Consider the following 72,089-nt stretch of genomic DNA (forward strand, 5'->3'; position numbering starts at 1 on the left):
AGAGGGGTGACAGCGTCGGCGGGATATTCTTTCTTCCTTTGTGGTTCAGATAAGTAAGCATGCACAACACCCCTGTGATTAAAATCTCCTTCTGATATTTCTATCAAGATTTCTATTAGGAGACAGACAGGAGGGAAAGAGGCTGCCAAAACAGCACGCAGGCGAGACAAGCATATACATCCAGAGAGTGAAATCCCATTCAAGAGAGAGCGGAGGGTATTTAAAATATTTAAGCCAAACTCTTTGGCTTTTTTCAGCTGTTTATTGTTTGTTGATTGCTGGCATCAGAATGCATTTGCTAGCAGGGCTCCCAAACCTGGAGCGGCACATCTCGTGCAAAAGCGCGGACTCGAGGAGAACAGGACAAATTTGACATATGAGGGACGGATCCCTGCCACGCGCTTGCTGACAGTGCTGCATTTCAGCCTGTTTACAGCACTTCACAGGCAGAGAGCAACAGTCACCTGTCAGCTCCTAAAGTATCTGGTAATTGTGTTTCCACCATACAATTATGTACGGTGAGCCCACAAACAGCAGCCAGCTTTAGTTCTGTTTCCTCGTTTCATATTTTCACCCATGTCTGAGACAAAAGAGTCATTTACATTTCCTTGGGCAAGTGCTCTCTATCACCCTCCCCCCCTTTTCTCTCCCATGCTCTCTCTCTCTGTCTCTCACTAACAAAAGCTTATTTAACCCAAGGTTAGATTACAACAGTGAGGTGATTGCCTGGCCCTCTTCCAGCTCCCCATTATCAGAGGGGCCACCACCTAATCTGGAGGAGCAGCTCTTCATTAATGTATTATTAACAAGCCTGTTACAGTGTAATGCAGGAAAAGGCCCTCCACTGGGGATAGTCCTAATGGGGAGGGCAAGAGTGCGACTAGTGAAGCAGATTACAGCGAAAGGCCAATGAATTGGGCTGAGAGGGGACCAATGAGGCCTGCCCCTCATCATCCTCTACAATGGATCACAAGGAGTCATTTTACCAATTAGTCTAATTGCATATTTGGAATGTTAAAGACAACTAGGTTTAATTGAAAGACACTCTTCGACCCCCGCAGCGATGGTGCCGTAAACAATCTCATCCGCACACATGTGGCGATGAGATGACGAGTGTCAAATCACTGAATCATTTAATATCGATGACATTGAAACTAATACGTACGAGAAACTGTTGTGATAGAAGCACACCAGACCCAATATTACACTTACTGCCTTCATAATACGTCATATTTTAAACTCAATTGTGAGCAAGATGTTTGTTTAGTGTATTATTTTAATGTATATATTGATTGAATTTGGAAAAACTGCTTTAGCATCAGTGAACTTCATTGCTCCCCACTTTTCACATTTGACACTACTCTGATTTGTTTAGTCTTCTGTTATTAAAAAAATGACTGCCCTTAAGTTTTTTACTCTCAATGACACATACCGAGGCAATTGCAGATATCACACCGGGCTCTTAATGTTTTAAGATTCTTATGAGCAAATTATCTGTGTTATTGAGAAAATAATCAGCATCTTAATCAGCATTGATTTTAAGGGGTGTTATATATTTTCATTACTACCAAGACGCTTATGTAGTTTATTTTGAATAATTTCCCAGTACAGCAATGTCCTGTCAAAATCTTGTGAGCACAAATGAGTATTAGCGGTCCACTTTAAAGACATCATCATTGGCCTTTGTCTAAGAGGTAAAGACAGCCTAGGCAAGACACAGTAGTGTCTTGTGTTGTCAACAAGATTGTCAGATGTCTTTAGCTGTGTCTGGGTCCAAACTCGGCTGCAGGTCCCAAAGTCAAACGATCACTCCGGCATTATTGAGAGTTGAAAAACTGTCTAAATTCTTTCATCTGTAATAAAATGATCAGCGTTCTGCTCTACCAGGTGTAACAATTAAGTTTAACATCCAGGCATCCATGAAAACAGAATTGATTAAATTTAACGGAGTTAGAAGTTAGCAGGAAGTTAGCTCGCTAGTTTCCATCTAAATATAATATAGCATGTTCTGACTGAGGGATTTATGAAACAAATTAAGACGTACAGCTCTGCTATTATTTCCGACATAAATGAAGACAGGAAAGTAAACAGCAGTGATGTTTTGTAGTGTTACTGAAGTTTGGCTAGCTGGTATTTATTGATGTGCTACGTGATTGCTAGCGACACAGCTATGTTAGCATAATATAAACACAGTGAAGCTGGAGGATGAACGCTAACTTTTTTCCACTCAATAGAAGTTAACGTGAGGGTTCCCGATCGTTAGGGACAAATGCAATAGTGTGGCAGTCATTAGCACAACTGAGATAATCTATCTACAATAAGAGGTTAGTTATTAATATACTGCTGCATTGCCTGAGCTGTAGTTACATCGTAAGGTTTTAAAAACTAAGCTTTATAACGAATAGTGGAAATAAAAACTGAGAGAGGCCGACAGTGATCACTGACTGTTATTAGGCGTTGTTGAGATTAACGAGATACAAAGCATTAAAAGATGTTAAAAACACGACAGCCTTAATAAATGCAGAGTAGTTTGGTCCCAGAAGCAGGATTCATCACGTCATCACATCATCACTTAAAGACTGGATAGCCTAAGCTTTGAAAAGGAGTTTATGGTAATAGTAGCTCATAATAACTTCGATAACACTGGACAGAGCAGAGATTTCTCTATTACCTCCATGCAGGTAATTTTGTCTGGTAATGCAGCATTCTTTATGATTACAGTTGAATATTGTAAATAGTGATGTCTCCAAGAAGAAAAAATATGAACAGGCTTTTATACAATGCTATGATATGATATTTTTAGGTAAGTGAAAGCTCAGTTACACTTTGTTGTTTAAGTTTGCCTATAACTGATAATCTGTGAAAAATTGTACTGTATGAAGACCCATTGCTTTAGTTAGTACTCAGTCAACATAAAGAAATGAATTTATGCACTGCCAAATACCAAGATGTTTAAATTCAAATTCTTAATTTAAAAGTGTTCTGGTGTTTATTTTAATCATATTGCATTTCGATTTTGATAGTTGTGGATGAGTAATGTGTGATTTGTGTTGTGTAATATTTAGCTATAGAATTGGCCATAAAGATTGAAAACTGGTATAAAATTTCAAGGGAGAAAGTTCACATTCGGGACGAGTAATGATGATTCTGCAAAATTAGTTATACAGTTGGAACACTAGAATACTTTTTACAGTAAATGAAATTCTAATTTAATAGTAAAGATTACAGCAAATAATGAGCAACTCATCCTTTTGTTGTTGGAGCAAATAATAGTTAATAGAAAATTAGTCACCCTAATCCTGCCTTAAACTACTTTGTTCATGTCATGTGACTACCAAAAACCTTGCAAACTACATCTCCAGATTCCTCCTGCCTTTAAGCATGTTACTCCCTCCACTCTTCACACTCCCTCTCTCCTGTCTAATTGACTTCATGCCTGTTCATGAATAGGATCCTGGTTTCCACCTGCTCTGCCTCTATTCACAGCGTAACACCAAATTCTCCTGTGCTCTCACTCTATTAACAGGGATCATACCCAAGTTCAGTTCCCCGCTATTATTGCAGGAGATGCTAAAATCTCATTTTCAACTCAATTTAACCTGGTCCAGCTCAGGGGGAATGCAAAAGTTCTCCCTCTGCCTTAATTATGAGCATAGAGCTCAGTGGTTCTCCTTTTGAATATTTTTTGGCAGTCAGAAAACAACAATCATTGTCCTGTTCATACACAGAATATACTGTATGTTTGCTGCCAATTTTACATGAGAAAATTAACCAAAGAAGGCTATATTCTAATATACTTTGTATCCTTATGAGTGTGATAATTGGTGCTAGTGTTATAAATGGTATGCTTTTTTTTTGCGACTTTCCTGGTCTTTTTCAACTAGGTGCCCCAATTAGAGTTAATAATTCAGCGATCTTTATACAGTTAGTTCAAGTGACCTAGATAGCAGATTTTTTTTAATGAAGTAGTCTCTTGTTTCAAATTCCACTTGCTTGCATTGAGATACCTATTACCTGGCTTCACTGTGTCACAGCCAGCTTTCACCCAGACTCCCTGAATTGTAAACTCCCCAATAAATTGACTCTGGAGGTTCGGTGTCTGTGCCTATCAGACAAGATTGTCAGATAATGTCATTCAGTGCTGCTGCTGCTCACTATAGATATATATATATACGTGGGGATGAGTGTTGGCTCTGGCACCTTCACATTCTGTGTTCTCCGAAAGAATTTGGCTGCTCCTTGATTCGATCGCCCATATGGATATTCATGCGCCTTAGCGGGCGACAGGTTTAATTCACATGCAGCATCGTGAGATAGAGGGTTCCCTCTAACAAGAGTAAGAGGTGACGTTTATGTGGCATCCTTGAGGAGGTTGTCTGTAGCTGTTGCTTTGAGCTCCCCTCAAGCAGATACACAGATCCTTAGCAGAAACAGTCTGGCTCAGTGTCTAATGGTACACCAATACCAGGTTCAGCGCGATACCAAGGCTCCTGTCTGCGCTACTTCCTCCCAGCTATTGAGCACTGTTACCGGGCCATCTGTGACTAAGTGCTGTGCAGTTACCCCAGTTTTTGAGCGTTACCCCCAGCACATCTATGATCTTAATGAACCCACAAGCTTTTTACTGTCAATCAATAATTGAACAGCCACTGAAGGAGCTTTTTCCACAGCTATTTGAAGGGGCACAAGGGTGGCTGACTTTACCCAGCAATTTAAAATGCGCGTTGCAAAGCTTTGGCAGACTGAATACATCTGCTGCTTCCTCTGAGGAGGATGCAAGAGCAAATGTTCCTGTTTTATTCTACAGGGTAGTATTTTTTGCTTTTGGAGGGGGGAACATATATTATATTGAGTGTAATGAAAAAAATCTTTTTTTAGCAACACATACACAAACACAAGGCGAATTCATGGTCTCAGCCGTTTTTGTCCAATCTTCATTTTCACCTAATTCGCACCTATAGGGATGCATCTGACTACTATTAACAACAGGTCATAGGCCAGCCCTGCACTCCACAAGAGGTAACACCTTCAAGCATCTGTCAAGTCAGGCATGATGTCTATTAACATCTCACTGTGATTGAAGCTAACGCTTAACTCAGTTCATTCAGTGGCATTACAGGCACACTATGCAGTGCATTTTACACAGTAATTAAACAAATACAAATATTCAAACATTAATTACCCCATTGTCAAGTCTGAACACTGAGGTTGTGGTTATGTTGAGGTCAAAGTGAGGAATACAGGGTGTGCACCCTAAAACGCATTCACAAAATACAGCAACATGTGGAAACACTTTGCAAATAAAGATACAGAACAACAACAAAGAAGGAAAAAATCAAGAAACATGCTGCAAATGTTAAAACACGGATCCAGATCTAACTAAATACTGACAACATGGGCTAATTCAGAGCTATGCTGTGCAGCAAATACAGAAAGCACAACCAAGAAGGTGCAACCAGCCAAGTACAACAGAGGCAGAGTGTGACATTTGCAAGTATAAGAATTTTTATAAATTGCTACTAGAGGGAAAAATAGTTTATTCCATAAAGTGAAACTAAAATCTCCATTCATTTATTTATGATTATTTTAGCTAAAGCATATGTAATAAAAGCTTTCTGAATTATCTGCATCCCACTATAATAAAGACTGTGTAATGCAGGCTGGCGTAACACTAACATAGACATACAGGGACTCAGTTTTCCCAGTTTTCTCTCTCCCGATTCTTCATTTCTTATTACTGGTCTCTTAATTCTTTGATTTGGAAGCTGAAAGACTTAGTTACAGTTTGTTTACCCTGTAAGGCTACCACACTGCAGCTTTTAGACATTTTTCACTTTTCTTAGTAGCAGACTGAATTCACAAGGAGGCACCTTCACCCAAATCAAAGACAATTTAGAGCCATGGATTGTTCTCCCTTCCAGCGTGGGTGGATCTTAGAGCTGCTCTGTCTCTATACAAGAAACACAAGAAATATAGCAACAGAGCAACATGCACAAAAAAAACAGCGCTAAATACACTTGGGAGTTGTTGCTAAGTTCATGAAGGTTGTGCTTGCATCATGATGTAACACATGTTAGCTGCTACTAGGCTGTATACACTTGCCGTGCACCCGGTGTGAAACGAACATCACGAACAATATATAAATTATACAATCGAGATGTTAATAATGAAAATCCCAAATGTGAACTTGCTCGCTTACAACCGCTGACCGGTGACTAGCAGACAACTGCACCACAAGCGCTTGTGTTTTCTGTATTGATTCATTTTGTACTTACTGTCTTTGCAGCACTTGCTTTTCTTCTAAATCCAATTCGTTGTGGAATTACTGAAAATGCTACGAGGTCTTTTCGGCCATCGTACACACAAGATACCCAGGCTCCTGTTTGTGCTGTCTTGCAGCATCACACTGAAATGATCTGCTTTTAAATACTTTAGGGAGATAACATGACTTCCAGCCACCTATTTATTCATATTTATTTGACTGAAATGAGGCATGAATCCAACAGCACCAGTGAGTGCTTGTGAAACTCTTACTATCAGCTGGCAGTTTTCTTGGGTTGCTTTTAGTTGGAAGGTTAAGCAGCTGAGCGCAGAGTTTTTCTTCCTGTAGTGTTCCCCACATGGGCGGCAGGGGAATACCAGAGGAAGTATGTCCCTTGGTTCTCTTAGCCCTCTTTATCCTGAGACTTCCACAAAATAGACCTTAAACCACTTTAGCTCTGCTTTATGGTATCATCATTGAGTCACTTGTGACATGTAGATGCACAGGGTGCTGGAGATCTACAGATTCATCCATTATTTATGAATTGTGTCGCAAGGATATAAATGCTGCTATCTCATTGTGGGGTACTTGGCCTTTCGAACCCTCGCTTGCAGACTGCGTCATCTATTCACAGACAGTGATGCTGAGCTTTTCATTCTACTAGTGCTCATGTGGAGAGTATTGCATCTGGCAGGGGAGCTGGTCCAGACTGGACCTGAGTTGTTTGTTATGTGAATTTCCATTTTTGCATTATTTTATGAAGACTTGAAGAGTGCAAGCAAACAACTTTCAGATCCGCCTGAGGCCAGCCCTAAGAAGTGAAAAAAGCCATGTCCTGCATTCCTCTGGGAACCACAAATCCTTCTCCACACAAACTTCCCCTTAATTAGTTGGACTGTGCGTAATGGGAAAACATTAGTATTATTATGAGGGGAAAGGGAGTTTGAGTGACAAGGTCCTGCTCTTGACTTTTGTTGAATTAAAAGAGGATGGCTATCGGAGGTTTGGTATATTAAAACGTCCATTTGCATATTTGCAGCTATATTAAAAGGGATTAGCTGCAGCCAGTGAAGCACAACAAACAGAGGGAAGAGGACGGCATGGTTTAATATCACAAATGACACCCAGGGAGTTACCCCCTAGCTCCAAGCCTGATTACAGCTTCTTAATTAGGACAGCTTCTCAACTCTCACACATTTTCTTCCCCTGCTCCACCATGTACAGCACGAGTTTAGTCCCAGATTCAATATTTACCCTGCACTCCTCTACTTGTACCAGGAGTTTTTACCAGGGATAGAGGGGTGAGTTGGGGGTAATATTAATCATGAAATCTGCTTCTCGTATGCAGGTGCAAACCAATTAGCAGGCTGGCATTTAAAGGACTTTGACTGATATTTCGTCACAGATGAAATCAGTCATGTCTAAATGCCTCTCGCGCAAGTTTTCATATACTCATCTCAAGTGTTGCGTTATCGGCAGCTGCGTGTCAGCAGGTTCGGTTGCTGGCTTCCTCTGACACCATACACTTGCACACGTGTGCTGTACACATTCTGTGGCACAGTAACAAATTCATTAATGTTTCCTGGCTGGATCGACTGTAAATCACTCTGCAGATAGGCTCGGCTAATACATGTGACTATGAATACGTACCACATGTGTTTTTATGTTACTGTATTTTTTACTAGTTAAGTAGAGACACTGATAGAATATAATCAGCAGATTCAGTTATGGATTGTTTGGATTATTTTTATATTTAAGCAAATATAGTTATTTTGCTACACTGGGGTTTTTTCAGTTTAAGATTTACATGCAAAATCTAAAAGATCAATAAAACTAGTAAAAGTTATATTATAAAATTAGTCGTTTAATACAAAATGCAAAGAAAACATAGGGTGTCTGTTCATCAGTTGGATCAGTTCTTCTAGGTGTTCAACAACATCAGCATCCAGTTATTCATGAAAAAAAGACTTACAAAGTTAAGCAGAGTTAGCAATAAGCTAGCTAGCTAGCTAGCTGACATCAAAAGATCACATTTATCTGCAGGTTGTGGTATTTCTGTTTAAAAAAATTAGAGCATGGCTAAAACCAAATACCAGTCAGATATTCAGAAACTGGGGGTTTAGCTGAATTGAGAAGTTATTTTGAATATAATAAAGAGCCACGTCAAGGCTAGCTAGGTTTGGTTAAGCTAATTTAAATGGTTAAGCTAATTTTAAAAACAGAAACAACAATGGCTGTTGTATTTGAAAAGATTATGGTGAGGTTTAAATTGATTTCAATAAAAGTACACATCGAAGATTAATAAGTAAAATACAGGCCTAGAGGATGTGTGAGTGCCTGATTGAGAAAAGTGCCATTTCAAGAAAATGGACAAATCTGCCATCTTTACTGCATTTGAGATGACGTCAAAGATGGCATCCAAAACTGGAGGTTAGTGATTAATATATTTCTGAGTGTTTTGAATTATTTGCTACCAAAAGTTATTTTCTTAAGCTTAAAGTGATTCATGTTAGCTGTCCTAGCTGTGATTAATTTCTGAAGCATTAAACTGCTGGTGTCAGGGCACCACAAGCCAGAGTGTGGAAGATTCCTAAAACAAAGAGTGCCAGAAAAATTAATAGATAATATAAGATGTATATTATATAATAAAAGACAGACAGGGCAACAGTCTCAAGTAGCTACAAGGTTGGACCAAGAAAACAGCCATCATTTAACATTAACATGGATCAGCAATAACAGTAATACCATATCTCTGTGAAAGTGCCTGTTCATAGTGAGTATTTTCACCTCTGTTTCATTTAAGTGCATTACAAATTTGCATTTAGATAAATAAAGTTAAACTTTTTCCACTTGTGGTTGCAAATTATGGTTACAAGACAACAAAAACCTGATACTGAGATGAAATTTAACCTCAGTAGTAAGAATAGAACCTCTTTAGAATTACCTGGGTAATGTTCATATAGAAATGTTGTCCTTAGGTTCTTCAATGTCACCTGAGATACATGTAATGCTTTTTGTTTTCAGGAAGTTATTAAACTTGGCTGTGTATTTAACTGTAGCTAATGCCCCACATAGATCTATAACATCACACTTACACTTCAACCTGTTTTGTGAAGCCTTTTAATGCATTCCTAATTTTCCTGTATCTCAGTGTAGAAACACTCAAAACTAACACTTGCAGACAGCATTATATATCTCAGACTTCAATGTTAAACATGTTGTTATCCTCACTTTCTGTTGAGCCATTGGAATCACAGAGGGGCCGCTGACCTGCAAAGAATCAACTTGAACCACTTTTTTTTTTTTCTTCAGTCACCATGGAGGCCTAGGGGGGGTTAAAGGTCAACTGTCACAGAAGCCACAGAGGATCCTCTTGGGTGAAGATCCTTGAGACTTTTCCCTTAAACCAGGACACCATGGCCAGGTTTCACAGGTCTGCCCTGCAGCTGCCCCGGGGCTTGAATACATCTGTGTGTTTATAGGATGGTGCTGTACCACTAGCCACAACCCCCCTGCACCCCCGGACCATTTCCCAAGTCAATGTTACCCTTGATGTTAATGTTTAAGTGGGCTTACTACTTTTCAACCACTACATATGGTGAGTTGAAACTCATACTACAGGCAGTGTGTCTGCTCGCAAGTTTTGTTGACACTAACTTTACTGAAGAAAGTCATAAAAAATACTTTTTGTCAGGATCTGATGCACTTCATAATGCAAGGCAACAGACTAACTGTTTGACTTGATACAGTAATAGTAGGCCACACATCAAGAGATAAATGAGATTTTGCTCATTTGCATGTCATTCAGTGTCGGTAAAGCGTATAGTAAGCACTGATTGGGAATCCACTCAGCCAGAACTAAACTGTGTTTGCTCTATCCACAGTGGAAGGGAAAAAAATCATATTAGCAAAAATAAATGTTGGTGGGTTGTTAGAGAGTCTGATTATGTGTGTCTCAGGCAAATTGGCGGTAATGAGTCAAGAGACTGCACTCGTTCACATACATTAAAACAGCGATCATTAGGAAATTAGGGCCTAGATTAATCCTGTTAATGACACACTGGTGCTCATGGGAAAAAAGACGGCCCCAGATGTCGAGATGCGGCGCCGTGATGAAGCATCAACTGCGTGCGATGGCTCCGGCTCTAGCTCCCCCCTCCCCATTTCTCTCTGCCTGACGGTAACGTGGGGCTGCTCCTGCACAGTGCCGCCACTTGAAATGCAAACGAGGGGGGGGGTGTAGCCGACTGCTAATGAGAGCAGATCCCAGCGATAAGGAGCGAGAGAGAGAGAGAGAAAGAGAGAAGGAAAAGAAAAGGGGGAGAAGGGAAAGTGAATAAATTAAAAAAAAAAAAAGAAGCGATCTGAACTGAGGATAAGACGCAGCAGCAGGAACTCTGATGTCCCCAATTAGGAGGGATGTCACCCCCTGTCTGGGCCGCAGTAATAAAGCCCTCACTCTGTATTCTGAATCACATGGCTCCAACACTGTTAACATTCTAATATCTTGGGCGTGCGTGGTAACATTAATTACTTGGCCATTTGGATGGCTCCTGAATCTCCTTAATGTTTGCTTCCAAATGGAAATCTGAGCTCGGGCTTAGGAGTGTTACATTAGAAAATAATAAGTAATATTTACCCACCCAGCAAGCAGTCATGCCTGCTCCGCAACTGGTTCAATTTCTCCTATTGACTGTTTGGATATACTGTTCTCCTATACAAAGACAATTATTCTGTGAATTTTAACAAGAAAGTGATCCCTGGAAATGGTGTCTTTTCCCCCCAGTTTTGGGTCCTCTTGGATGTAAAGCCTGCTGTTTGAGAGAGGCCATACCACATTTAGATTTAATTACAGGTGTTTGAAATCTATGCAAATCTCCCCAATCTATTCCTATCAGGCAAGTCCAATAATTGAAGAGAATCTTCCCAAACAAGTGCTGCTACCATTAAAATTCATGGTCACCTTGAAAGGCATGTCTGCGGCTGAGAATCCCATCAGTCGGCGCTTCTCTCTCACTGACAAACAAACACTTTTGTTCTTTAGTTGCTTCAATATATATAGGCCTACCACACCAGATAAGGAACCGGGGAGGAATGAACATCCTTCAGACTCCAAATGGTCAACTTTCATCTGGCGGAAGCCGTGCCTACTGTATTGTTTTCAAAGTGTAGTGAACCCAAAAGAGAAAGGGTAAAGCCATTTTGGTGTGTGTATACAGCAGAAATGTGTTCTTTTGGGGTGGCAATACAAGAGAAGCCCCGGATAGAGGAGAAAAAGATTACAATTTTCCCCCCATGTTGTGGTGGCAGAGCTGCCAGCGAGAGGCTGAGAAGAGCAGCGAATGTAATGGTTGTATTACTGCACTCGGCGATGCATTATTAATGCAAACGTGATCAAGGCAGGTGGACAAGCCCAGGAGAGATAGCGCTGCTTAATGAACAGCCCCCTCTCTCTCGGCAGAACAAGGCCTGGCAGCTGTTAGTGTTGCACTGTGAGGTGTGAGCTGCTGCACCTATGTGGTTAAGGTAGCCCCTATTTAATTAACAAATAATCTGCAGCCGCTCCTAATTGACTCTCTTCATAGACCGGTGCGCGTGTCAGCGCCGTGGTCATGCCCACCTGCATTTTAAATGGAAACGGATGTTTAGTGCCGTTCATCATTTGTTTTTTCTCTTAAATCATTCATGCGGCACAAAGTGTGTGTGAGAGCGTACTGAGTAAATTAGCTGAATATGTATATTTAAATATAAACACCCTTAAAAAGCATTTTGTGTCATACTTTAAGCGTACAATGTGACGTTAAAGGTATTTCTTGGATGCACCGGTTAGGCCCCCGCAGCCGTATATTTTATAATATAAAAGCTGTAGATTAAATGTGTGTGTATATATATATATATATATATATATATATATATATATCATTAATTGCACATTTATCTGCATCTATGTGGGGTCCATATGTTCTAAAAACTGACTTCTTACTTACAGTAGAGCCTGAAACAGAACAATATCTATGAGTATGATTATCTGTACAACTGCTCTGTGAAAACTGCAGCCACTAATCCTGCTGAGATGCTACGCTTCATTTGAAAGGAGTGCATGTATGGAGCCTCATTGAGAGCCGTATGATTATTTAGAGGCTGTTAAATTCACACGCAGTATACACGGCTTGTGGAAGCGTTGCTCATATGTGCTGTAAGGACTGCTTTTATAGAGAATAACATCGATTTGACTTTAAATTTTCATTTAATTTTTTTTGGAGCGCGCACGCGGCCCTGTCAAAGCGCCGGCTTCCTTAGCGGATGTTTTCAAGTCACATACTGCCCCCTGCTGCGTGCGCAGAGTATTGCTGCACATCAGTTCCTGGCGGTCTGATCCTCTGGGAGAATCTGCTGGATTTAGAGATGCATTGTGGCAAACATGCAGTGAATAGGGTTAGGGAAATGCATGATTGTCCAAAAAGTGTTTTTGTTGTTGTTTGTGTGTGTTTGTGTGCTTCTGAAAAATACCACAATAGCAGCCTTTTTAAGAGGGGAAAGCTTGTCAAACTGAAGATTTTTTTTTCTCCCCCAAATCTACTTTTATTGCAGTTAAACTCTGTTGAATATGTGCTGTGTCTTAATAAAAGGTAAAAGTCAGGGTTAGGATTGTGTAAATATTACGTTTAGGATGCGCTAAAAGTTCACAGAGTAAATGGAATGCAAAACCATTTTTTAATAATTATGCTATACTGTATTTAGTAGCATGTACATATTTAATACACATTTAATACACTGTGGTGTTTGTAATAAATTCCTTTGACCCCTAAGGTAATGATGGTTCCAAGTAGGTGAACACCCCCCACCCAGAGCATCATAACCTGTGTTGTTTTGCAAGAAACTGCAGCTTGCAAAGGGCCTACATGGCCCTGCAGTAAAGAAGGAAAGATGTAAGGGCGTACATCCACAGCCAGTGAACACTTTAATAGGGGATCTCAGTTCTTGTTTACAACAGGCTTATGAGGACCTGGCAGCAATAATGTAAAAACTAAAAAGCTGGTTGTACAGGTAGATTTCGGTCCCATTTGTCCAGGTATGATAAATTAACAGATCAAAGACACAAACAGACACACTGATTTATCCGTGTTCAGCTCTTCAGACCGGGGTTAATGGAATACTTATGGATGTAGTGTGTCTGAGGCTGTGGGAAAGATTGAGGTGGAGGTGGGATTTGGGGTCGCAGTGCAGATCACCGCCTCAGTGAAGCCCTCGCTAACCGTCAGAGCGCATCCCTTCGTCAGGCTGGATTAAGAGCATGTCAGGCTAGATGGAGCAGATAGCCGGGTTTATGTATCATGAAGGACAGACACACCACAGCGACACTGACACACACATCCTGCCCTTTTACAGAGGATTTTGTCACGTAACAGTTATTTATGACTGTGGATATGAACAGACATATGGGCAAATTATTCTAGGATTACATAGATGATGCTTGAAAGCCATCATTGTTATGAATTTGAATTAGGCGATAATATATTTGGATGTGATGGGGTATTATTTTATAGAGGTGGGGATAGAGCAGTAATATGTTACAGCTGTTAGCTCAGACGTGCGGGATTTGCAGTCTGGAGTGATTTGAATGGTTCAAATTGGGAGTGCGATGTGTATGTTCAGTTCTACAATAGGCTAAAGAAACCATGAGAATCCTCCACATTCCTCCATTTGTAATGAACAGCGAGTGACTCAAAGTGTCAGTGTTTAGAACTTGTTTAGATTTGATCAGCTCTGAACTCATCCCAAACCAAGGTAAACCTAACTGCAGCGTCTGTAGCACCAACGCGAGCCAAGGGTACAATTGTATCTCAGAACGACTTGTCATTATACTTGGGCTGTGCAAAAATAAACATTTGGATACCGTGAAGCCAAGAATTGATTGTGGCTTTGGGGAGGGTAACATTGTAGCCCATGTAGCTTTGCCTGAGGCTGAAGCTTACCAGTGCTTTTATACATAGTTTATTCCTACCTGTTCTCTCTCCATGTCTTGGACCTGTATGATAGTATCTGCTTCAATTCCCCAGTCTGAGCAATCTGTTTGAATCCACAAGGTTGTGAATAAAACAAACCTGCTCTCCTGCTCAGCTTAGTGTATAATGCAGGACCTCGCCATTGGTCATGAATTGACAAAGTCCACGTAGAGCTATATCCCGCACCCTTACCTGCTGGAAATAGCCATACAGCAGATATGCTAGTATCAAGCAATGAGGTGGGAGGTATTGCATGACGGCAGAGCAAATTCCCATTGAGTAGGGAAGGGAAAACCGAGAAGATGAGCAGAAAAAGGGACATTCTTTTTGGAGGGAGTAGACTCCTGAATTCACCCCCTGAGGACCTCGGTTCAAGGTGCAGAGTGGACACTGGACAGGAGTGCGGGGTGAGGCATGCTAACAAAGCCACAGCCACCAGCCTGGTCTCAGGGAGGCACTAAGCCTGAATATTTCATGGCTCCTCCAAGCACAAAAAGACTGCAAAACTGACCCAGCTCATTTGGAGCCGTGTGCTTGCTGAAGGTCAGGACCTGAAAACAGAAAGGCAGAGGCAAAAGACTTGTTTGAGAAAAAGGCCAACTATCAACCATATTGCTCAATGATATAATTTTGTTTTTGCATTTTGGTTGTTTCTCTATCGGTGTAGATTTACAGCTGAGAACATCAAGTGCATGTATCATTGTCGAGCACTTGAGACTCGCGTTCTCTCCAGAATAAATCGAGTTGGTTCATTAGATTGATGTATTTTTCTTCTAGTTGTAAATGCATAAAGTTGCTTTTTTATTATAGGGAGCCTTGACAAGGTGGGCGTAAAATTCACATTCACTCACTTCTCCTAACAACACAAAAGAGAAAACAATGGGGTGGTTTATACCCCGCAGACCCTAAAGGGAGGCGTTTAGCTCCTTGTGACTTTGTGTGCAAAGCAACCCAAACTCCCCGCGCTGGTGCATGGCAGAGAACAACAGCAAGAACTCAAGGGCTGTCTCTGACAAAAGGGAGCAGGATAGCGGTGTCTGAAACCCTCGTGTACCTCTTCTCCTATTCCCTCCCTAATCAATATCAAAAGCAACAAAAACGCAGGCACGAGGAAGACACAAAAAAACACACGCAAAAGCAAACAAATGCCTGTTCAGTGGGGGGAGAGAATTAGAGCATGGCGCCATCTCCTCGTCTTACCTGTCATTATCTGCTTTAGCTCTTAATGAGTGCTCCTCAACACTTGGTCACATCACATTTGTTTTATACAAGTCCCTTTGAACAGCTGAGAGATATTGAGCCTCCTTTGATCATAGAATCCGTCTGAATTTCAAATCAGAAATGAACCTCCCCCCATATCTCGAGCTAGGTCGTCTCCACATTTTCAGTCACTATTTTGTTTGTTTATACTCCAGCAAAGGAAAAAACAGCGAGTGAAATAAAAAGAAAGAAAGAAAATGTGATAAAGAAAAACTGAAGATGTGGGAGCCGGCAGCATGTGGGCTGTATACATTTTGTTATTATTAATTAATGTTTATGAATTTAACAATGAAATCTTAAAAGAATGAAACAGAAGCGCTGCCACAAGATGCTGCCTATTTATATATATATATATATATATATATATATATATATATATATATATATATATAATTTTTTTTTTTTTGCTTTTTGCTTTTTTTGAAGGCAGCCGTCCTCTAATGATGACCCTTGGCATGCTGTGGCACCTGGGACCTCCCCTAGCACAAGGGAGGCTGATGAAAATTAGCCCATTCACATTTCAAACAGAATTCGGCCTGGCCCCTGATCACAGTGCTGGGGCCCCCCTCACGGTCCTGCAGAGAGAACACGCACCACCAAAAAAGATCTCCACCCGGCCAGAGCCTCTCCCCTGGCGATCATTGCGGGAACACATGGTGACATGACTGTGGGACGCGAGGGGTCTGGATGTACTCCGGCTGTTATTCCCTGTTAAAAGATTTAAACCATTGGGGTATGATAGGTCCCTTTGATGTTTGCTAAGCATAGAGCTAGGGAACAAGGAAGAAGGAGAAAGGGGGAGAGAGGTGGGGTGAGGTACAGTGGTGATGGTAGCGGTGATGCGGGGCAGAGGCTTGTTACTAGAAGGCAATCATCTTTGTGGAGTCACACCAGAGGAGGGAGGAGACGCGCAGAATCTCTGTTTCAACGCCGCTACGCCGACAAAGGGAAGATAAAAGACAGAGGTTGAAGCCGAGGCCAAGACCCACTGTGAAGCCAAGATTACTGCCAGCACAAAGTTTTGGCACTTCTACCACTACAGCAACTTTTACGTTCCTAATTGCCCCAATTTGGCTCTTGTATAGAAGTGGGAAAGGGTAGCAGACATCACAGTCATAGTGATATTTTTTTAAACTACAGGAAGAGTTCTCATTGGCTCTTCAGATCAGTATCAATTTCAGGTATGTACGTTTATGGTAAACCGTTACAACTTGTTGTTCTTGATTGTGTTGGGGAAAAAAACAAGTTCAGCGGGACTAATTATTCAACAGGTTGTAAACAAACATTTAGATTCATCTGGTTTTTTTGGAAAAGTGGAAAAAATGGTAAAAAGCAGAGTTATTAGTAAAGTTTTTGTGCACCTCACAATTGAAAGCAAAATGTATTGCTATAAGTAAATGTTTGAGGGTTTTTTTTTTTCTATTTGTGAACTTTTGTTGGCAGTAGAACTCTAGCTTTGCAGCTATGCTGTCATTTTAATTTTTACTCAATAAGTTAAAAGTCTGCAGGTTTCGGGTATATGTCTTATCACAGTGTGCCATAAAAAATGAATCATTATATATAAATTTTTAAATAAATGTAGTTTTCATAATTTGTGTGGTTTAAATAACATTTTAGATCTCAGCAGTCAGTTAATGTAATATAACCATAACCCATAACCCAATCAGAAGCCTGGTTTCAGCACAAAAATGACTAAAATTAGTGCACTACTGCAGGCATCTAAAAGTGATTGTTGAAAAAGCTGAGTGTATAAGCATGTACAGCTGAGTTCAGCTTTTCTACAAGTAAGAGCTAGAATCAGAATGTGCTTCAGGTTTAGAAGAGGGTGGGTTTAAAAAAAAAAAATCTCACCCACCAACACATCTAAGGCTGAATAATTCACACGGTGCATCTTGTTTAACTTGTGTATGAACAGAAATGTCAAAACATTCATCTGTGGTGTGTTCATGGTCAGGCTAGCGCTGTAGTTAGGCTAAGAATGTCACGACTTCAAAATGTAGAAAATACCCATATGTTCAGAACTGTTTGAACATAGTGTCAAAACTGGGTATCTGTGTTAATCTGTGTGCTAATTATGCAGCAAATCATGAATAAAGGATTTTAAAGTGTTATTGTCTTCTTCATTTGAAGTTCAGGTTCGTCAAAATTTATTCCAAGTATAGAACTTTTTTTTAAATGCTGGTAAAAAAAAAAAAAATCTAAATATAATGCCAGTTTGCATCCATTAGAAGTTGGTTTGTCAAGGTAGCGAGCTTTTAGTGCTTAAAAGGGTTAAGAAGAATAGGATATAGGAAGACATAGTCATTAGAAGAGCAGTAATTTTACAAAGAATGTAAATGTGATGGAAATGTTGGATTTGTGATGGTTTCTTGTTTCAGTCTGCTGCTATATTTTGTCTTCCAGGTGAAACAGATTACAAGAAATCCATATATCCACGAATTTACAAATGCGTATAAAAACACATATGTATACATATATACATGCCCATATTTATGCTGCAGACCCTACCATATCTATCAGCTAAGGTCCTTAAATGCAACACGAACCCTGGTTACAGGTAATTGATTCATATTTGGAATTTGTTCTCAATGATGCTCCTGTGCTAATGTGACGAGAATTAATCAAAGACGATGTGTTTGTCATCTGATCTTTAGCTTAACAGCCGATTAATAGTTGATACATTTATATCAGTAGGAGAACTTTACTCTCTGATGAATGAGTAGATCATAATTATTGGAGCCTTACATTTGTCCTGTGTGTATGCCAGCATGTGGTTGCATCCCCCTTCCCTTCATGGTGCAACGTTTGGGAGACAGATGGAAGACGGTCTCAGCAAAGGGAATACTAAAGATCTGAAAGCGTTTTAGGAACAATTAAAATCTTTGATGGTTTAATCTGTTCACATCAAAAGCACCAATCCCTCTGTTTGATTTTCTTTTGATGACACAGTATAAAACTGATTAAGCCAACGGTTAGCAAACACTTATGTCAACCACAGACTGAGAAGAGAAATGCTATACAGTATACAACCATGGCGCAAACTAAACCATGTTGTAATCTGAAAAAAAAGATCATTTAATAGACAATAGATGCTTAAAACTAGAATTCCTTTAGCAATTTTCAAGCAGAAAGTCAACTTAAAGTACAGCACCATGGACTTAAAGTGATGTAAGTGTTTTCTTTTTTTTATTATGGATGCGTGGATGATCTTTTGGTTAAATGTTTGGCTTCACCGGACGGGTGGAAGAATTTTGAATGTTCACAACATCAGAGGATAAGGATCAGGAGCCTTATCAAACTGCCTAAGAAGCATTATTCTGACCTATTTCATTGCTGTCTTTGTGCATGTTCATTAGACAGTTAATCACAGGAGGGAGTACTTCATAGGCAAAGGGATTAGTTGAGTCAGGGAGGCTTTTTGACTTTCTGACAGAGCTCCACCAGGTCACACCTCCTCACTTTCCTCCAGAAACTTAGCCTCATTTGTTCCCGTGATACCCTCTCAATTTAACATTCTCCAGAAAAAGAATTCATTTACTCATTTCTAAATGAACAAGGCAGTCATTCTATACAGATATGAATGTGTCATTTTCTCCATGCGTGGATGCCGGTTTCAATGCAATCACATCGCTGTCATCAAATTACAGTCCAGTAAGAACTGTCAAACCAAAAGTGTTTTCACAGCTATTGTTTTGCGAATTTACTTTTCATAAAACATGTCTTTTCCTTTGTAATTTACACATTCTTTAGTTGAAGTCAAATCAGATTCCTGCTTGTCTGCGTCAGATGACCTTAGACCACTGAGATTTGCACTTGTGCATTGCATGCGGTATGTTTACATTTGTCTAAAAGCAGTGTAAATTGAATTCTGCTGTATGTTCCCGACACTGACTACAAGTGTAAAGTGGTGTGTACAGAGATGTACATACCACTCCTCTGGGGCCCAACCCTCCCTCATTGTTCCATCAAGGCTCAGGATGATGGCTCTGAGAGCGGGAGGAAAATAATCAATAACTCACATGGCATCCTGCATCCAGGAAGACTCTGCTGTAAATTAACTTGACAACGGGGATGAAAAAGGAGAGAAAGCTCCTCTGGATATCTGTTTGTCTGCTCTCTTCCTCACAAGCGGCGGGGAAAGAACTACCAAACGGGGAGCAATTGAATGCAAAGTGCTCGTTTTCTCGCCGACTTTTCTGCAAGCGCAGCCTACCCCCCGACCCCTTGAGGCGAGACCAGCAGAAACCCGCATCAGATCAGAAGGTGACATATCAAAAACCATGTCACAAAAAAAGTCAGTAATGGTTGCCAAAGATGTGGCAGCAGTTCTAGTTTTCCACTGGGCTCTTTCTATTGCTCCCCTGTCTATTGGGGTTGTATGGTATCAGAGGGAAACGCACTCTCAGGCCTGCCATGTAGAAGCGGGATTTGATCTTGATGGCTTTGTGACAGTTTGGGATGAGGGATAGCGGTTAGTGCTGAACAAGAGACTCTGAGCTGATCAATGGGACTTTTCAGACAGGCCTATGTGCAGAGAAGTTATGGGATGGTACCTCTGTGCTGCTAGAAAGCTCCCTTTTCCACTTTCTCACTTGTTAATAACCACTCTATCTCTCTTCCTTCAGTTTTTAAGAGCACAAGAAGGCAACATACACAGGCAGCAAGTGACCTACTGTCCGCTTCTATTAAAAATTAAAAATAGGAAGCTTATGTTAATGACAGATGTAAAATAAAAGATCCTATCATTTAAAGAAGTAACATAGAGATATTAGTTGCATTATTATAAGAACAAAGGCTGTCACAGAAAGCATAGTTGGTCACGTTCAGTGGCTGGTGGTAGCTAGTAGCTAGCTGTAGTTTGGTTTAATTAGCTAACAGAAATTCAAACTGCTATGCTTCACAGTTGATAAATGATAACTTGATAAATATTTCCTGTTTTTAAGATTTCTTCCTAAATTTCATCAATACTTTACTGAAACAAACTGGTGCTTGGACACGTCTTTCACCCTCTGCTGGCAGTGGACAGATACAGTAGTGGCCCTGTTTCATCCTCAACTGTGACTCATGAATAAATTACAATAGGAAGATGTTCTGTGACCAATAAATAAATGCATAAAAGTTCATATTTTCCATTTTTTTAATAAAATTGTGCCATCTTAGGAAATATTTGAAATAAAAAAATGGGATATTCTTATTTTTAAGTCTACAACCAATTCTCTTGATATTAATTTTGCCACAAGGCAAAAAAAGAAAAAAAAGAAAAAAGAAAAAAATCAATTCTGCTAATATTTCTTTTTTGCCTGTAAGACAAAAAAAATGCTGTGACCAATGAAGTGCCATAGATAGATGACATATCAAATATGACACAATAAATCATGCTCATAAATTATTCAAATTTTCTATTTTCTCATAAACAGAAAAAAAAGAGTGTTCTGCCCTGTATGTGTCAGAGCTCATACAGGGCTCTGTAAGTACCTGCATCATTTTACATTTTTTCATGAATTCTTTCATGCAACATACAGAATAACACAAATACCAATCTGCAGTTATGGAATTATAATCATAAAAAATGACTGTTAGTACAAAAAATTATTTATTTCCATTGAAATGATGGCACCACCAGCAGGTGAAATTTCTGTATTCTGTTTACGTGGGAGAAGGTACTCTTTGAATTACGGCAAGGTTAGTCTTCCACATTAAGGTCACAGGCTTGCTCCTCAGAGATGAGGTGGTCTTAAAGGTCCCTCCTACCTGTTCACAACACCTAATCAAAGAGCCACAGACAAAGCCACAGATGAATGAACCACGTAGGGCCACCCAACTCCAGTGCCATGAAGGCAGGTCAAAGAGGTGAATGGTCACCAAAAGAGGAAACACGTTAAGGATCAAATGCCAGTGACCACGTGAAATCAAAGACAAAGACATATAGGAAGGCACCTTTTACCATTTAGAAGCATCTGCAGAGGAAGTGCAGGTTTCATTATGGATGTAATGGAGAGCGGGCCAAGGTCAGAAAGCAATCATCATTCTGACACCTCACCCAGCAGGCAGTGCTACTCCTCAGAGCACTGCCATGCAGCGCCGGGAGAGCCATCTTACACATAACAACAACAGACGATGGAGGCCAAAGGCAATGTCACAGGCCACCCTTCCATCGATAGCACTGCAAAGGACCCGTAAGAGAGCTTTCTCTTAGCAGAAAATAGAGTCTGTCAGCGTGCAAAATTCTGGGGCTTCGTGTCAGAGATCTCAGTCCAGTAAGTTATCTTAGGTGCGGATATTTGTTGGCTTGACATACTGTACATCTGAACTAGCTGAAGAAGCAGCGAGTCAAGAATAAGTGCCTCTTTTATATAACCACATCAGAGCTCGGCATATGGCAGGGCCTGTGGTGGTGTAAAGTGAAGACAGGAGGCAGAAGAGTGCAAGCCTTGTCCCAGGCATGAGCTGACATCCCTGTAGAGGAGCCCTGTAATTAGCAAGGCTAATGAAGAATAGGGCCGAGACTAATGTCCCCGCTGACCTCTGAGCCCTGTTGGCAGGGCGAGAGGGTGGACTTCAACAGAGAAGAACATGATACTATGCTATAGCCATTAACCCTGACCCAGCACTCCCCTCAGGCTTACATCTGGTGCAGGACTGGATCGGTACCAAGTCTCAGTGGGCAACAAGACTGAATACTTGGGTCCACAGGTAATGAATTGCCAGATAGGTCCTATTATATCTCATCTGCTCCAGTTCACTAACTGTAAATTCAACCTTTAGAAGACAGTGTGTTATTACCAGGTTGTGCTTTTCATGCCGCTGCTGTTGACTTAAAAACGCAATTCAAAAGTCCATCCGAGGCATCCTCAAGAGTGCTTGTTTAAAGTCTGCACACCGTGGGTATTCCATCATTATAAAAACTGCTGTTGTCTGTTTTGCACAGCATGGGTCCTCACACTGTGATTACATACCGGAGGAAGACACCTGTCACATGGAGCTGTTACTAGCTGTTACTAGCTGTCATGGCTTCTTACAGATTGGTTGCTGCTCATATGAATGCGTGGAGAAAAAAAATACGACAAAGTGATTCTTGAAAAGTATTATTTTGTCTTTGTGAATCAGAAACAAAATGACAAATTCTAAAGAGGCAAAGCAATTACGGGGGTTTCACATCATCCCAAGTTTTTGGTTGAGGCTGTAATGTTGCTTGATTGATGATGAGATACAGAAGCTATACAATGCTGAATGAAAGGGCTGTCCTATATTATACATTCCCATTACATTAGTTGTGGTGATACATTTAAACAACAGCAAAGCAACATGACTGACACCAGACACCATTACAAACAAAAGTCCCAGCTGATGTGTTTCAAGCTTTCCATCTAAAAGAAGAAAGATAAACTTTAAACAGTGTAAAATAATTCTAGTAGGAAGCAGTATAAAGTCGTGATAGTTATTATGAGAACACCTACCATCGAAAAACATATGAAAAAGTTAATATTTTAATCTTACATAATGTTGCAATAGTCCATTTACCCCATGGAAAAACCTCTCATTTTGACCCCATCTTTAAAAATTTCGTTTTTTTCAAAGAAGAAGGTGATATTCACTCATTCCATGTTTTATTTTGGACTTCCCTTATACACATAGGACCTAAACATATTGGAGTTTTAATTTATCAATAATGCAGTAATAATCGTTTCTTATTGTGTAATAATGTCTGCACAGCTGATTGGCTGTGTGCACTGCCCATGTCTGTATAGATTCACTGCTAATTGGGTAACAGCAACAGAAAGCAAAGTACTTTAAAACCTGTTGCCCACTTTTTCACACCATTGCACACAATTTCAAAGAAACCGTCTAAAAGGTTGCACAACATTTTCAGGTTTTAACATTCTCCAGATGTGTGCACATTCAGTTTTGTATATATATATATATATATATATATATATATATATATATATGGAGAGAGAGAGAGAGAGATACCAGACAAAAAATATCATGCTATGTTAAAAAAAAAGGTTAATCTCTGATTTAATAAGGTTATTTGCTTTAAAATATTCTAACAAACAGTAAGAGAATTAAAAGAAAATGGTATTATTAAAATTGAGTTTAAAAGTGTGCACACTTTTCCCATTTTTAACCTTTTGCTATTGAATATAATGAATTTAAAGAGGTTTTTTGTGGTTATTGTTATAATTACAGCTGCACTTTAAAGTCTTTAAACAGCGGCATTATGGGAAAGAAAAAATATTGGAGGACAATGAAGTTTGAAATAGAAATACATATAATGTGAAATAAGGCTAAAAACACACACTAGCTTTGTCTGTATGTCTGATTGATTAGACCAAGTTGAAGAAAAGGACGGATAAATATTGTATAAACGAATTTATTGTGTAATGTGAGCAATCAAATTAATTAAGGGGTCCACAGCTGTTGGAGGCGAATAAGGCCATGAATTTTTCAGTGCTACCACTTCTCCCTAAGATTTTACAATAAATATTTCTGGAGGTCTTGGATGAATTTTTCATGGCTGAGTGGGGGAGATGAAAGGCGAATGAGGGATCCAGGGGACGGGAGCTCTCTGCTGCTGACACACCACAGAGAGGTGCATCGGCTCCAATCTTTATCAATGAAACCCAACCGGCAGTATTGCTTTAATTACCCTCCTTTGTCAAGCATTCCACTATCAATAAAGAAAGGCTGGGCCGCGCGGACGGCTAAAGGAGGAGCAGGAGGGGGAGGAAGAGGATGAGAGGGGGTGATATCATGAGTTCCTCTTGTTTTCTTGCCCTCCCACTTTAAGAGAGGAAATGATGTAACTGAGCAGTGATTGAACAGACAAACCTAGACCACCTCGTCATGCCACTGCAATACAACTGCAACCTTTTTGTTTTGGTGAGATTTCCTTGCAGTCATTTAAATCCCAGCAGTGTGGTGTCAAAAACAGCAGCAACAACTTTAATTCAAGTCACAATCATTTATTTATCTATGATATCTTTACAGGAGACAAATCAATAAAGCATGCAATTGCCATATATAGTATACTGCTGTATACTCACTGTATACTTTATACCATAAATGAGTAACAGATGCCATTGATTTTCATGCTGTTGTCTAGGCATGAGGTATAGCCCGGATGAATAAATCAGAACTGGGCACAACTTGTATCTTCCCCCTCATTTGGTATTCAGCGAGGCTCCAGAGGTAACTAATTCAGGGGAGACATCTGTTTGGTGGGCAATACACCAGCAATATTCCACCTGGAATCGCATCCATAAACAGCATCCTCATTTTCCCACTGAACTAAAATACGCAGAGCAGCATGTGGCGGTAGTGGCAACAGTGTAGATTATATCCATGTATGCCCAGGGTATGACACTTATACCAGGTTTTTTAAAAAAACAACAAAAAAAACATAGATTTCGAACATCTTTATGTGGAAGTAAAGGGGATGTCTGGTAGCCAAGAACAGCAATTGGTGTTATTTATTATCATAAGTAACTACATTACAAATAGTACAGTACCTGCTGGAAATATGTTAAATCTTGTAGACATTAGGTCATGAATATTTTTTCATAGTTTGAGCTTGGTGTCTTAGTCCCTGTTATGGGAAACTGCATTATTTGCTTACTTGGGGCTAAGTACGTGTTAGCAAACAATAGCCCTTTGTATGAGGCTATCAAGGAGAGAAACGTTAGCATTTTTTAGAGGCAACTTGAGTGAAAGATTCTTCAGTTATCTAGACTGCATATAAAAGATAGACAGAGCTGCCATGATAGCACCCTTTCATTTGTGGACAACCATGAGGCTTGGTTAGCAAGGTTCATCCATAAACTCTATGGTCACATCAAACAGATATAGATAAGTGCTAATTAGTGCCAAAAGGGTAACATTCAGTGCTAGAATGATACAAGTTCTGTAATCAGAAGTGAAGTAAATGTTGGATGGGCTATCACGGTTAACCCCGGTGTGAGCCTTTTAATCGTAGGGCAAAAATAATACAAACAAGAGGTCCAGTTTAGTGACTCTTTTCCCAAGGTGATGCACGTCAGATAGCTAGCAGTGCCTTCCTATTATTCAAAGCAACCATACCCCTCGCTAATGTATAGCTTTGAGTCTCAATAAAATTTAACTAGGTGACCCAGGATATATGCATGTTGATTTGGTAAAGTTGGACATTTTAACATGGGAGACTATGGAGATTAACTCCTTTTTGGAGCGAGCCTCAAGCGGCCATAGCAGTAAATTAATGCTCTCTGTGTGAAGTTTGGATTTTCAAATACTTTCTAACACATACCAGTGTATGGAAATTATATGCCAATAAGGTGTTCTGTGTTCTACTTGCAATGGTGTTTTCTCTCCTATTAATAGAAAAGAAAGCAGGCTTACAGGCAGCTTCTTTCAGTAGCGAGGAGGACCGATTGTTTAATTCTGTTATATTCTCACCAATCAATGCATTCACTTCAAAGCGATGGGAAACGCTTGCATCCAAAGTAGATTGATCAGTTCTAATACAAGTCATTAACATACAAGTTGTTAACAAGTGAGGCCTCTGTACTGTATCTAGGAATCAAGAGAGTCATCGATAAAGCCAATTTAAGACTTTTAGCGTCTTAAAAGCGTGAGTACGCACTCCTCCACTCCACAACAGGATCAACCACTGTTAAACCGTTTTCTTCCTCTCTCGCTCTCCGTTTTTCTGTCTGTCCTTCGCTCACTCACTCAGCCTCAGCCACTTAGCTTGAAGCCTGTACTACTGCATGAGACCACTGGTATACTTTACTGATGTTAAATTTATAAGCCAAACTGAGGGGAAAGTATTAAACAACCTTGTGAATAGCCGGGGTGTGCTTTAACCGAGGCGGCGTATCTTTTTCATCAACAAAAATAACTCTTCAAAGGCAGTAAAAGCATGCTTAGAAAGTAAAAGGCCATTTTAGCAGACGAGTCCAGCAGTGGGAGGAGTGAAAACAGAAACAATTTAGTTCCTGATAGCCCCCCACACCCCCACTCCAGTCCTCCCTCCACTCCCTGCCATCCACAAACCCTGACCGCAGCACTAGCAACGCGGCACATATCCCACCCCTTAAAAAGCTAAATCAAGGCTTTGAAAAACATACAGTGTCTTTAATAATTCAAGCATTGGTGGGTTTGAATAGCCTCTTTAGCATGGAAATATACAGACTCCTGATATAAGATCAGTCCCTCAGGGGGCTCCCTCACCATCTTACTGCATTGCGCCCTTTCTTAACTGCAATATGGGCTCCTGCTTAAAATGCAACTACCTGTCTGATTACATTAAACAGAAAAATGTAAGATACGGGATTGTACGGAGTGTACCAGCAGTTTGAAAAATATATATTTTTAATGGGTGTACATATTTTTTTTAAAGGAAAGCATTCTGAACTTGTATAACACTCTGAATGCATGAATCAAGCTCAAAGTTTTGCAGTAAGGCAATTATTGCAGTTGACTAGCATTTTTACTGGGGTTGTGGACTAACACAGGATTGTAAATATTTAACTATCTTTGCACCCAATGCACATTCATATTTCATCAGGTTTCTCTCAGTTTATTCTCAAAGCAAAGTGTTGGACTGCATAATTATTTCAGTTTAGCCATTTTTTTCAACCTATTACTTCTATAAATACAGGAATTTGAGTTAAAGCTCCTCAGAGGGCTAATTTAAGAAAAGCATGCATTAATTAATACAACCTAGATGGAAAGGAAGAAATCCCTAAGTAAGTAAGCTGTTGGCAGATATCAAGGATGAGTTTTGCCTTCAAAGGAAATGGGGATGGATTTGAGAGGATGCAGAGGTTTAATCAATACTGTTGACTCTGGAGGTTGGCAGGTGTGGTTGGTGTGTAACTCTCAACAGAAGCATTTCCATCATCCAGGAAGAAAAACTCAACGTGGCCACTGCGGAAATCTACTCCCAACTTCCTAAGCCCCTCGGATGCCATTCAAAGTGTTTAATCTTAGTGTTTAATTTTGCCATTTTGCTGTGCGAAAACACGGTAAACTTGTTTATTCATATTCATATTCATCTTTGTCTTTACTGCAGTCACGTCAGGGTACAGACGAGCATGTGACCTTAAACCTTTTGTTGCACGCTTCCATTTGTGTGTATGTCCATTCTCACATCCGATGTGTGGAATAATGAAATAAATATCGAACTCTTAAATATTTTAGTGCATTCTAGGAGTAAAGTGGAAGTGTTTTTCTGACAGACCTTGCCTGCATCCCCACGCCCCCTCCTCTCTATTTCTCTTCACAAATGCATTGTGTGCACCGGCCGGCCCAATCCATCACTCAGCGTCTGGCGGGAGAAAAAGCACTTTCCCAGGGTGGGTGTTTTCTAGTTCTGCCAGCGCTGCTGTTTCAGTGGGCACCCGTGAGACCTCGCTGATGGACACTCTGGTCATCACTGGCAGGGTGCTTTGGGACTCTCTTCAACCTCGCATCCCTCCCTCTGCTTTCCCCCCTAGTCCCCCTTCTCTCTCTACCTCAGCCTGTTCCACTCACCTCGTGTTTTCACCAGCACCTTCCTTTGTCCCAGCAGTGTTGTGCACTCCCTTTTTGACAATGATGACTATTGTACCTGTCTGAATTCTCTCTTGCAAAGTGGCTCGGCCTTCAGAGACCAGCCACACTTTGTTCGAGGGCTCGGGCCTCTCAGGATGAGATTTTGACCGCATGAAAACAAATAAGCTATAATAATGTTAGCGGGGAGGTAAAGAATCCCATTTCACCACGTAATTGAAGTACTGTTTAATCAATCATTGCGTTTAAGTAGATGGTTCCATTCTGGAGGGATTCTCAGTGGTACAGCCGAGGTTCTGTACTCAACATCTCTCTCTCAGTGTCTCCCGTTCAGCCTCATTTTGCATCACAACCAGGCAGAATGCATAAAAAGAAGGCTTCGTGCATGCATGTGCTCAGAACAATTATGTAGAAATAAATCTATTCAAATTGAAGTCTGCTCCAGTTTTACTCCGACAAACTGAGATTTGATTTCCAAAATGCTCACTCGTCTCTTCTACACAAAGAAGCCAGCGGGGAGAGGGTGCAATCGCTGGAGAAAAGTGGGCTGGAAGGCAAATCTAGGTGATGCGTATGTTAGAGTGCCCCTGGGTCTTCCATGGGTAGGTAGGATCTGACAAAAGAGATCTGTACAGCAAAAAAATCCTCCACTCTGCTAGAGCATGGGAAATTAAGCCCAGATAAAGATTCTCTCTTAAACATACTCCCTTCTCTCTTTTCATCCCTCTTTTTCCCCCCTCCCTCTGCAGTGGCAGAAGAAATTACCCATTGTACCATTAGATAAACCCAAACAGCCCTCTCCGTAAGACCTCCAGTTCCTTGTGCAGTCCCAGCTTGGCGTCCCTCGGGTGTTTGTTCAAAAGGAAAACTCCGCGGTGCCTCCGGGGGATGTTTAACTCATTGCAGTGGCAAGTATTTAGAGAAAACTCAACAAGTTTGAGGCTGTCAAAGCTAGAATCCAACTGTCAGGCTGAATTATGTCTCCAAGGCGTCTGATGTGAGGTAATGACCAATTGCATCATTTTGACAAACCCACCATCGATGAGAACTAGGGCAGACGGCGATTGCTTTTGCACAAGTGTTTCATTTGAATTTGAACTGCTGCTGCTAAGTGCATTAAATGATGCTGATTAACTAAGATTACGGCTGCAGCAGGGATGTGATTTCTGTTTTGATACGGAGCATAAATTGAGGCAGAGCAAACAGTTTTTTGAGTGGCTGATGAATAATTGAAAGTCAGCAGAGGGTACATCAATAAAGTGGTAATGAGGCGTATTTGTGTGAAATTTCTAATTCTCAAACTCTGTCACTCTTCTAGCAGTCTAGTACTTCCATTATTACTGCTACTGTAACTGCTATTACAGCAAATTATGACTGCTTATTGTTAGTGTTGTTATTAATTGCTACCTGTCTCTTGTGTCCGTGAGGTATTTTTAAAAAACATTCTATGTTTTCATATCTTTTCAAGACTAACCCAAAATAAATTGCAATAATTTATTACCTCAGTGCATGATGTGTAAATATATTATGCAAGGTAGCTGTTTCTTCCATAATTAACTATCTCACATTTTCATTATCACAAATTAATTATTTCACCGTGCCATGGATATTATTCATCAAATGTAGGATATTTTGGACCTTAACCACTAATTCCCACTATTCCCAAACACTGTTTCATGCCCTGTGCCCATTTCTACCCCCCAAAATAATGGTGCCAACTGCGGTTGCATACCCGCAATGATGCGTATCTATTTAAATAAATCCAAAATATATCCTGAATCCTACTTTGGTATCAGTTTTTCATCATATCGGTTGTCATGTCATGTTACTATCTCATCCTAAAACAGAATATTTCCAAACCCCAGCCTACACCCTCACCCCTATTGTTACTATCATTAATTGACACATGGTTCCTGTCGTGTCATGCAGCCATTTTATCCAGTGCTGAATTATTCTTGAACCTTGTCCTAGACTCTCTAACATATCCCTAAATCTGACAAGTGATGTCTCAGTAGAGGTATTTTTTCATGCCCAGTACCTGTTTCACCCCCAAATAGAAGAAATTTTAGTTCTTAACCAGGGTTAGTATTATGATTGTAATCATGATTTTTGTCATGTCATACACCCATTTTTTTTTATCATGACTTCTCCCAGTCTTCTATCCTGTTATTATTAGTAATAGTATTTTTTTAAAGCTTATAACAGAGCTGTTTTGTCATGCCGTTTAACTATCTTAATCAAAAACAGAGCTGCCACATTGCTTCAGCTATTTGAGCTGAACTTGTGCCGATTCAGATGCATTTTGTCCTTTGATATTGTCCAGTATATAATTTGTGTTCATGTAATTTGAAAGCTAATCCAGGAGTGAGTATTGAAAGCTAGCCTAGGCAGTAAATGCTGCAGCATTTCTTGTTCATGCAACATAATTCTGTCAATAAAGATATTTTCTAAAATATATAAATTGCAGATATCTTCTTTCCACATACACCAAAGCTATTTTGTTGTTATAGATTTCATTCAAAACAGATTCTATCCTAAACCCGACCCCTATTACTATATTTGTAGTAGCAATAAAACAAAAAACATCAGTACAATTAAACCTGTTTCTTTTTCAGTTTACACAACCATTTCATTCAGACTACATTTCCTTATTGTAACCCTAAGTCTGGCTTAAGGGTTAAGGGGCTATTACAAAATTAAAATAGACACTAACCTTTAGGTACACAAAGCACTTCAGATTCTCTGTGTTACGTCTGACTGGCAGGCTTTCAAAAAGTGAGCCTGTGGTGCCCTCTATCTTTGAGTGAAAGTAGAAAAGAAAGGATTACTGGTCAAATGGAAGCAATTATTTCTTGACAGTTTAATTCGGTTGCAGTCATTTGCACTTCACTTAAATTTTTATGACAAGCAGGCACTAATCTACGATTAATATTAAACCGAATAAGAGATTATTTTCCCCACAAAGAGGTTTCTATGTATAACTATGTATAACTGATGTTGAATAATTTGCTTTGAGAAAATGACAAAAGCAACACTTTGAATGTTTTTATTTACAACAGTGTCTACGGGTCACTTTCTTTGGAGTAAAACTGTTCCTTTGTTCTGCCTTTTTCTAACACAGTTGTGGCATGTTGTGTCCACCTGGAGTACTGTTGACCTTCTGCGAGGCAGCTAGCTAGTTAAAGAAGTCCATTTTCAAGGCTGTTCTTGCTCATATCAAAACTCCATTATAGATTTTACCTCCAGGGGAACCCAGGGCTCACAAGGTCCTTGGCAATTTTACCTGAGGAAGAAGCTAAAAGGATTTGAATCTCCAAGGATGGGTGAGGAGGAGGAGGGTGTGAGGACGAGAGTGAGGGTGGGATGCGCACCCCAGGACCCGAGCCCCTAATCTTTCTCTGCCAAGCAGGGAGCAAAGCAGAGCAAAAATGGAGATTTGGAGATGGTTCAGTGACACTGAACCCTGAACATCAGGGCCTCCAGAATTGGTGGAGGAGGCAGACAAACCTTGGAAAAACAAGAGGTGGAAAAGAAGAGCTGAGAGATTGTTGTCGAGGGATTGCCAGGGGAGCTGGTTTCTGCTCCCAGAAACAGAGCATCCAATACATTTAACATATATGAAAGAACAACAGCTCTCTCCTCACACCATCCTTAAGTATGTGTACTAACAAGACAGATGGAGGCCAAAGATGCAGACAGATCACATCAGGACATCTGTCACTTTATGGCAACAGCCTCCTTAATAAGTGACAAGGCTTCCTCACCCGTGGGCAGATGATGGGGGGAGGCGGGGGTTAGTGTCTGAGCAGTGGCTGTGCAAAGCAGCCGTCAAAGTCATGCAGTGCCCCCCTTTTTTTAAACAACTTGTTCCAATTACAGCCAATCACATGCGATATGTGCCCTTGATTATCATCCTGGGCAGTAGACATCAAAGCTGCCTTCTATGGGTGCTGACATGTGGCTGTGCAGTAATTAGTGGACTTCACTGGAGAGAGTTTCATCACCAAATGTTTTCAATATACTGAATGTCTTAATTCGCAGGGAGGAGGGGGGATAGAGGGGTGCATTCATGTTGGGAGAGAATAATGCCCCACAGAAATAATTAAAGCATAATTACAGCTCATCAGCTGTGCAAGTGCTCACAAAGTGCTGTCGCTGAAGATCTGCCGCTTTCCTCGGGCTATCAGACAAGGAGCAGGCCACATTCACATCCAAAACTCACAGCACAGCCCCAGTTGGACCAAATAGATCCTTGTGTCTTATTACCAGAAATACCACCAGGAAAATGACATAACAACCCAAATTCAAATTAATTTATCTTGCTGTTACACTGGTGCTTATTATCCTCAATAAACACCTGCTATTGCTGAGAATATGTTGTCTGCCAAGGACAAACCAGGCAGCATGCATCAAACCAGGAAGCCCAGAATGCATAGCAGGTCGTTAAAGCAATAACTTGTCTCCTCGGCTGACGTGTCAAACTCTATGCTCTGTGCAAGACGGAGATGCACAGATTGAGGAGCCAGTCAACCTTTTAAATTGACATCATGTTAGCTCTGTCCCCAGGATGAAGCATGGCTATGTCCCGTGATGACCACTTCATACAAATATGGCTGGCAGTGCAGTCATGTAAGGAGCAAAGTGCACGCTAAGTGTTTGTGACGAGTACTAAGGCCATTGCTTGATCCCAAGGAAGTAATGAAGGCGGGACTGTAGGCCATGTGTTTTCTCCATCCACCTGATGGCAGACTTATAACAACCCGGGTGTCAGGCCGACTTAAAGTCATGCATCCTCTCTCTGCTGCTGTGCTCAGAGTTATCGTGACATATGTTTACCCCTCCCAGCCCAGAGCTGAGGATCCAAATGGCACAATGGTTGCCTTCAAGTCTGCTCTGATGATGTTACCCGCCCTCTATGTAAATCTGTGTGCATGTGTGCATGTGTGAGTGTGTTTGTTTGCATGTGTGCATGATCTGTACGAATGCCAGGATAAAAACAGATCGCCCTCTAGAGGTGAAATACATGCAGAATGAACCATAAAATCACCATAATGATGCTGCTTCAAAAAAGAACATAATGGTAAACTGAAACTCTGCTGTTAAAATGAAAATTTACATATAACACATAATATGTTGTAATAACATGTTTATTATACATTATTTACATACATTTATATGTTTTTAGTATATGCATCATAACATAATAAGTCGATGAGCACACCAAGAAACAGTTAAATCACAAATCACAACAATAGTCACCCCAAGGACCTTTATATTGTAAGGAAAATGCCCTACAATAATAAAGAGAGAACCCCAACATTCAGAAAACCCCCTATGAGCAAGCACTTGGTGACAGTGGAAAGGAAAAACTCAATTTTAACAGGAAGGAAAATCCAGCAGAACCAGGCTCAGGAAGGGGCGGCCATCTGCCATAATCGGTTGAGGGTGAGGCAAGTAAGACAGGACAAAAGACAAACTATGGTAGCGAGCAAGGAATGAATAATAACTAATGATTTAATGCAGAATGTGGTATAAACACAGAAGAAAAACTCATTGCGGCACACCATTAGAAGCAGCCGATGCCTTCTGTTTACTAAATCCAAATTAGGACGTGGTTCCACAGAAGTGGGGCCTGAAAGCTGAACTGAAAATATGTGTTAATTTACCTGTTATTGGTTTAGTTGAATAAATGCATTCAGCTTATATCTAATTACCTGTTATGGCATCAAACATTCAGGAACTTTTTGTAAAGAATGTCGTAAAATACATATATGACAAATGCAAGAAAAACAAAACGCCCCTTCGTCATCATGTAATAACCCCTTAGTGATTCACTATATCTATATTATATCATTCAAGAGCATGTTGTTAAACAGTGTCACCAGTTAGTAAAGGTATTAACTGGGACAGTGACCAGCTTTCAGCAAGAACCTGTGTTGTTTTCTGTTTCAATCAGTTTTGATTAGTGATACAATGCTTCACATTGGTATCGATATTAATACTGATATTGGTATCAGTCCATTACATGACAAAATTACAAGTTTGGATATCAGAAGTAAAACGGTATAATCAAACAAAGATCAGGGTAATCAAAGAGAATCAAATAAACTTTGAATGCACTAATGGAAGCTGCATCTCAGGCACAGAATATAAATGATGCTTGGAGCACAGATGTCTAACTCATAAACCATAAATAAAAGCTGGATGTTACGCAGAGAGATTTCCTGATTACTTGAAGCCTCAAAGACAGTATCTCTATCATTATGTTTTAAAGTCAGGTGTGATTAAATGGTAAATGGCCTGTATTTGTATAGTGCTTTACTTAGTCCCTAAGGACCCCAAAGCGCTTTACACTACATTCAGTCATCCACCCATTCACACACACAGGTGATGGCAAGCTACATTGCAGCCACAGCTGCCCTGGGGCGCACTGACAGAGGCGAGACTGCCGGACACTGGCGCCACCGGGCCCTCTGACCACCACCAGCAACAGGTGAAGTGTCTTGCCCAAGGACACAACGACAGAGACTGTCGAAGCCAGGGCTCAAACCGTCAACCTTCCGATTACAAGACTGCCAACTCTTTGAGGGCTTTGAGGGCCCCACTGCATGGTCATACGCCTGCACTAAACCCTACTTTACCATCTTGGGAATCATAATTTACAAATTAAAAATAATGCTGGATTGAGTAAGAGTTGAAACTAGTGACTGAGACCATAAACTCATCAGGATACTATTTACTTTACTGTACAGTCAGCCCGTGTGGGTCATTAGAAAGAACATTTGTTTAGGGCACTTTCACGTTGCTATCACTTTTCAGACCCAAACGATGCAATCATGTTTATTTCTATTTTCACAGTCTATAGTTGTGTCCACACACAACTATATCAACAGCTTAGCTCCTTAAGGGAGGGGGAAAACAGTGTATTGATTGTGTATTTGCATTTGCAGATGTTCAAGGTTGTGATATCAGTACCAACAGACATGAAAAGGGGGGTGTCGAGCCAGCTGTAGTATAAATAAACCTTCATATATCAACATATATCCACAATGGGATGCTTCCTCATCTGAAGGTTTTTTTTTTAATATTTTTAGTTATATTGTAGGAGGCTATATTTTTGGATTTATATTCCATGTACTACCCTGCAGCATTGCCTTGCTTTTATGACTTTATGGAACTGACACAAGTTGGACATCTTAAGTAGAAAGCAAAATTAGGCAATTAATTTTGTAGGCCTTAAACATGAGACTCGTGCCTTATTGGTGCTCTAGAAAGACAAGCTGAATGTCAGGAATAATAAAACTTAAATATATAACATGTATAAAATAAAACTACATATTAATATAAAATAATAAAATGGGCATGGAGCATTGTCATCGTAGCGCAATGATCTGTGGCAGTGTGACATGATATAGTTCTGTGATATAAGAAGGTCTGTTTAACAGAGATGCTGAACTCATTTAGCTGGACCACCTACAATCCTATTTAATTTCAACTGGACTGGACCAGGAAAATACTGAATGATGACTTCTAAAGTTTGTTTTTAACCCTCTTAATCAGGGGCGCCACTAAGGGGGGCCCAAAACTTGCTGGCCCTACCAGTGCCTCCCAGTTACACAATTTAGAGATGATAAATGACACAGTTTTTGTTATTTATTAGTAAATTAAGTGCAAATCACTACAGTTTAATTTAACTGGTCCATGTTATTGTCTCATAAACATCTTAGAATAAGATGGATAAGATAAGATGGATGTTTGAAAGCATATCCAATGTAGTAAATACTACTTAGAAAACAAAAACACACGTAGGAACAAATTATTTCCACAAGGGGGCAACACTACACAAGAAATGTATTATTATGTAGTTTCAGAAAGTCTTCCACATTTACAATGTTTCTTTATAGTATGAAGTGTATCACGTTTGACACCAAATTAATAGATAGATAGATAGATAGATAGATAGATAGATAGATAGATAGATAGATAGATAGATAGATAGATAGATAGATCTATTTCATTAATTTCATCCTGGATAGCGTTGGCATGTTCTTCCTGCTATGAATTCTCTCCAGCTTAGCTTCCTCCCACAGTCCAAAAATATGTCTATTAGGTTAAATGCTCATTCTAAATGGGCTGTAGATATGAATTTGAATGTGTGTGAATCTTTCTGTGTTGACCCTGCAATAAACTGGTGATGAATGTAGTACATAGGCAATACTGGTTTTAACAGAAACTCTGTTAAAAAGCAGAAGGCTGTCAGGTAAAATGTGACTGTTGCATTTTTTTCATGTAGCCCAGGTGTGTGCAGGTGTCTGGTAAAACAACATGTCAGCAGTTTTCTTACTGGTGGATGAGGAGAAAAACCTGTTCTGGCTAAGCAAAGAAAATATGTTTAAAAAAAACCAAACAAACAAACAAAAAGAACAGTGAGATATGAGACATCAAGGCTTTCACAACACAAATATACAGAATAATTTCACATTTTTGTGCATAAAAGTATTGCAGTGCAATTTTATTATAATTTCTAGCATTTCATAATAGCAATAATAACTGTATAGCATTCCTTTATTATGTAACATAGCGCATTTTAGAAACAGGTTTACAAAGTGCTGTGCAGAAAAACACAGAAAACACAATGTAAATACACAAAAAATACATGAGAAATATACTGATCAGAACAGTACAACATAACTAGACATAACAGTTAAAGTAAAAACAATAATTAAACAAAGCATCTTTGTGATTTGGCTGAAAGGAATATGGTGTCTATTGATTAAAAAAGGAAAAAAAAAGATTAAAGACTGAAGCAGTAGCAAAAGAGGTTAATGGAAATTTCAACATATAGGTGTACATCTTCAAAATGCATGATAAGCCTAAAGAAGGTGGAATACGCTTAATGAGAATATACAGTTAATTGTGGTTTATTGGTTAGTGGTAGTACATGAGGAGGGTGAATAACAGTGAAGGTAAAGACTCAGCTTGTTGTGCATGAGAAGTGAGGTTCCTGACACCAACAGTTTTGAAATGTTTATAATAACAATATAGATGAAGTTAAGATTTTTAAAGGATTCAAATCACATCCTCATTTACAGTCTCCATGATAGATTTGGTTTTGTAGTTTTAAGCACATCTCTGTAATTGTAACTGAAATGCATTAAAAAAAAATCCAAAAAGCGATGCCACTTCCCAAAAACGGCACATCTCTTGTACAGATTCGATTTGAAAGTAGAGATAAAGTGCTTGATAAAAACAGTAAAACCAGTGAGCTCTGTTTATTATCCAGGAAAATGACAACATTGCTTCTGGAAAGAGATGCTTCTGTTAACTTTAAGTATTAAATGTAAAATGTTTGTTAAAAGGGAAAACAGCAAAAACAACAGAAAATAAATAAGGCACACGCAAAAACAAAGAAACCAACGTTATCTGATTAAAGTGCTGCCATTTTTGAGAAATAATACTTTTTTTGTGAGAGTTACATGAAAAGATTGATAGAACGTATTCATGCTAAATATGGAGCTACAGTTAGCTGAGCTCAACGTTAAAGACTAAAAATACGGAGAAACCACTTGATTTTGTTCAACAAACAAGCTGAATACTGTATGCTACTTATTTAACTTTAAATATGCATGAATTTAATTTCATGGTCAGTTCACAGATTGTAGCTGTTTCCCCATTTTTCCAATCTTTTTGCTAAGCTAAGCTAAGCTAATCATCTCCAGGTTGCAGCTTTATACTTCATTGTCAGATCTGGCTGGAGATACATGCAGGCATCAGTCCTTTTAATCTCACTCTTTACACAAAAAATACTCATAATAAAGTTAATCTGAAAAAAAAAATTAAGTCACAGCAGTAAAAGGGGTATACTTTCAATAATATATAGTTTCCCATTAATCTACTATAGATGTTTGTGAATACTATGGTTAAGAAGTATAAGGTGTTTGAGGGGCTGCTATGCATTTACAGTAACTAAAAATAAAAGGAAAAGGGAAAAAACCAAGACAAGACACAAGCCATGACATTTCCAGTGGTACCAACCCTGTATTTGCTATGTTTACTGTGTATAACCCTAAAAGCCCAACATGTGCACTAGCTGTTTTCTAGCAATAATGCACTTAAAAAACAAAGACTTGAGAGAAAATGGCCGACATTTGATGTCATATATGATGTAACTACCGTCCATCACTTAAACATTTACATCCATTAGCAAAAGAAACACTGGTTTCCTGATTGATGCTCTCTTTTACTTCAATTGGAAGTGAGTCAAAGAGATGATCCTCCACAATCAGGCAGCTCCTGCGAAGGAGGGAACACTGACCGAGCTGAGCTGGGAGACGATCCAGACAGTTTCCCTTCAATTCCAGATGTGTGAGCTGAGAAAGTTGGCCAATTTTCTCTGGAACAGAGGAGATACAGTTGTGGCCAAAGCATAAAGTCCTTAGTTTGGTGCATTTGAACAGTTGCTTGGGAAGTGCCTCGACTTTGTTACCAGTAATGGCAAAGTGTAGGAGGTTCTGGAGAAAGCCCACTTCTGGTGGGATTACCACTATAGAATTATGGCTAACATCGAGGTGCCGCAACTTGAGAAGTGTGAATAATGGTGAAGGCAGAGATTCCAGCTTGTTGTGTGAGAGATAGAGCGACTCCAGGTTTTTAACATGGCTGATTGACAGTGGAATAGTGATGATCTTATTGTGCCAAAGTTTGAGACACGTTAGTCTTTTCAGGTGCTGAAAGCTGATGACCTCTTCAATGGTGCGAATGTTGTTGGATTTGAGATCAAGTTCCTGAAGGTTGTTCAAACTGAAGATGGCGTGAGGGATTCGTTCCAGTTCACAGTTATGCAGTTCCAGTTCTGCAAGGTTCATCATTTTCTTCAAACTGTTCAGCACTAAGAGCTTTGTACCATCATTATGAATAACCAACTTTAACAGATGTGGTGACAGATCGGTTATGTTTGTAGGGATCTTTGTCAGGTTGCTTTTGAGGTGCAGAATCTTTAGGTGCCTAAGATCTCGCAGAGACTCAAGTCCAATCAGTTTGTTGTTTTCGGAGTTCAGGTTACCCACCAAATAGAGTTCCTTTAAATTTTTCAACATGTATACCCAGCTAGGAATCTCTGCAACATCTGTGAATTTGACATGAAGGCATCGGAGGTGATCACGAAGGAAAATGAAAGCTGTCTGCTCAACTTTGGCAGGACAGTGGTAGAAGTGCAGGTCCTGGAGGTTTATCATTTGTGAGATCTTCGCTGTTATTTTGGCTTCTGGGATTAATTCTAGTTTCAGAATTTCCAAGTCAGTGAGATCAAACACAGCATCTGGAACTCCAGATAGCATGAAAAGATGAAGTTCCAACTTATCTTGAGGATTGCGCGTTACATGCTGGCGTAACTTGTCAAAGGTCCATTCATGGTTCAGGCTGATTTCGCGAAGTTTATTCTCACTCACCTCAGAGAGAAAAACCCCAAAACGCTTTGAATACAGCTGGTCATATTGATCAACCATGTGGAGGAGGAATGCAAAGTCATTTTTAACGTCAGGAATGTCACTGAAGCTGCTCTCCTCTCTGACCTTTTCAAAGGAATACTCTTTGAGTGGTCGCCGAAAAAGCCAGAACAGTGTGTATATGCAGATCACGCCATAAACGCATATGAGAGCAATATAACTAACAAGGAGCTTGTTTAACATAAATGCCATGTTATGTGTACAATGGAACTTGGTATATCCAGTCAAATGCTTTATTTCAGGCTCACACACATGGTCAAAATCTATATAAGCAACAAATGTCATTGTGTAGCACAGGATCAGAATAAATTTCACAGTTTTGATAACTGTCTGTATGGCATAGAGTCTATAAATCAAATCACTGTCTTCCACATGAGCACGGAATTTCCGAACTTTCTCAAACAGGGCCTTCGCTTGCTCACCATCTTTCTTGTCCAGTATAGTCATGGAGGGAATTTCACTCACAAGCTTTTCAGCAGAAAAGGTAACCCCAGATTTAGTCAGCACCGGAGCGGACTGGTTCGGACTTCCCTCCTCGCTACTTGTGGACAGATGTTTCAGGAGAGAGGAGGCCCCGGCCAGCCTCTGCTTGTTCTCTGACGAATCCTCGCACGCAGTCTCAGACAGAGCTTTGGTAGTCCAAGGTGATTCAAAACACTTTCCCAGTATGGAAACAAAATGTTCTACTTTTGAGCTTGTTTTGGGGTATTTGAACCAGAAGTTGCTACTGACCATCAACACAATAGTGTGAATTAGGGCAAGGTATGGGAAATATTTTGAATACCAAGGTAAGGCGACATGGTAGCACATCTGGTTGACAAAAACATACTGCTGAAAATCCAGCTTGGTCCTGACGCCTGTAGGATAGGGCTGTCCGATGGTAGCTGGCTGTGTGAAGTGAATGGTAGGCGTGACGCTATCGGGAGGCCTTTTAGCCATGAGAGGAGCAGCTTGCTCCCCAATGGCACTCTCTTTGTTCCAAAAGCCATTGGTTGGCTCTGGTGCTTCAGGTTCCAAGAAACCCCCGGACCGCTCTGGAGTTTGCTCCAGAATGGGAAGACAAACCACTTGGTCCTTAGTTAACTGCATCGTTCCAGAAAATATGGCCAACATCAACATGACAATACCAAGATAATCCATGAAGACATCCCACCATGGCTTCAGTATTCTGTAAGTTGGCTGGATGTCATTCAGGGAGGCTACTTCTGTGAGCGTGAACATTCCTGCAACAGAAAACAACTTTAGTAAGAAAATGTGCATAGGATTATATAACAGTTGATGTTTTTGTACTGAATTGTTTTCACATAATGTCTCGGTCCATAATAAACCCACACAGGAAGGAGTCTTAGATCTACCTTGTAAGCTGTTTACAGATATCCTCATCCCAATGGTACTCTGTAAAAGCGTTCCCTGACTTAAAAAATTAAGGAAATTGGGGAGGTGACATGTTGTAGATGTCACGGTGTAATGGACAATTGGAATTTAACTGGTCCAAGTGCAACCTTCTAACCATTAATCCTGCCTTTTGTTCACTTACATTAAATTGACTCCACTGCAATCACATTTATTCTCGTAAAGCTGGATCCATTAGGGGTTTAGTGAAAAAATGCACAGCTAGTATCCCTGTCTCAAATTTCAGCTACAGCTACATTTCTCAGGAACATTTAGAGCAGACTCAGAGAAGACAGCCTCTTGGGATTGTACCTTTAGAGAGGAGCCAGCACTTGAACTGACACATGATATGAGATGTCAGTGTGCAAAACAAACGGTGCCTGTCTGCAGAGCAGCTGTAAATCCTAAGCATCTATTGCGTCTCTTTTCTGTGCCTGGTTTTCTCTGCACTTTACTCCGTGACACTGTCATAGTGGCTCTAGAGAGGCTCAACATGCTGAATACTGTTTGAGCACTGAAAACACGTGATACACAAACAGCTGCCTCGGTGTTGCTATTTAAAGAAAAAAAATAAATATAATCGTTTACCCCTACGAATAAATCTGTTGTGGTTAAAGCATGAAGGTCACTGTTTTCCATGGGGCTGCAGAGCAGGCTGAGACCGGCTCCAGCAGCAAGACGCATCCATGCACTCAAAACAAGGGGTGGGGGATGTACGTGACGCCTTTAAACGCAGCACAAAAAATCTTCGGCTGCAGAAAATCACCTTCACATTAAAACAGTACACTCCGTGCAGGTTTAATTCTCTGTCCAGCTCCACTAAATTTCATAACACCATACAGCCTGCTAACGTTATTGAGCCAACGCACTGCGGCTACATTTAAAGACCTTGGATGATTTACACTCAAAACAGCCACATACTCACCTTCAGGGAGTCTGATCCGGTTTTGCGGATGCCAGCAGTACCGAACAACGCCTCTTCTCACTTGCCATGTTTCCCCGATGAGATGAATCCGTCCATTCTTCGCACTAGTTCAACCGTGGGCCTGCCGGCAGAGCTGTAAGCAGCTTATCTGACTACCCCTACTCGGCTTCAGATGGTCCGGTCCTCTGCCTCTGACTGGGCGAAACAGCCCGGCACGGCAGCAGCAGCTGCTGGAGGTGAACACGGTTTGTTTGATATGCTCGTTCACCGGGGCCGGACCACCTCAGGACTTTGCACCAGGTCCGCGAAACTGTGCATTTTTTATGCGCAGGTGAAATCTTCCCTAATATTGCGCATGTTTTCTGTACCACATCAGGAGCTGATACGACGGCACAGAGCGTTTTGAAGCCCTTGTTTCAATTGACAGCAAAGTGAAGGGTGACCCACTGAAGTTAGGGACCGTGGCAAAAGTGCAAACGCCACATTTAAAACTGGTTTACCAGAAAAGTGCAAGAAAACACTCGATTTTCTGATTGTCAGCCTTCACTTTCAAACGGGAACATGCGAGCCCTTTTTTATTACACCTTTTAATTAATAAAAAAAATCTTTACTGTCAGCTGCAACCAAGCCCCCTTTGTTTACAAAGGCACATTGCATTCACCAAAAGGAAAAAACATGTGACCACATCTTGTAATTACAGCTTACAATTTATGGGTAAAAGATTTCATGAGCTTGTAATTACTAAATACCATGTGATAACTGTGAGATAAGATTTCTTTCATTTTCCTTTTTTGTAGATGCAAAGCATTTTCATAATTGCTGAATCAAATAACATTACTTTAAAAAATAAAAAATCTTATTGAGCTTGGATGTTTTTCCGAGATAACCATCAAAATTACTTTGTAGACACTTCATACCAACTACACTTTTTTTTTTTTTATCCGAGGCCCTGTGCACTTTCAATAATAATTTTCTTTACAGTTATTAATCCTCAACAGCCAGCAGGTGATGCTTCATCCAACAACACAGTTGAATACAGGACACTGTCCTTTGTGCTGTTTCCTCTTTTAGACGCTTTAGATTTTGCATCACTGGTCAGTAAACCAATAGAATCAAAACTGTATTGCATTTTATTTGCAATATTCTGACATTTAGAAATTCCAAATGACATTTTTTTTAAAAACTCAAATTTTATTGGTCAATGACATAAAAATACTGTTCATGAAAATGCATATTTCTTACGCTGCATATTTTTGCTCACACTTAGAGACAAAGACAAAGACCAGTGTGACATCATCCTTCAGGCTTTTAATGCACTTTAAAATGACAGCTTCCTACAATAGAGAACTGTTTAATTCTAGTTTCATTCTAAGTTTCTAGGTTCTATGTATATTTCATAAGAACTTTCCTCTTTTCCTGTGATCCATGTGAAGTAACAGTCTCTTAGATCTAAATATATACAGTACAGCCTAAGGCTACTGGCCTACACATAAATGTGTGGTCATGAATGTGAAGATTTACATTCAGTCATGACGCAGTGACTGGAAATAGGCTTTGCAGAAAGGCTTTAACAATATGGGAAATAAGCTTCTTCCTTCTCCACAGATAAAAGAGAAAAATCAATATCACTTTATGTATATAAAGCTAGAGGCAGCAGAGAGTTATTTTATCAGAGACTTCAGGGAGAAAGAGCTGACCTGGCTGTATCAGTGACTACTGATTAATAGACAGATGTGAGACTAAAATAAAACTTTTCTTAAAACTTTTAGAAAGAAAAGGAACACTTTCTCATAACACGGAACTCTCTCTTTAAGATTGAGTAGTGGCCGTATAAAGTGTCCCTGCAGCAGCCACACTCAATGTGACAATAGATGAATATGTCATTTTCCTTCAGTTAATAAAACAAAAGAACAAAAAGATATCTCTTAGCATGTTTATAATGCTTAAATATAACAATGACTTCATATTAAACAAATGCTCTGAATTGATAGACAGAACAAACAGCAGGCACTACGGCTACAGTAAGGCATCTCACTCAGCCTTCATTTGATCCCTGACATCTGAAGGCAGAGTTTCAAACAGTGTCTCCTCAACTATAAGGCCACTGCGCTTCAAAGCGCGACAGAAAGCAAGCTCCTGTGGCAGGAACTCAAAGTGGTTGCCTTTGAGCCCCAGGTAGGTCAGAAGAGCTAGATAGGATATTTTTGGCGAGAGTTTGGACAGCGAGTTCTTGCCAAGCTTTAGCGTTTTCAGCTTTTTGCAAAAGAACAGTTCATCTGGTAGATTTTCAATTTTGTTACAAGAGACGGAAAGGTACTGCAGGCTCTGAAGAACTCCGATTTCTGGAGGAATGAAACGGATGTCATTGTTGGATAGGTCCAGGTAGCGCAGCTTGTTGCACAAGAACAGGTGTGAGGGCAATATCTCAATCTTGTTGTGGCTGAAGTAGAGGTGCTCTAAGCTGCCGAGTTTTTTGATATGCTCTGGGATGTACATGATGCTGTTGTACCAGAGTTTGAGGCAAGTGAGCTTCCGCAGATGCTGGAAGCTGACAATTTCCTCTATCGAACGAAGGTTATTCTCTTTCAGGTCAAGCTTTTGCAGACTTGTTAGGCTAAAGACTGCATGCGGAATGCGCTCCAGATCACAGCGCACTAGCTCCAGCTCTATTAGATTGGTCATCTTTTTCAGGTTGTTGAGCATTACTAGCTTAGTGCCATCGTTGTGTAAATAGAGTTGCTGCAGATGGCTGGAAACATCCACAATCGACTGGGGTATCTTGGTTAAGCTGCTCTTAAGGGAGAGTATTTTGAGACACTTCATTTCCCGCAGAGACTCAAGAACTATATTCTTGGAGGCATCAGAGCTGAGGGACCCAGTAAGATAGAGCTCCTCTAAATTTCGCAGGCCATACATCCAGTTTGGAAGTTCTCTGTTGTCATCGAACTTCACACGAAGCACTTTCAGGTTCTCTTTGAGGAAGGACGTAGCAGTTGTGTGCAACTTTAAAGAGCACTGGTAAAGAGACAGCTCCTGAAGATCTTGCAGCTGTGAGATTGAGGCAGGGATGGTGACATTGTTGATTAGTTCCAGCTTGAGTGACTGCAGCTCTGTCAGTTCAAAGACAGTGTCGGGTAAACCAGAGAACATGAACAGCTGTAGTTCAAGTTTGTTGTTGGAGTTGGTCTGGAGTCTCTGACGCAGTTTCTCTGCAGTCCACTCATGGTTGAGACTGAGCTGTTTCAGTTTGTTCTCACTGACTTCGGAGAGAAAAACTGCAAATCGTTTGGAATACAGTGGGTCATACTGATCAATCATGTGAAGCATGAAAGCAAAGTCATTCTTGACATCTGGGATGTCACTGATGCCCGTTTCCTGTCGCACATACTCGAATGAGTATTCTTTCAGTGAGCGGTAAAACAGCCAGTAGGAGGTGTAGAGGCTTGTTAATCCATAGACAGACACCAAGAACAGGTAACAGCAAGACAACTTAGAAAAGAGATGAGCCATGGTGTGATTGCATTCAAAGACTTTGTAGCCTGTCATGTTCTGGATCTCCTCGATACCGTTGCAACGTACTGTGTTATTTACGTTATTTACTAGAGCGCTGTTATAAGCAATGATCACAAGGAATTTAAACACCTTGAATACAGTCTGGCAAACATACATGAGGTAAAGGATATCTCCTTCCTCAACATGCAAACGGAACTTCTTCACCTTTTCGAACAGAGCTTTAGCTTGTTCACCCTCCTTTTTATCAAGAACACTTGCTGATGGCTGGTCAACAACAATCTTTTCGGCAATAGAACGGAGGGACTGCGTCTTCTCGAGGCTGCCTTCCCCCGGAGACATAGGAATGTTAGACCTAGAAGCGGTGCCCTTTTTATGATCCTGTTCTTCTGGATTTTCTCCAGACACTTCCGACAAAGCTCGTGTGGTCCAAGGAGAGTCGAAGCACTTGCCAAGCATAGAGATAAAATGCTCTATTTTAGAGCTTGAGCCAGGGAATTTGAACCAGAAGTTGCTACACACCATGAAAACTAAAGTGTGCATGAGCACCAAATAGGGAAAGTATTTGGCATACCAATGCAAGGCATTCTCATAGCACATTTGGTTGATGAAACTGTACTGTTGAAGATCTAGATTGGTCTTCAGGCCTGTTGGTACAGTTGAGGTGTTGGACTGCAGATGTAATGGTGACTTCAACCCTACTTCACTGCTGTTGTCTGAAGGCAATGATATTCTCTGAGGAAGGCATATAATTTTATCGTGCATTACCTAAAATGAAATAAAAATATATATATATATATTAGAAAGAAGAAATGCATAATAAGGCTCAGTCAGACACAGAAATGAGTGTTTTTCAGATTTCATGCAATGAAGGGTCCACAGTTAAGCTTTTGTTAACTTAAAGGTGAGCCTTTGAAGGAACTACCAATGAAAGCAAAGGACACTGCTGATTGACGTGTGATAAATACCATTAGAACACTAGAATGTCCCCTAGCAATCAACCGTCAGGTACAATCAATGAGCAATAAGCCTTTGTGGCTTAAAGTGCTAAATTGTTTCTCAGTTACGTTTCAAGGGTAATTTGCTTTCCCGAAAATAATTCACAAGAACATTTATAATGAGCACATTTTGACATTTATATCCTTGCAGGTTTCAGCAAACCAGCCATAGGGCCAAAACTGGTAACCCCGGAAACGGAGGATTAATCATAGGGTGGCTACAGTTGTCAAACTGCCTATTGGGTCTGTTGTAACCTAAACCATGATCTTTTATAACCTATGCAAACCTAAACTCGGTAGTTTTAATGGCTGAGCAAGAAAACATTTCTCAAAAGTTAAAATATTTTATGCAAGAAATAAAATAGTGGTGCCAACCTTCGACTCAAGGACATATGATCCTAAGACAGCATCATGTTTGTCCTGAAGCAAGTATTACAGTATTTTTTTTGCAGGGAATATGTGTTGAATTAGAACATGCACTGCCTCAACCCAGGAGACATTACGCAATTAAGTAGTTTAGAGCATAATGGTCACTGTGATTGCTTTCCAGATCTGATAAGCCTTCAGTATCATAGATCTTTTCCTCAAACTGAATGTCCCATATCACGTGAAATAACAAAATGCTACCCTGCATCTTCCATGTTTTGCTGGCTGTTACTGGTCTGAATGTTCGCATGGATAAACACTGCTTCTCCAGAAAAAGCGAAGCAAAGTCTTTATGGCATTTCCCATCTTTGATTAGACAGGAATCGATGTCTGATCAAAACACCACACTCACTCCATTAGCTTGAATAACATAAGGAGGTCAAAACGAGTCAGTATTGACTGCTAAAGGTTGAACTATTTGTTAAAAATCAGACACATTTGCACTGTAAGGAGAGCCCTCTTCTGACTGCACCTGTGACACAGATACAAAAAATCCAGTACATCCCAGATACACTGCTGTTTTGATTTCTGTTTTTCTACCATTTAGCCTTGCTACTTTGTGCATTTTCACTAAGAGAGAGCCGTGCATGGATTTCAGTAAGCCACAAAAAGTTACCACATTATTACAGTGCATATAAAGCATTCTCTCATTAACTTTACTTGGGTGCTCTACATAACCTGATTGCATGTAAACACACTGAGCGCTATCCACCAAATGGCATCAGTAAAAAACAAATGCCTTAGGTGTTTACTTGTAATGTAAATAATGAAAAACAGCTGCTTGACTAAGAGATGCTAATGACAGGAAATGGGGCTCAGAGGAGGAGATGTTATGTGGACTCTGTTTACCTGTTTAAAACTCAGATTCTCGACCCATTTTAGTGAGAAGTGAGGACACAAAATGAATCACTATAGTGAGCAATGCAGTTGCGCTGCAGATATCACAGACAGCAATGCAAAGTCAAGTCAGTGAAAGTCTCTGAAGACTGACTGATTGATCTGCAGAATTTTAAAAACTCAAACTATACAGTAAGTGACGAGATTTCTGTGTCAGGCAGCGTAATACGTTTACATAACTGACTTATAAACTAAACTTGGCTACAAAAAGAATTGTTCGCTCAATTTACAACCAATCAGATCACATCCAAACACTGTAATGGTGAGAATGGGAAACAATGGCAGCTTCCAGCATGATGAATTTCCTGTTAACATTTTTCTTAAACTGTTTTGGTATCATTTCCAGGATTTACACTAAAGAGTTGTACAACATTCAAAAAAAGTCCCTATTTCACACAGAGAGTGAAGTCAAGTAGTGCCTCACAGGAGTTAGGAGTCTTCTGTTTACTAAAAGTGGCTGGGCGGTTAAAGTTTCCACTGGTACACTCCTGATGGGCTGAATGCCTCCCTTGCTTTACACAGGCTGGGTTGTAAAAGCACATAATTAGTGCTTTTTTGAGCTGGTTCCAAAGCAGAAAGCAAAGCAGTAATGTTGCCATCTGGGAGAGTATAGACTTTCTCTGAGTCTAATTATTGTTAAATTTAATGAGAAAACTGTAGAAAAACTTCTCTTATCACATAAACAGAATGTTTGAATCCAAACTTGTGGGTTACTGTGTATTAGCTACACTTCCATTAGTCTCTTTCTTCAAGTAAATACATCACGGTGAGTCAGTCTTACTGACCTGAAGAGTACATCCAAAGACGCCAATCATGAGCATCATTACAGACAGATAGTCAGTGAACACATCCCACCACGGCTTCAGGACTCTGAACGCTGTCTGCTGTTCAGAAAACTGCCGGAATTCCATCACAGGAATCATGGTGCCTGTTACAAAACAATGGAAAAGAACACCACATAACTCTTAGAGAGTACAATTGGGAAATGTATTAGCCTCAGAGAGAACAATGACATTATTAAATTCACAGGGCATTCCTTTTTAAAGCCACTCACCACCAGTGACTTTCATGATGCATCTTACATCCCTTTTGTTGCTGTTGTTTGAACTCTGTCACATCTTTAATGTTTGGCTAACCATTTTAATTTGGCTTTTGAGTATTCTGCTTTTTGCTTATCAGTCAAAGCAGTTACTTTCCTTTCAAAGCTGCCAAAAATGTTCATTTCTTAGGTTCCATTAAAGCTCCCAAACATTTTTACCAAATATCAAGCCATTTTTCCATTGTTTTCTTTTTAGCCTTGAAATATCAAAGCTTTCAACAATATTCCAGGACCAAGCCCACAGGCCTGGGCATTCATGTCATCATAAAGTAGGGTGGAGAAACTGTTAAAGGACACAATATGTGGACTGCAGCCCAACGTTGTGGGGTAATCAAGCCAATCTACAAACTTGGTCCACATCAAGGGACTGAAACATTAAATGTCAAGGATTTGTGGTAACATAACTGGGTGTGGAGGCTTCCTTCAAAGTCATTATACTTTGACTAACATTTCAATTAACAATGTTAACACTTCACATTAGCTAAATACAAAAATACTGAAGTAAAATTACCAATTTAATCAATCTGCATTCACTAAAAGAAGATTAACCACTAAATAAAAGTATCTGGATATAGATGAGTTTCTTTTGTGCTTCCAGTGTTAACTATTGGCCATACCGGTATGGTATTGGTCCAGAATTTCACAATCAAAACCCTGTATTTTCCTACTTCCCACAATCCAGATAGACTAGTTTTGAACCCTGAACTTTCTCTCTTTGCCCAAACCTCATCTCAAGTGGAACTCTGACATTGTGCAAATGCCCATCTCAAATGTAATTTATTAAGAGCCATTCTATACATTGGACTATAAACATTACTCATTCTGACAAGTGTTTAGACATGAATTTCACAGTCCAAAAGCCCACTGGTTTTGCAGAGTCGGTTCACACCTGGCAACACGATGACTAACAAAACTGATCATAACCAATCACAGCACTTAGCTTGTATACACAACAGCAAGTTGTTGGAGCTATTAATCTCTTTACAGGCTATTTAAAGATTAATTTTGTTAAAACCAGTCGCATGAAAAAGAGCAGTCCCTCACACTGTCATTATGTGGTCACCTTCTTTAAAGTACTGCAGCTGCAGGATCCTGTTTCCAGTGTCTGTCTGGCAGTAGCTTGGTTACACTGTCATTTAAACTGAAGAGGCATGTGACAAACACTCTCCACACTGATTTCTGTAGTAAAACATTCCAGTGTGAACTATATAGTACATAGCATGTGTCTACAACCGGAAAATGACTGAACGATCTAAATAGTCGTCAGATTATAAAGTGCAACATTTGATCATATACAGCTCCACAGTGGTAAATAGGTCAATAAAACCTGGTCTTGCATTATTAATAAGTTTAGCCGTAAGGTATTCTTGAACATGTTGCTAAAAGACTGAAGCTTTTAGAGGCGTCATGTTTTTCATAGTTCAATTAAGTTTTTTCACCTGGAGTGTCTTTATCGATTCTTCCATTTCACAATCATAACAACAGGAAGGAGTGAGAGAAGCTCTTCGGAGATGTTTATACGAAACCGTGGCAGACTTTAAAGGGTTGGTTAGGTCACACAGCAAAAATTATTTTTTCTCACTTAGCTCCAAATAACAATGCAAGTAAGTGTAAGTTTCAGCGTTTTGAGATATCCATCTCAATGGAATTTTGTTTATTGCATTTTTTTTTTTATTTGTCTTTAAAGAATTCTAGCAGCTACATTTTTAACTCTGGTTTGGCCACATTTCTACTCATAAAGAAGTTTATGATGTTCACAATTTAATAGATGCTAAATTTACTCAAGTACTGCATGTAAGTAGCTTCTAGAGTCAGCGTAATATGAAACTGTCATTTATACTATGTCGCTATTTGTGGAGGAGTTTTAGAATTCCTGTTTCAGATCCATGGCGTTCTGGCTGGACTGCAAACTGGTAGAAGACTGATTCCATCTTATTGCTGTTTTATTGCCATCTTGCCACAATAAAGTCACTTTGAAGACTGCAACTTATTAAATTTCTGTTTACGTGTAAGGACTCTGGTTCCGGGATACTGAACAAGCTGAAGTCATCCTACTAACAAATGTATAATCCAGCAAACAGAGTGTTAGAATAGTCTAATGTGCTTGATACGAATGCACGGACAACTTTCTCAGAGTCAGTTTGAGATAAGAAACTTCTGACTTTTGATCTATATTTTTAAAGTGATAGAAAGCAGTTCTAGTGACTGTCAAAACTAAGACCATTCACCAAAACAGATTCCTGACTTGCTCGCTGTATTTCAGAGCAAGGGATGATAAATATGAACACATTTTCTGTCTGACTTTTTTGGACCACCAGCAAATATTACCGTCTGGTCTGTGTTCAGTTCTAAAAAGTTTCGAGACATCCAACAATTAATGTCATCAGTTCAGCTCATTAATTTGTGAAGAGAGGTTAGATCATCAAAGTAAACCATGTACAACTGTGTATCATCTGTGTAAGTATGATAGAATATATTAGGATTCTTTATGAAAGCACCAACTGGGAGTATGTAAAAGTTAAAGAGTTATCAACCAAGAACAGACCCCTGATGGACCTGCATGTGCAGAAACACAATGACATCATTCCCCGCAAACAACAAACTGAATGTGTGTAAAACCAGCAGCACATCCCTAATTTTATAATATGAATTTCAGGGATGAATTTCACTGCTGTCCTAAAAGAAAAAGTTTGGCCTAAACAAATGTATTTACAAGTAAATTCAACTCAGCTGATAACAAGTAATTTGATGATCATTTGAAAACATGTAATTTGATGTAACTAATTTCTTAATAAATTATTTTACATAAGCACTGAATTTTATGGTGTTTTGGGTTTTTTTTTTCTAGACCCTGAGGGCCTCCATAGTTTAATGGGGTGGGGGGAGGGTTGAAAGGGCTTCTGTGAAGCCTACACTGTGTTAGGTAAAGGAAAAATACTGGTACTGGATGAGTCAGCCATTGAATTGAACTGACCAGGCCATATCCTTGTCCCTTCCTGACAGGAAACTTGTCTGAATCCCAGATATCCAAAAACAGACATGTTTGGAACACACCCAGCCACAGGCATACAAAAAGTCCTGTCTCATTAAGGACATGGGGGGAAAAAACCCGCCCGCACTGCGGGACTGGATTTCTCTTTTCTAAGGAGCTACTTTCAAGTCTTTAGACTTTAATGTAAAACGGAAGCGCCGGGAAAAGTGCTCACACAGTAGGAAGAACTGTGATTCATCTTGCAGTCGCATAAATCATCCATAACTCATTCTGTTGGGAGCTACAGTTCGACCTTAAAACGTTTTTAGTGGAGATTCAGTGGTGCTCTCTTACAGCGGTGCTGTCCACTTTCCTGTACGCAGATTGATCTGTAGCATATTCAGACCCTATTTATATAACCAGGACGTAAAGTAACGGTAATCGGGATAACTTGTAGTTTGAGAGGCGCTCCGCCGAATATAACTGCGTTATTGTAGCTCCGCTGCGCGTTTGGACAGTGAAAATCCGTCTATCGCGTCGGTTCAACATCACTGACAGTGTTAACGGTAAATATTTACCTTCTCTGAGATGCGAGCTGGACTCGAAGATCTGAGTTGTCGGGTTTCAAGCGATGAAGTCTCCGATCATGATGTGCGTGGCCGCCTTTTCTCCTCTGCCTCTGACTGCCAACCTTCCTAGATCCTCTGCCAGAGCATGCAGGCATGTATACTGTGAGCCACAGGGGCGTGGACATCTCAGGAAACCCCAGCAGATGTTTGTAATGCATGGAAACTGCAGCTGGCTGCTAATATTGATGACAATAGTACTAACATTAAGGCTTATTAAAAATGTATGCATTTATTTGACTTTCAATACAGCTGAAAAGTAAAATTCCTTTATTAAAACTCATCAGTATACTCTCAGAGTATCGGTCTCAAACAGTCAAGTTTTTTTTTCTTTACTCAACTGATTTGATCAGTCTTTTGTTGGATGTTTGTTACATTGCAGATCACAATTAAACAAAGTTTGTTTACAGCAACAATATTAAACTGCTCACGCAAGAGCAAATATGCCAAATTTAATTGATCAAAAATGAGATATGTTTTAACATGGGCCTTTCTAATGAATGCATGGTAAGTATGTAAGTAACATAATATAAGGACTGGCAGTAAAGTTTTTTTTTTTTTAACTCCATAAAGTATTAAATGAAAGGTGCTCAGTATGCAAAAAAAAAAAAAAAATCCTTAAAGATGCAAAAACTTTACTTTATGATTCTACTTTATTTCCATCTGAAATGTAAGTATAGCAACAAAACTGAGGCGACAGTACAAATACATCAAATCCATTGTAGCCCCCCCCAACTGATGAGAAAATGTTGAACGTTTAAATTAACCTTGTTGCACTAAAATCAAGCTGAACAGCAGCAGCAGTTTCATCATTTGCCTTGAGATTCACTTTAAAAGTGCAGTCTCATATTGATTCTTTTATTTTTTTTGTTTGGGAGGTTCTTTGTAGGACATCAGATCAGGAACCAAATTGCTATTCATGCCGTAGGCTAAAAGGGACGGTAGACTTAAAGTGAGAGGAGTTAAAACAGCTCTTTTCAGGCACAGGGTGAACTGAGGAACTCTGAGTCATGCAGCCGTGTAACAGCCCGCAGTTGCTTTACTCTGTTGCCCTTGAATAATTTAACAGTATTTTTATGCTAACTAATACGTGCAGGCCCATGCTCCTGACTGGTGCTTGCATATGCCCATCATCCTGCCTTCCTCACCTGTCTGCTCCTTATGAATTATACCTGCTGCCAGTTTCATTGGTCTGGTGCCTGGTAACGTGCTGTTAATCAGGGCAGCTGTGATTTAAAATAAAAAGTCTGACCCATGCCTTTGTTGTTTACCATTTTATTCCACTGCACTGCACCGCCTCCACCACCTCCCTACAAAACCCAAATAAAGTACTTAACTCTAACCCTTTTCATTCTGTTATTTAAAGTCACTCCTCCTCCCCTCCTCCCAGTGAGCTGAGGTCGTAACAAGAGGACTCCAAGAACAAAAACATGAATTTGAGGAAATGAGCACAACGGATCCCCATTATGTAAAAGCAGTGTAAAAATGAACCAGTTTGCCTTTGAAAAGCAATTAAGTAAGACACAGATTAGTGAAAGTATTTAAAAGTTCTGTAGCTTCCACCACTGAATTCCACTTTAGGAATTAGAGACTCTTTGTGCTATACTTCTGTTATCTTGCAGGAAAGCTTTTAAGTTGTTTTGAACACTGTTAGCTTTTGTGGCTGTTGCAGACATCAACTAACAAGTACTACAAATACTGCCTCTGTTTCCTGCTGCACAGACTGATAGTGCAGTTCGAGTGAGCTGTTACTATAATGTAAAATATTAGAGTGCCATTAAGACATCGCCTCGTACTTCCCACTGCCATCAATTTTAGTCCAGCAGCACTTCCACTACATCTTGTAGAGAACTTAAAGAGCAGATGCTACCTGATACCATCTTCATGAAGGCTAATCTATTCACTTAGTGAATCACTTTGCAGCTTCCAAACCAGTATACACCAGTAATATTTTAATTGTTTTGTATTTTCAAGCACATACTCTTCTCAGTTTAGGTCCAGTTAATGCAGTGTAAAACAACTGGCATGATCTATGAGATAGATCATTTATCACGAGGGAATACATAGCTCAGAATAGTTTTAATTTTCATTACTTGAGGTGTTTTGTGTAGTTTATATCAGTGAGAGTACTGTTTGCATATCCACATAACCAATATGACGCTTTTTCATCATCCACTGTGAAATGTTGGTTTCTCTAAAGTGCTTGGCCTTCTTCCAGTCCTTGTGTATTGACACTAATGCTTTGGGACCTCTATAGATCTTTTTTGACAGGAGCTTTTATGGTTGGAACTTTCTGTTCTTTATTTTATAAAATTACATCTGTGGTGAAGTTTCTTTTCTCTCTTTCTCTGGGAACAAAGCTTGATATAGTGATGTTGTGATGCTGTCCTAACATTTGATTTGTTTTTCAGCTCTATGCAGTGTCCCCTTAGAAACATTCAGTGTAGCCATGATTTAAAGTTGAGAAAGCCCCTCTTTGGTTAGAATAACATTACGACTTTTATCACTTTGACTTATTTCTGGTGCCACCTTTCCCACTCTCCCACTGCTACTTAACAAGAATTGCTATGTTGGAAACTTGAAGCACAGCCATATTTGGGTGAACAAAGGCTGCAAGTTTATTTACCTGATGATTTGATCTAATCCACGTCCACATTTCATCTGAAAGCTGTTTCCATGGAAGCATACAGCTCAGACAACCTTACCCTTGTACAAAGGAGTTTGGTTGCTAAATAAAAAATATTGCAAATTTGGAATTTATTTAAATCTGGGAAAAAAAAGTTACTACATTTTTAATGAGGTCATTTAGCATATTTAGTTCTACACAAACTTTTTGTATTTTGAAATTTGAATTGGCAGAATTTATTCAAAATGCAATGAAGGAATAAAAACATGGAAATATATTTGCACATCTTTCTTTTGATAATTTGGTTATGTATTCCTGATTAAATGTAATCCATTTGAAGACAACTCAGTCTATGGGTTTATTATGAAAGAAATAGTTGGAAATAAATCCATGAAAATCAGTGGGGTTGAGATTTAAGAGTGATGTAACACAAAGTTTACTGTAACTGTAAAAATCATATAAAGCAATAAAAATCTGATCCGAAGGCAACGTGCTGTTGAAAGTGCTTTCTTGGCAGGTTTCTCAGAAAGGCGGTCAGATATTTAATGTCTTCAAATATCCCTACGGACATATGGTTGAAAATTCAATAGGGATAAGCCAGAGAAAAGCTCTGGCAAGGCATTCCATATTCCTCTGTGTTTTCCTACCTTGATTTAATATAAAATATAGAAAATAATGTTGTTTTTCCAAATAATAACAGCAGTAAATAAACACTCATTTACTAAAATTTACAGAATTAAAGTATTACAGCCCTCATTTCTTTATATTTTCCTAGGAAAATGTAAAATAGGTGCACAGGTTTAGTTGAACATTTGCAAACATACAAAGAAATACAGAATGTAAGGCAAAAACTGCATTTGTACAAATTTAATGAACTTAAAAGTCTATATATGGTATGACCACGTTTATTCTTCATCATAGCCTGACCTCTTAGACAAGCTTTCCGGTAATTTCCTCAGGAATAGTTCTCCAGGCTTCTTGCAGGACATTCAGAGCTCTTGTTTAGATGTTAGCTACATTTTGTTCCACTTTCTGTCCAGATGATCATAGACTGCTTCAATAATGTGAGGTCCTGGATCCAGGGTGGCCAACCCATGCCTGATTGTCTTCAGTTGTATGGTTTTCTATCCATGTATGCTTTTAGTGCATTGGCAGTGTGTTTGGGACCATTTTCATAAGGAACAAATTAAACTACTGCCACAGATGCTTTCCAGATAGTACTGCATGGTCGATGCTCAAAATGCCAACAATTTTGACAAGATCCAGAAGACCACTGGCTGACATGTAGCCCCAAACTGCATTTATTGTCCAATTCACCCAGAAATGTTCGATAACCTTGTTTCCAAATACAACCCTGCATGTCTTGTTACACATTGCCACGGTGTCAGTCTTGGCTCATAAACAATCCACCCAGGACTGTTTAGTTGGATGTGGTGGCTGTTTTGTTAAACGTGACATTAACAGCATCAACTGGCTTATAGATGCCGACTCATTTAATAATGGACTAATAGACAGAGTAAAAAAAGTGACCGCAAAGACTACTTAGGTGAAATCATTATTTGTTACCCCACACGTGACACAAACGTCACCTCACAGGCCTGTGTGGTAGTAAAGTGCTGCCTTCACGTCCGTTACGTAAACAAATAATTGAAGACGAAACGTGAACTTAGGAGTTTTAACGGTCCTCATGCTGTTAAGTGTTAAGTGACTTTCGTTGGATTTCTAAAAATTAAATAAAGTGTGTATTGCTTTTCCTCATGAGTCGAGCCATTTACTCATATCACTAAGTGTCGCTAAGAGTTAAAACTCGCAAATTTCCGGTAGCTATAAACGCAGCAGCAGTGACGTCTCCTCCTCCTGACCGCTGGACCCGTTTGTAAGTGTTAAGTAAGTTCTGATTGCAGAGCCAGTGCCTTAACGTCTACGAGTGCATGGTATGTGATGTGTGAAGAAGGACTGATAGCATTGGTTGTCAGCAGAGGGTTATATAGCAAGGCGAAGCTAACGGAGCAGCTAATCCCTAAATCAGCATTTTTGCTACCGTTAGCTTCAGCTAGCTGGTGCTGTGTATTCATCTGCAGCCCACGATAGCACATGACTCAGATGTTTCACTGAGAACATCCACGTTTATGTCAGCCAGCAGAGCTGCATAAACCGACTGAGGGAAAATCAGCAGGTGAAACCGGTTCATGGCTTTTCAGTGTCTCCCTACCGGATAATATCTCTCCGGTATTGCCCAGCAGTACCCGTGATGGGACAGTGGGCTGAAGTGAAGAACATCTGCGCCACCTACTGTTGCAGCTGTAGGCAGTTAGTTTTTTTTTATTGCTATGTATTGACCATAGTGCAAAAAATATCAAAGCCCTAAGTTGAAAGTTTGAAAATGAACTTTAAGAAGAATGTAAAGATCCGAGATAACCACGCAGATGTCTTGCTAAACTTAATGTGTATGAAACAAATGCAAAAGAGCAAGTGTTTTTAAAATTGTCCTTTTATTAATTTTGTCATGAATGTATTGAATTGATTTGTTAAAGAATAATTCTTCTGTTACAAATTTAAAAAGTATTACATTGAGTGCATTAATAGTTGTTACCACATTTGAAGATTGCCCGATCCAGTTACAGATAATTAATCTTATAATTAAATCTGTGTCTTGCCACATTTTTGGCTGCACTTCTTTGCATTGAAATCCTGAGGTTATTTTTTTCTTTTTAAAGTGATCTGATGAAAGTAAATTCACCAAAAGGCACAAAGCAAAAACAGTGTTTAACAGTTAATTTGCCAGACTACATTCTTCAGTTTGGGCTGTAGGTGATAACTGATGTCTTGTTTAAAAAAGAAAAAAAAAAGAAAGAAAAAAGCAGGACTTTGTCCTTTACTAGAACGATAAAACCACAGTTCATCCATGTGGAGGCATCTAACTCAGCACAGTCATAGTCACAGCAGCAAAGGTATTGCACAAAGCTACAGGTTCTACTGGGAAAGCAGAAGTAAACTATCTCTCTTTTAATTGCCTTTCTTTTTGTGCAGCATGAGCATTGCACGACAGGTCCTGAACTGCTCCAGGTTTACATGTCGATCAGCTCACGTAACCTGCAGAAAGACGTTTACTACTTCACAGGTAACAGCACTTTAAAAAGATTTGAACTGAGCCACAGAGGGTATGTGATATGTGGTTGTTAATTGGCAGGATTGCACTGATTGAACTGATTTGTTAGCGATGTTTGTAGATGTATAACTGGAGAAGCTACACAGCCACCGAGCAAAGTCCTGAAACGTTGACGTTTTCTCAAGATCGAGCTAGTTAACGATTATTTTACCACCACCCCAATTTCTTCTATGTTGGGTGACTGGAAATGATTAAGTAGTGGAAGTTGTCATACTGTTTTGTATTTTGTTGCAGCACGTAATGATGTCACGGCACACACATGCCAAAAGAATTGAAGGACTGGACAAGAACGTCTGGTGAGTAAAGCATTTGTATGTCTTTGTAAGAGACGGCAGGAGTTCTGTTAACAGACCACTTTTGTACCACTTTCAAATATGAAAATATGCCCTTTGTTTGCCCGTTGGTCAGAAATATGTACTAATTTCTGTTGTTTCTAGTGAAGCTTTATTCCTGTGTTACTTTAGGGTGGCTTTCACGGCACTGGCAGCCGACCCATCTGTTGTTAACCTGGGCCAGGGCTTTCCAGACATTCCTCCACCTTCTTATGTCAAGGAAGCGCTAGCGAAGGCCGCATCAGTTGACAGGATGAACCAGTACACCAGAGGCTTTGTATGTCTTTGTGGACCACAATCTGCAGAGTTTCGTGTGTTAAAACTCCCATACCATCTTAATGAATACTGCATTATTATGGTTTTTCTGTTCTTTCACTTATGCTCTGTGTTTATTGAAAAGGGGCATCCATCATTGGTGAAGGCCCTCTCTCAGGTGTATGGGAAGGTCTATGGACGTCAGATTGATCCCTTAAAAGAAATTCTGGTCACGGTTGGTGGTTATGGTTCCTTATTTAGCGCCATCCAAGCTCTAGTGGAAGAAGGGGATGAGGTGAGGACTTCGCTCCCTTGCTTCATATTCACAAACGTTCATATTTACATCCATAAATGTTCTCCCAGCGCATTCACTGTGTAATTTCCCTTCTTCCAGGTCATCATTATTGAACCTTTCTTTGATTGTTATGTACCTATGGTTCGTATGGCCGGGGGCAAGCCTGTGTTGATACCGCTAAGACTTGTAAGTATGGCCATGTGTTTAGTTTGCATCTCCAAATAAAACTTAAAACAACCTGCAAAAAATAATATAACCTATTCTGTACAACATATAATTAAACTATTAACATGAGAAAAGAGAAAATTCACTGTTAGAAAGATGTGCTGTGCTGTAAAGAGTTCATCTGAATTCAGTGCATGGAGCACTGTCTACCTGCTGCTCCGGCCTGAGGATGTTAGCAGATGTCAGTACCTTTAACACAAATCTTCAACATTTCAGAAGTCTGGAAAGAAGACGATCACAAGCGCTGACTGGTTTCTGGACCCAGATGAGCTCGCAGGTAAATTCAACTCTAAGACAAAGGCCATCATCATCAACACTCCCAACAATCCCATTGGAAAGGTAAGCACACAGCTAAGTTATCTGTCACTGTGTTTGAAAAAGCCACTGAGGCGATGACCGTTGCTCTGACCAGTTCGTTCCTGTCTTCTTCCTGCAGGTTTTCACCAAAGATGAGTTGCAGATGATCGCAGACCTCTGCATTAAACATGACACTCTGTGCTTCAGTGATGAGGTTTATGAGTGGCTCGTCTACAGGGGACACCAGCATGTCAAAATTGGTATGTGTATTGGTCAACAGGCATTTCTCCAGCTACAAACATGAAATGTAGTTAGGAGCGACGGCCATGTCCAGCTCGGAGAATGTAATCAAGATTGTGCATCAAAATGACGTTTTTTCACAAACTGGCGCCTGCTCCTCTGTGTTTTTAAATTATTAATTCTACCTTTATGACTGTGAACCAAATTGTTGAAGCACATAATTACTTTTTACTTTGTATTTGACATTTCAACATTGTTTTCTCTCTGCAGCAACTCTGCCTGGAATGTGGGATAGAACTGTTACTATTGGCAGTGCAGGAAAGACGTTTAGTGTGACTGGATGGAAGGTAAGTCGTGTTAAGCCATGTTATTATTTAACGATGACTTATTTAATCACTAATCTGACCTTGTTGTGACATTTGTATCTTCTAGCTTGGTTGGTCTATTGGACCTGAGCACTTGATGAAGCATCTTCAGACAGTCATGCAGAATTCCCTGTACACCTGTCCCACACCTCTGCAGGCGAGTCCACCAAACATCCCAGTTATGCTGGCTCTTGATTGTACTTCAGTTCTAAAGTTGTTTTTCTTGTCAGGAGGCAGTGGCACAAGGTTTACTCCTAAACTATGAGCTGATGGATCAGCCTGAGTGTTATTTCACTTCACTGGCAGATGAACTTGAAGGAAAGAGGGACCGCCTGGCTGCCATTGTGGAGGAGGCTGGCATGACTCCCGTAATCCCAGAGGGAGGCTACTTCATGCTCGTGGATGTCACAGCTCTTAGTGAGTTACTGCAATTTTAAACTGACATCGCAAAACACTTAGTTATATGTGACTTGTGTTTCTTACAGTTTGGTATTGTGTTCTAACTTCAGCTGGGTCTAGTTAACAATTTTCTGTTTTCATATTTATACTGTGTGCTTTGGGGTGGCTGTAGCTCAGGAGGTAGAGCAGTTCTTCTGCTAACTGGAAGGATGGTGCTTCGATTCCTGGCTGCGCCAGTCTGTATGCCAAACATGTGAATTTTAGATATAAAGAACCAAAATATTAAAAAAAAAAAAAACATAGGAAAAAGTGTCTGTATGAATAGGTGTGGATGGGTAAATGAGGCTAGTTGTATAAAGCACTTTGAGTATCCAGGCAGAGCAGAAAAGTGCCTTATAAGAACCAGTCCATTTACCATTTCCTTTAACTCAAAAAAAGAAAGTAATCTCAACTGACGGTTGCTATTGATGTAACAAAGACAGTTACATCATTAACCCTAAAAAATATCTTCCCCCAAAGGAGTTTTTTATATGCAGGAGAACCCTGGCTCAGTGAGTGACTCAAACGAAACTTCACACAACGAATGCCATGTACACCGTTTGTTTTTTGGTGTCCCCAAGTGACCAGAAAATCTATTACTGCAAGTTTGATAAAGTATGCATATGCAGGGTTTGACGGGTGCTTGAAACCCTTGAAAATGCTTGAATTTTAATGTTGTCTTTTCAAGGTTTGAAAAGTGCTTGAATTTCAGATGTGGTGCTTAAAAGTACTTGAAACTGTATTTCATTTACCACAAAAACTATCTGACCGAATAGTTTTCTTATCAGTTAGAGAAATAAAATAAGTCGCAAAGTCTAAAAGCAAAATTTCTCCGCCTGGGCTGCCTAGCACCTCTCCACGTCAGTCTGTTTCAATGTGTGACCTCGCCCCTCCCCCGGACAGTCGGGGATGAGTGCGCTAACGTGCCTGGAGATTGCTGTTTAAATGAGTGTTTGATGGAAACGACAATGGCGGAGTTTGCGCTCTCGAGTCACGTGATAGGTGAGTCCTAGTAAATAATTTTTGAGAATGTGTACATAACACATGCAAATTTTCAAAACTATTACTATTATTTTGCTAGCTATCAAACTTGCTGGAGAAATGATTGAAATGCACTGAGTGTGATGCAGTACGTCAGCGCTGTTATGGCATGGTGATTTATGGAATATGCTGTGAATTTAGCCAACATTACTTAGTAGTAACAGTAATGTGAGTTCACTCAAATAAAAGGTTTAAACATTAGTCCGATACTTAATTAACCAGCTTAAGGAAATAATGTAATAAGAGGGACTGATCCATATGGGCACAAAGAATAGCCACTTTTTTTGTGCTACCAAATTTCCCTGGTGGTGCATTTTTCTATGTTTTAACAAACGGGAACAAAGGACATTTTTAAATAACATTTTTAGTTTTAATTTTTCCATGGCCTTACTGAGGTGATGCTAAGTTAAACATGTATTCTTTTTTTGGTAATGTGCTGGAAGAGCTTGAAAATGGACATTGAAAGTGCTTAAAAAGTGCTTAAATTTGACCCTGTAAAATGCGTATGAACCCTGCATATGTAGACCGTCATGTGGATAACTTATGAATACTAGATCGAACAGATTCCCATGCCTGTGTGACAAAACCAGCCCAAACGCCATCCCATGAATTAGCCGGTAGGCATAGTTGGTAAGGCCAGACAGGTACAGTGGTTGGAGAGTATTACAACATGTTGTGTGTGTACTTGATCATCTGCAATCAGTTAAGTGAGATTTGAGTATAAATATATTATTCATTAAATGTAATTTTCATAAGAAATAGGCTGGAAAAACCCCCAAGCTGCAGCAACACCTCAAAAATAACCCAGTAAGGATCTGCTGACCTGACGACTGGTCAGTGAGACTGTTCCTTACCCTTAAAATGTATATCCCCCCTCTCTCTGTGTTCATTATAGATCAGGACCTTTCACATATGGATGAGGATGAAGCCTATGACTACAAGTTTGTGAAGTGGATGATTAAAGAAAAGGTAAATATTTCTTCATTCTACTATATTGGAAGCAACATGTTTTTAAAATGTTTTTTTTTTTTTTTTTAAATGGAAATATATATTTTACACAGAAACTAGCAGCCATTCCAGTTACTGCATTTGTTGGAGAAGAGTCTACGAAAGACTTCGAGAAATATATTCGCCTTTGCTTCATTAAGGTAAACACACAAAGTGTCAATAAACACAGTACCTCTAAAATTATCCAGTGAAGATGAATCTTGGCTGAGGTGCAGTTTTTATTTTTCCTCCGTTTCTCTTAACAGCAAGATGGTACTCTCGACGCAGCGCGGAGCATCTTGAAGAGCTGGACGAAGGTTTAACGGGAGGTGCTTCGGAAGACTTAAACTCTACACTAACTGGAAATTAGTCAAATGTATTAGAATAGTTGAATATAGAGTACATATTTTGAACTGTACAGTGTGTTAGGAGAAAGGAAACCCAAATATTGAATAGATGGAAAAAAAAACCCTAGTCAGTCATTCTGTTTTTGGCTGTTATTTGTAGAGGGTTAAATCGTGAAACAGAACAAGAAGAAAGAATCTGCTGTAACTGTGCCTTTTCTGTGTCCTCTCTGCTAAAGTCTTTCCACTAAAACTATGGGACTGGTTTGTTAAAACTTTACTGTGATCAAATGTTTTGTAAAATTTTAGTGCTAATCATTGGATTAACAGCAATCTGCTGGTACCAAACATCCATAAAGGTTTAAGACTCCTTTTAAAAAGTACAGTTATTAAATGTATTGACAAGGATGCTGAAGATGTAGCTCCCAGGCAGGAGGAAATGGGAACGATATCAAAGGAAGGAGATACATGAATATAGTGAATGAGGACATGCAGAGGGGTTGATTTATTAGAAGTGGATGTTAGGGATGGAGTGAGCTGAAGGCCGATGATGCACTGTGGCGATCCCTAAAGGGAGCAGCCCAAAGAAGCTTGAGAATTAATGTATTGACAAAATTTGGTGTTGTTTTATTGTTTTCTGTTTCTCTGCTTAAATCATTTGATTTGTTCTCATTGGTGCAGTTTGTTTTGCAGCGCAGGCATGCTCACTGTGAAAAAGAACACATTAAGACATTACTAAAAAAAATAAAAATAATAATAAAATACAGTTAAAAGCTTTATGGAATACATAGAATCCAGTTAACTAAAGTACAGTAAAACCACTCAGAGGGAAAACCAGTTAAATTTTTTGAACCCGTACCAACGTCAGCTTTAATGATCCAGGAACAACACCAACACAGGGATATGTTCTTACCTTTTACTCCTAGTTTTGGATGTGAGATAACATTTGAGGACTGTTTTCAACTGTTGGATTAGAAATTCTTTTTGTAATGTATGGGAACAAGTGAATCTCTAAATAATCCTGGCCAAAAACAAAAGGTCTCATACAGCATTGTGATACCACTTGCCTTTGGCATCACAACCATTCAGGTGAGTTCATAACTATCTAGGAGCCAGAAAGAAAAAAGAAGTCCAATTAGGACTCCCTCTTAGTGAAGCTTTTAGTGAAGTCTTATAAGATTTTTTTTTTTTGCAGTCATTTTCTCATTTCAGCGTAATGGACTGAGATTAAATTTTGTAAAAACTGACAGAAATGAGATTGCATGTCAAACTGCTATTCATGCCACGTGACTGTAATCGTGTTGCTAGCCGTGTAGCTGTGTTACGTGGCTGCTAAGCTACAACTTCAGCCCTCAATTGACAAAAGTTCAGTGTCAGCTTGAATACTTATAAAAATGTGACGTCCTGTGTCGTTTTAAAGCTGTTAATGCAGAGACCGTGTACGCAAACTTATATAAAATGCTTAAAAAATTTTCCGGGATCCCCATGAATGCAACATTTATTGCCATGCTCCTCAGCACCAAAACGAATTGCACTCAAATGCACTGGGGGAAAACACCTGCTCAGCCACCACCTTTATCCTACTCTATAATCCGCTTTCAACATTTTTACTCCCCCCTCTTTTCTTTCTCTACTTATTTCTCAACAACCAGTCCTTTCTCATCTCTGCTTCCTGCCTTTATTACATCCTCTTAGCTAACACCAACAACAATCCCATTCCCTCATATTCTAGTTCTTCTACATTTTTTTTGTCTACCCTTACATCATATCTTTGGCTCTAGTAGTGTCACCTTCTGCTATGACATGGAACTACATCAACTTGACAACAAATACTTCCTGGTCATTGCAACCCCAACAGGTTCACTTTTTTCCTTTCATTTACAACCGCTTTTAATTCCATTTTTCATTCACTTTAGCAGTTGAAATTACAAGTTACAGTGCGCTGGACCTGGATGTGAACCAGCAGGCTGCTTCACAAAAAGGATACCCCTGTAAGCGGGCAATACAGTTTTATACCACAACAAAAACAAGTATTCTTATGACTCTCTTCTTCTGGGTAGCGACGTGGAAGTCCTGCCATTTCCCCCTGGGGATCTTCTGCTCCACTCCATCCACGTGTAAGCTTGTCTGAATCTGTTCCTTTCCTGGAAAAAGAAAAACACCCCCCTAGCCTAACCTGGATTATTAATATTATCTAGCAATTCTTAGCCTGTTATTTTCTGCTTTTTATCTTAAAAAATATATATCTATATCAGCCTGACTCTAACTCCACATATGATATGATATGTATGTAGGTATGTATGTTTTCAGTGGTTTCATTTATACTGACACCTCTATTTTATGTATTTAAGTTTCACCAGTAGTTACTTTAGTACCCTTGCTGTGTATGATGCACTCTTGAGTATGTTTGGTGACTCATAATGTGTAACGGTAATCTTCTGCACATGTAATGGGCTTGAGCTTCCTTATGCAGGTAATCTGGAGATGCCATTATAGCACACGTATTTGAACAGGCTACCCATATACTGAAATGCTACAGGGTTTGAGTCCGTACCAGATCACTCCCCCCTGCTTTCTCCCTCCTGCCCTGTCTACTCTCTACTGTCCCTGTCCATAGCTATAAACGTACAGTTAAACAAAAAGGGGAAACTAATTATTAGAATTACCATTCAGATATTTTAACTTCTCAAAGGTGTAGTAATCATGACTTTCATGAAACAATTCCACGAAAAGATATAAGCATGTGTAAAGATAATCATGTTAGTGATACAGCAAGAAATGTCACAGCTTAATTGTTTAAATAATAAAACGAGTGCTGTACATACATTGTTGATACAGCAAAAGTAGTTAAAAATGTGAAATATCTAAAGGCTGCTTGCAACATGGAAACTGTTACCAAAAATGCAATTCCTAGATAATGATGTAGTAATTTTGTATTAAAAGTAGTGGATAAATAGTTAAATAGATATCTATAGTAATTAGAGTAGTTAAGAAAATAATCAAGCTCAAATTTTTTTTTTATATAATTAATAGTTAAATGAAATGAATTTGATCATAGTTTAATCTGTATGTTTATATATTTATAACATTACAAGAAAATGAAGCACTGCTGTGAACCACTTGGGGGAGACAAAGTACATCAGACTGAAAGAAAAATCCACTTTTAATGTGATATTTAGTGTTTTGGATTCCCCTGTAACATGAGTGATGCAAGGAAAAAAATGGCTCAGTTAAAGAAATAAACCTGTCTTTGATTTTAAATTGATTGTTTTTAAAAACGACTTCTGCTTTTACAGGATGGAAATAACAGAGAGTTCAAAATGATTCATGATCTTTGAAGAGTGTTGGTATTTTTACTTATGTACTCTGGGATTTCCTGCTATAGTGTGAGGTTTTTGAGTGGGAGATGTTGCGTGTAAGCATGATTGGTCTGCATATAGTCATACTAATGAGTCTTTTTTTAAGGGTCTTACTTAACAGAATGTTATAAGACTGGTCATTTATTTAACTAAAAGTATTTTGTATTTGTTGTTGAGTAAATGAAACCCTACTTCAAAAGTGTTTTTAATCAGAGTTCTGGGCTTTTTTCTTTGGTAGAATGTGAGCTGTTCTGTAGCGAACAGGCAAAACCTTGAATGTTATAATGTGAACCATCTTGTAAGAAGTCAAAATGCAAGTAAATTACTGACTTTACCTAAATTATTGAATCTAACTGTCTAATAATCACACAACAATGAATTTCATCATTGTGGATACTAAACATTTGATGTACTCCAAATATTAGCTGCATAACCAATACACCCGGTGAGGAGGCTGCGGTATCTTTCCTTTAAATATTTGGAGTAGCATGATGGTACCTGGACAAATGATGGCATTCCATGCTTAAAACATGTCTCTGTGTGCTCTGCAAATTGTGCACCATAAATACTGAACTTAAAGCCATTTCCAGCTGTCGTAGCCAACAGGGCTGTGCCTGCATTTAATGTGGTGGAGGAATCATTATCTGATGAAATGCTTTTAATTGTAGCCTCAGAGTTAATAGTTAACGTTCCAAGCTACTTGGCATGAAATTGTGCTGTTGGTAGGGATGAAGGTGCTCTGTTCTGCTAGGCAAACAAGAGGGCCGTGATGAGCCCCCCCCCCCCCCCTCGACCTCTAGATTAACATCAACACACCGTGACTGTGTGAACCTTTCAGTGTATGTAGCTGATGATGTTATGGAAACTAGCAGCCAGTTTTTTACATAATCACACACAAAAAAATTACACCTGCCTCTTGAACAAAAGATCCCTTTCCTGTGCTTATACCCTCCTGTCACTGAGGCCTGACTCAGTGTCCACAGCCTCATGGTCATAAAATGTCAGCAGTAATTTGATCCCTGGGTCTGTGCTGCTTTACCCATGAACAAATCATGAGGTTGTCCCTAATAACCTGCTGTGATTTGACTACAGTGAATAAAAACTAAAAGGATTTAATGTGTTTGAAACTTGGCAACAGATGGCACATGTTTATCAGTAATATTAATTACTTAGACCACATGACTTTTCAAGTGATTTCGGGACAGTTTTTGCTAAAGTAAAGCAGGCACTACCAGCATGTTGATCATTTACTGTACAATGTGTATGTGTTGATCTATTAAATTCAGTTCTGTGTTTAGTTTGCTATGTAGCAAGACTTTGAAGATTTTTCACACCAAGAACAGTATTTTTTGTATGTTTGTGTTACCTAAGACAAACCTAAGGCGATCCTTTGGTTCCTCTGTCACAGAAACTAGTACAAATGTACATTAGCATCGTAACACCAGTGTGTGAGGTGTAGTAAGATCAGTGCAAATAAATTAGATGGGTAACATCAGTATTCACCGCTCCACCAAATTTATATTCTTGAATGAATTTATTAGTTACATTTTAACCAGGAATATCATCAGGTCTATAATAAAAATAAATATGAAATGGCCAGAAATAACATGAATGCACAGGCTTCTATTAAGTCAGGTAGCACAAACTGTATGTGCAACACTTAAGTGCATCAATATTCACCAAAGCAGGAGAAACACTGTATTGAAGTTATGTGAACATTGCCACTAATCTCAAAATAAATCTGGTTGTTAAAAATAGTAACCATACAACTCTATCAGATTCCTTATCATGGCAAAGTCTACAGCTTTGTGTAGACCGTCACCCCCTTCGTATACTATGAAGGTACGGAAAGAGGACTGTTAATGTAAATATGTTTTATTTTTTTAAAAAAGAAAGTTGAATGTGTTTTAAAATTCTTTCAAGACTTTACAATTTTAAATAGACAGGAATATCTAATCTTACAAGACACACCTTTTGAACTTTTATGTGATTCCTGTATGATAAGATGCACTTTAATGAATAAATCAAATGATGAGCCTTTTGCACATTTCTTATAAGCTTCTGTAGGATGAAGTCCTTCCAGATCAGTTCAAAAATCAGGTTATTCTTTTGAAAGGACTTTTGATTAGCATTTAAAATAACCATGAAACGTTTATGTTTTTTTTTAAAAGTAACTAAAGAAAGCCACTGGGATTTAAAATTGCTTACTATTATTCTCTCATATCTCCTTATTACTACCATATACTCTTTATTTGACACTGGCTACCCTCTCACCAAGAGCTCAATGTCTTTAGATGTGAGCAGTCTTTTGAAACAGAGTATGGTAGGCACAAGTCACATGAGGTCATGTTGTTTTTGTTCCATTTACTTCACCTTAAACTTCTGTTGGTTTCATACTGTGTGCCATATCAAGGAGAATTTTCAGTGCATAAGTATATGCAGTTATATCAATGTATTAAGCTTCACAGTGGTAATGCACTGTGAGAACTGGTGCTGGGAACGCAACAACTGCAGTTGAAAAACTGAATAGGATTATAATGCAGCCTGCTGTTGTCAGATATACTTAATGTGCAGTCACTAGATCCCTGTGGATTAGATGTCTGCTGGTATAATAACATCATAATTTATGTTAATTATGATTATTGTGTCAATAATCTAATGTCACAATCCCGTTATGGCGTAGGATTTGGGTTATTGCTGCCCTTAAAATGAGACCAGATGTTTGTGGTTTTCTGTGCTACCCCTAGGTGGCCATGTTGCTCATGTTCTGTAGTTTAAAGTTGCATTGCAATGATGAGGTCTGATTTAGCTGGCGCAGACGACGGTCTTCATGAGATAGGGGCTTGCATTTAAAATGTATGGCAAACACTTCATATGGATCAAATTAAGGGTCAAATTGTAAGTGCAGAGCAGAGATACTCTGGGTTTGAGTCTTTGGTTACAGGCTTTGGGTAAATCTCCAAAAATGCTGGATCCTACATATCCCATAATGCAACTCATAGGCATCTTTTTAGGTCCATTCCTCCCAGCCAGTTCATATCCTCCATCTCTACTTTGTGATACGTAAGGTTTTTTTTTTTTTTTTAAGTTATTATAAATGCCTAGCCAAGGTAATCATACTGCCATCAATACGGCATCATGAAGACACACAAAAAAGGTTCTTTTCACAAGCAGAAATGGGTGAATTTGAGTGAGTGTCCCTTTAATAATTCTTGCTGCAACAGTAGTTTGCCGAGTTCCAGGGAACAAAAGCTTTTATTTAGAGCAGCGTGCAGAAGTAATTTTCTACATAAATCCATCTCGCAGTAGAATTAAGCTTCCGACTGAAAGCAAAAAATGGCCCAAGAGATCACAGATGGATCAAAATAAAGCACCCATCATCCAAACAACAGTCATCAAAACATTTATATTGGACTAATTCTGCAGAATTTTCCCAGCATATGTCATATAGCCATTATGGCCGAGACATAAATATCTGTGAGAATTTAAAGGGTGTACCACTGCACCCTCCAAATGATGTCCGCTCTCACACAGGCCATATGGCAGTGTGTGCCCGGCTCTTAATGCCAGCCCCTGCTCTCTGCACACGGGCTAACAGCTTGGTGGACACATAATTAATTTGCTTAGGCGTCTGCCATTTATTTTCCAACCTAGATTTTGTTAATTGGACAGAGGAGGTTAAAATCAAATGAATGTTTCTGGGTATGTTAAGGCTACTAATTGCATGGAATTTACAAGATAACGCTTGCTTGTGGGAATACCGAGCCAGAGGGTTGAGGGTGGTGGTGGGGTGGCGGTATTGAGGAGGAATGCGGTGGAAACGTCATATGTTTTTACTAATGTGCTGAGCAGGGCTCCGACGGAAGTCCGCAGAGGACAAGAGATCAAAATTTGAATTATAATTTGGAAAACTGATGAAAGAAACTTAAGACAGGCATGGCCTACATGGGTTACATTATTGTAATGTGTATTTTTTTGTTGTTGTCCTGTGTTGTTTAAGCCTAACAGGACCTGACATAGCCTCCTCCCGCCTTTTTGTGTGTTGCGTCATTTTGCCCATGCTGCTTTTTTTAAATTCACTAAGCAATAACTGTCTGTGCAAGCAAAGTTGAATCAGACTTGGAATATGAATTTAATCAAGTTAATTGACTAGTAAATGCAAATGTTATTAGGAGGCGAATGTGCAGCATAAATCTCGGCGACGCCTGTTTTTTGTATTTTGTAAACATCAAAAGATGATGATGAAAGTTGTTATCTAAATGATCAGAGAGATAGAAAATGTGTATAAAGAGAAACCGTTAATTAGAAATCTTGAATATAAAATAGGTCTCTCATTGTGTTATGCTCTCATTCAATACAGTTCCTCCATACTGAATAATTAATACTGGCAGTATACTCGGATAGCAAATAATTAGCTGAGAAAGATTAGAAACATTTAGGAATGTCTCATTAAATGATATCTGGCGCAATGTATCAGCTGCTTTTTCATTTACTGCAACTTTTTAAAGTCAACATATCTTCTGTCTCAAAAGACGGGGTTTTTGAGGGTGGGTGTGGGCGCTGAATTGTGAGTTTTTAAGTGCTGAGGCATGGAGACTGTGCCGTACGGGTTAATGACGATACAAAAGCTTGAATTCATTCAGACTTTGGGGGATGATCCAGTTAGTCAGTGCCTGCAGCAGCTGTGTGGAAGGGGTGTTCGTATGGTGCCCCTGGAGCCGAGCGAAACAGGGCACGTTGTCCACGGCGGCAGTCCCTGCTGTTGTTAATCACCCAGCTACCCCCCCCCCCCCCATCCCCCCTCCTCTGATTCTTTCTCCCTCTCTTTCTCCTGCACTGATTTTCAAGCGCAGATTAATCAGAGCATGGGGGCCTTGATGAAATTTTGCTGTTATTGTTCCCAATTTTAGCAACATCTTTTATTGTCTTCATCATTCATTTACAGAGGAAAGGGGGGTGGGGGGGTGCTGTGTCAATTATGCAAATGATGTTGCACACTTTTGCAGATTGCTTCATTCGGTTGCCGTTGTTTGTTAGATTTTAATTATTAAATATTATTATGCTCATGTTTCCTTCAATTTTCTGAAGCTTTGTTTCAGTTTGATCCCTCCTCCAGCTGCTCATCCCTCCGCTCTGAGCCAGAATCAAAGGAGCCTGGCACGCCAAAGCCAAACAAACTCTCTTCCATTTAATGATTTTGAAGTTAGTACCTCGCTCTCATCTGTGGGCTCAAAAGTATGATTGGAAAAAGGCAGACCACATCCAGTTTAATGACCAGGAATTGAATTCAAGTTTATTCAGAATTGACATTCAATTATGTAGCACCTAATGATATTTTAATCTCTTTTCTTTAATTCCCAGGAATTGGCTTTTCAAAGGCTTTGTCTGGCAGCAACACAGACGGCCTGAATAAAGAATACAGATTGGTATTAGATCCCAATGATGATAGGGAAATTAAAGCTTTTATAGTTCACACACTCGGAGAAAAGGAAGTGTTCCCTTATTAGACATTTCAACCTGCTTTTCTCGAAGGCATCGCCGCCATCTTTCCTCTGTAGTGATAAGGTGGAAATTTAAATATTGCAATAGATTCAAGAAAGCATTAATCAATTTCTGCTTGGTCTCATTTGAGACTACATGATTATTTTAGATGGTAGATGGGCTGATTGTGATTCAATCAGACTGATTGATCCCTACAAGTTCTAT

The 72,089-nt window shown here is 39.5% G+C and overlaps 3 protein-coding genes across 8 annotated transcripts; 1 reads left to right on the forward strand and 2 right to left on the reverse strand.

The window, feature by feature from the left end:
- Window positions 1-35,146: 35,146 nt before the first annotated feature.
- lrrc8db (leucine rich repeat containing 8 VRAC subunit Db) lies at window positions 35,147-42,630 on the reverse strand. Its single transcript, XM_040040171.1, has 2 exons — window positions 41,884-42,630; window positions 35,147-40,789 (listed from the first exon to the last, which is right to left on the reverse strand). The coding sequence occupies exon 2, from the start codon at window positions 40,785-40,787 to the stop codon at window positions 38,232-38,234; it is 2,556 nt and encodes an 851-aa protein (XP_039896105.1). The 5' UTR covers window positions 40,788-40,789; window positions 41,884-42,630; the 3' UTR covers window positions 35,147-38,231.
- Window positions 42,631-43,171: 541 nt separating this feature from the next.
- On the reverse strand, window positions 43,172-52,500 carry lrrc8c (leucine rich repeat containing 8 VRAC subunit C). The gene is made up of 3 exons (XM_040040172.1): window positions 52,363-52,500; window positions 48,500-48,642; window positions 43,172-46,161 (listed from the first exon to the last, which is right to left on the reverse strand). Exons 2-3 carry the CDS (start codon window positions 48,635-48,637, stop codon window positions 43,915-43,917), a joined length of 2,385 nt encoding a protein of 794 aa, XP_039896106.1. The 5' UTR covers window positions 48,638-48,642; window positions 52,363-52,500; the 3' UTR covers window positions 43,172-43,914.
- A 4,263-nt stretch (window positions 52,501-56,763) lies between these two features.
- Window positions 56,764-65,256, forward strand: LOC120738872 (kynurenine--oxoglutarate transaminase 3-like). Of its 6 annotated transcripts, none has more exons than XM_040040416.1 (14): window positions 56,764-56,923; window positions 58,067-58,157; window positions 58,440-58,501; window positions 58,670-58,814; window positions 58,938-59,087; window positions 59,187-59,273; window positions 59,529-59,651; window positions 59,749-59,869; window positions 60,120-60,196; window positions 60,282-60,371; window positions 60,445-60,631; window positions 62,589-62,662; window positions 62,755-62,841; window positions 62,947-65,256. In XM_040040416.1, exons 2-14 carry the CDS (start codon window positions 58,068-58,070, stop codon window positions 63,001-63,003), a joined length of 1,350 nt encoding a protein of 449 aa, XP_039896350.1. In that variant the 5' UTR covers window positions 56,764-56,923; window position 58,067; the 3' UTR covers window positions 63,004-65,256. The 6 variants fall into 6 exon arrangements, with proteins under 6 accessions (XP_039896350.1, XP_039896351.1, XP_039896349.1 ...); XM_040040417.1 differs by having other exon boundaries at window positions 56,764-56,912; XM_040040415.1 differs by having other exon boundaries at window positions 56,862-56,970.
- Window positions 65,257-72,089: the final 6,833 nt, after the last annotated feature.

Source organism: Simochromis diagramma, unplaced genomic scaffold (assembly GCF_900408965.1).
Source record: "Simochromis diagramma unplaced genomic scaffold, fSimDia1.1 OVJJ01000026.1, whole genome shotgun sequence".
Taxonomy (NCBI): domain Eukaryota; kingdom Metazoa; phylum Chordata; class Actinopteri; order Cichliformes; family Cichlidae; genus Simochromis; species Simochromis diagramma.

Coding starts and splice junctions, on each gene's coding strand:
- lrrc8db (XM_040040171.1), bottom strand. CDS start 40,787: ATGTTCACGCTCACAGAAGTAGCCTCCCTGAATGACATCCAGCCAACT.
- lrrc8c (XM_040040172.1), bottom strand. CDS start 48,637: ATGATTCCTGTGATGGAATTCCGGCAGTTTTCTGAACAGCAGACAGCG. Junction 46,162..48,499: donor TCTTTGGATGTACTCTTCAG/GTCAGTAAGACT, acceptor ATTTCATTTTAG/GTAATGCACGATAAAATTAT.
- LOC120738872 (XM_040040413.1), top strand. CDS start 57,288: ATGGGACAGTGGGCTGAAGTGAAGAACATCTGCGCCACCTACTGTTGC. Junction 59,870..60,119: donor ACACCAGCATGTCAAAATTG/GTATGTGTATTG, acceptor TTCTCTCTGCAG/CAACTCTGCCTGGAATGTGG. Junction 62,663..62,754: donor AGTGGATGATTAAAGAAAAG/GTAAATATTTCT, acceptor TATTTTACACAG/AAACTAGCAGCCATTCCAGT.